Here is a 72,089-nt window from a genome sequence, read left to right as displayed (position 1 = left end):
CAAACCAAATTGGTTGCATCAAAACCATCTGATTGCCGAAAGATCTGCATCGATATGGGAAAAAGTTCATATTCTATATATTATTCATTATTAGTAGTATTGCACAGCACATTGTATTGATGTATTCCCGATAACTAGGAACTTGAAAATTCCCCATCTCCTACTCAAAAAAGTACTAGAGAATGCTATGGAATGGATTCGTAATGCCGATTTACTCAGGCTAATGCTAATCCCACTAGCATTTGATGCTAACATAGCACAGCAATTCTCACAGACATGCTAGCACAAATTAGCGCATAGTAAATCATGATGTAGAACCATGTGAGCAGTAAATAATCTTCAGTTTTATGTTCCTGTCATTCTCCAAACCCAGCAACGCCTTTGCTGAGCCGATCCTTCTTCAGTGGAGAAACCAAAGCCAGCTGGAAGCATGCAGTAACTAGCGTCTATGGGGTATGGGTTGGGTACGGTCTGGTTCCCGTATGCCAGTGGAAAAGTGCCATATGGCTGATGATGCTCTGCTTTGTATAGTGAGCATTACAGCTATTCCAACTATAAACAGACAGTAATGCATCATGATTTCAAACATTAATTCACAACTTTCATTAGGGCCCGTCTCCAAAACTGACCATGACATTAACAACCATAACGAGGTCTGCCTCTTGTGGACCCGCTATGGGTAGGAGTTTGGAATTCAGCATCAGGAGCTATCCTAAACAGCTTCAGCTCCACTCTCTGATCTCTCATGCTGCCTGCAACATGGGTTTTCAGTTTTTGTGGCATAATTATGGAACTGTTTTGCATTGTGTTTTGTGGATGTGCATAGTTGAATTTCCAGAGATGATTACCAGAGGCAATTACTCTTGTCAATGAAGCTGCCATACTCTGTCACCCCTTCTGTAATGCTCATTCTGATTTTACTTATTTAATACACAATGTGATCTTTAATGTTACAATGTGTAGCATTGGTCCACCAACGATAAAAGGTGCTGTGACGTGGGTGTAACCACACTTTTGGTACCAACCTTCTCTGTAACTAATTATTGTTCATCCATCATCTTCCAACCACTTATGTAATATAGGGTCCTGGAAACACAGGGATGCCCTGGATGGGATGCCACTCCATAGCAGAGCATGATACTGATTTGCTCAAATGAACAATGGGTCGAACTGGCATGGCTTACATTTTTAACAATCCACCATTAATGACACAGATGCTGATGAAGGCCTAGTGTGAAAACGTCTCTACCACGAATCATCAATAAAAAAGAACATAAGTCACAGAAATATTGTTCACTCGATTCAATTAAGTTCAATTCAATTTATTTTTTAGAGACAAAGCCAGAGTGGTGAGATGTCATTGGTCTGGACATGTACAGAGGAGAGATGCCTCGTGTCTTGGGAGAAGGATGCTGAGGATAGAGCTGCCAGGCAAGAGGGAAAGAGGAAGGCCGAAGAGGAGGTTTATGGATGTGGTGAGAGGGGACATGCAGGTGGTTGATGTGAAAGAGGAAGATGCAGAGGACATGAAGAAATGGAAACAGATGATCCGCCGTGGCGATCACTAACAGGAGCAACCAAGAGAAGAAGAAGAAGCCATTCAAAGTCACCCCAAGATGCTTTACATGGGTGTGTTGTGATACATTACAACATCTTTAAGACAGAATAATACGAAAACAGGGAAAAGGGAGGACAAAGAAATGAAAGAAGGAAGAAGGCAGATTGAAGGCTGCACCCATGATGTTACGGTTTGTAAGTCACATCCACAATGTCACCCCTCCATGGGACTGAACCAGGACCTCCACGGCATCATCTACGCATGTGGGACATTGTGTTATATTCCCGAAGAACCAGTGATGTTAATCATCTTAGAAGGTATAATAATTCCTGTGCCTTAACTACTACGCCACCTACTGTTAAGATCTCAGCTGCACCGCTAACACATGTGATCCAAGTGTCACCCAATGCAGCATATCAGCACAGGAGTGTTACAGAGGACAATGCAGCCCTAGCCTGCTGAGTGAAGGGAGAGCCCTTGGGTAATGAGACTATAGATGCCCCGTTTGATTAGCAGCTCATCCTCACCCATATCTTCCTTCCACCGAAATCCGCTCTGACTCCATTTTCTGCGCTTAAGGGTATTGAACTCCTGCAATCACCAGTAAGTTATCATACTGGACCTCTTATATGCTGGGAATGTTCCCCCTGCGGTCTTAAACACTACTTCATCTCGGTCCTATCTACACACTATCAAGAATAAATTACTTCCAGACTTTTAAACTTTAATATGCCTTGAACCCTCTGACTTACAGCAATGCACTGATGGAAGTTATTAATTAAGGAGTAAATCACTTAAGCATCCACTTCAAGTCCAAAAGAAAAGAGACAGACCATCGCATACATAGCCAGTGTATGTTACACCAACTTCCTGTGCTTCAAATACATTTTGCAATATGTTCAATTAGTATGTTTGCTGTGGAATCTATTGTCTGTATTTGAAATCAGAACAGATGAAAAACTGTGGAAACATTTTGAAAGTCAATTAAAATTTTGTGTACGTTTCCATTTTTTAATGATAAATTAAGTTACTAATTTTGTTCATGCTCTTTCTAGACACTGCAGGTTTAATTGCATATTGTTAACTGTGAATGAATACATTTGCATATTAATTAGCTCCCCATTTACATTTTTAATTTGCTGCCTTCAAAGGGTGTGAGATAAAAGGTCGTGCTATTTTAAATAATTTATGCTTTATTGCTGAAAAGATGCTGAAAGGAAATATGCAGCTGATTTTAACCCCTAAGAGCTTTCAATGTATAAAGCACTCTGAAAATTATTTTTACAAATCTAATTAAATGGGCCCAAAAATGCTCCGGAGCAGTCTGCAGCACAAAGCCACCCAGAACGAAGAGAGCTCTGGTGGCTCCCCTGCATTCGCAGAGCGAAGAATGGAAATGCACAGGAGATGCAGAGTTTACAAGCTGCGTCCCTCTGTTTAGGTGAAAAACTTATTTCCTTTTTATTACTTAATTTCCTCGTCTCCCCTCAGACTTGCCTCAAAGTTGCCACTCTGTCTTTCGATTTCCCTGGATTTGAAACTTGACAGCCCCATCTGAAGCACAATAACTTTGGTTTAAAAGTAACTTCCTTAAAAAAAATGATAAAAATAACAAGGAATGAGTAAAGTCTTCTTAAAGTGGCACATTAACAAATTGCTACAGTAGGACATGTCACCCAATTTTTTCCTCTAAGCTATGCAAAAATACTATTTAAATGTCCCTAAGATATGTTTTAGTATTTCCTCAGGTATATCACTTTCATATTTGCAAATCTTGCGGCTTTTCATATTTATTAACAGTCAATTTTTTACTAATGATTAAAGATTTTTGCATATATATTTTTTTCCCTGTAGACAACCATTAAAAGATATTTTGGAGTTCTTGCCTGAAGAGTGAGAACCGCAGGAGTTGTTGATGCCTAATCGCCAAACGTGTACTATTCTCATGTCAGCTTTTAGTAAGTAGGCCATCCCAGTGCCATGCGACTTATTGTGATGCAATGTTCGTGTAAAATGGCATATTGTGTGATTTTCATTTAAGTTTAACCGTAATTACTGTACTATGTGCCTTCCCGGATATATTAGCATATGTATATGAATGTTATATAGAGGCTCTACCACACTTGCTGTGATAATGGGTCACGCCTGATGGGAAGTTCTCGGCCTAAACATGTACTTCCAATAACAGAAGAAAATTTTGAGTTACCTTTTCTTCATTGAGGGCCAAGCAGCAAGCAAACTGACAGCATTGTTCCAGTTTCCTTTGTCCTTTGAACAGTGAACAGTTTGGTACAATGGAGGAGGCCACTTTTCGAGTGACTGCAGGAACGTGGCGCGGCCTTACAATGGGATTTTCCGCGATCCTTCCCTCACAAGTTTTCCCCTGTGATGTATCAAACTGTTGAATTACTCATCCTTGGGCCATTCACTTTCTTTTGTTTTTATCTTTTCACATGGACTCTCGTTCCATGTTTGAATCAGCAGAAGAAAAATGGCTTCTTCGTGTGCGAAGTCATGTCACATCTGAGAACCCGGGGCCAGGAGCAGGCGTGAATCGCTGGGCGTCGCTGACCAACTGTCGCAGCACAACTGACACGTGAGCTAAAAGTGTCATCTGTACATCCTACGATAAGTTAAATAGGATCTGAAAATGGTCAAATAAAGTTACCGGTTGTTCCCAATAGTGTCTGGCCTTGAGGGCTTGTTGGTTATCAGTGATGTTTTGTCCTCACTGAACCTCTCAGGCCAGCAAGATTGCGAAAGAATCATAGTCTGCTTTTCAGGGCTAAGTAGGAATGAAGCCTGCAATTGTAGGGTGAGTTTTACAAACAGGGTCTCTTCATGGTCTTTATAAATAAGATGTGTTCACACGCGGCCTTCCCCATCTCCTCATAACTCTTGGTGACATCTGGCTGTCTCGTATTTTTTTTTTTTATCTGAGGACAGCAGATAGGATTAGAAAATGGGATTTGAGATTGTTTCTTAAATTCACGGGATTGCAAATTCAATTTGCAAATGAATATGCTAATGATCGATAGATGACTATATCCAGCATGCAGCTCTAAGCATTTCTCTTCATCCTCAGCCACGGAGATAAGAGATTGTCAGGAGAAAGGGAGCCTTTGCCACATATGCACGATAGAGCTAATAAAAATAGCTCGTCCTGTCCATCAAAGAGTTTCTCTGGGCTTGATTTAATAATCCTAAATAATCCACAATGCTTTGATTTTTGTGTTAAGAGGAGGAGAGTAAAGCACAAGTGAGCGTGCCCGGAATTTCACAGGCGTCTCACTCTCCTCTTGCCTGTGGGGAACTCACAGAACAACTTGCAAGGAATGCTGGGAAGTCAATCCAAATGTTTGGGGATGTTCAGGCCTGCTATGTTCTCAGCTGTCTAATTACAAATAATTTTGCCTCCTCACTGGGATGAGCAGTGGGGTTGGGAGCAAACAATTGTCATTTTCTAAACCCTGATTGCTTTTTCAGGTGAATGATCCGATTACATTTTTTTTTTTCCTTTGGAGGCGTTTTGAGGATGTACTTGAATATCTCCAGTCTGAGAGCGGAAATCTACAGGCAACATAAACAAAAGGGGCTGCAAGAGCATTAATTATGCACAGAAGAACTATGCTGTATATTCTGAGAACCGAAAAAATAACTGAATAATAAAAGTGACAAAGTGAAACTTTTTTTTTGTAAAAGACTGTGACGTGCTATTCATTTCACATGAAAAGCTCTTCTTCTGGGCAACGGAAGAGAAAATGGCTGATACGGTAGCTTACACTTACATGGGTTGGAATACGAATTCACGCAGCTCATACAGACATAAAAAGAAAATCACAGAATGGCCTGATCAGAAAGACATAATAAAACAGTATGATAGTTGACTGGGGAGATAAAACAGGGTTAGAGTTAAATGATAGAACAATGCTAATGAAGCTAGGTTGGGTTAATCGAGTGAGATGAATTAGTAGTTAAGTTAAACTGGTGACAGACTGGAATAATTAAAAGGAACGGATACTTTTAATCTTGGTCATAACGTTGTACTCTAACATAATGATTCTTAGGATGCATATTTACTAATAGCTAGACAGTGTTTACAGTACATGCATGCAGTAAAATAAACTCCCACTACCGAATATGGGAGCGTGTTTCCGAAGCGTTCACCCCATGTCCTTTCCAGCATATCTGTTATAATCCTGACTTTAGGGTAGTGACACCTCAGGATGATCATGTTGAGCATTTTGAATTTCCAACAAAAAATAAGAATGTGGCCACTTTTATGAGTGGATTAGCCTAGTATGTATCACTCTAAAACAATGTGACGTTTTTTATTGGATTGCCCCGTGTATTTGATGGAGTTACACATAAGCGTGAGTAAGACAGCCCATGATTACAGACCATCTAGCACAAACATTGGAAGGGGGGCTGGCAAAAGTTTCGCCCGCTTGTCTGTGCTGAAAATTTGGCTGGAACAATGTCTGTTGCAAACAAGGACGGGCGGTGTTTGCCAAAGAGTGCGTTGCTCCTCATCCGTGTGATGTACACACCAGAAGTCACGCACCCGACAGAGAACGCGACTCCAGAAGCCTGGATGGTGTGGAACGCTTCTGTGACAGACGGTCAACAGCAGCCAAAGACACGCAGTGTGTGTGTGTGGGAGGGGCGACTAGGTTAGGATTTGCTTGATCATAACTCAGGGAATGTACTCATATTTATCTTAGAATTCAAAGTCTGTCCATTGTAGGACATCATAGGTTTTTGGCTTGTAAGAATAACCTGAAGATACCATGTGACGGACGGCAAGATAGGTAAGAGGGAAATGGCAAAACATCAGACTTTGAAACACGGGTTTTAAATTATTTCGGTCCGGGGGGGGGGGGGGGGGGGGACAGCGTGTGCCTTTAATTGCCCAGGAGGGTCTTTGAGGCTGCGCGCACAGTCGGACCCCAAGCCTGCCGAGGCAGAGCGCCGGGGATCGATTCCAACAAACGGCACATGTGACCCCTGCTGGGCGTGATGGCGGTGATGGGGCTCCACACGCGGCCGGACATCCCCGACAAACGGCCCCCATCGATTGATGAGAACAATAGAGTCACCCCCCGGCCACCGTAAACCATAAAAAAAAAAAAAATATATAAATATATATATATATATATATATATGGTGGCCTAATGCTTCCATGTTGTGGGTTCAAGTCCCATCCCGATTCTGTGTGTTTTGAGTTGTTCGCGAACGTATGTGTGTCCATGTATATGTGTGTGTGTGTGTGTGTGTGTGTGTGTGTGTATGAATGAGTGTGTCCTATGATGTTCCATGATGGCCTGGCATCCTGGGGTGTCCTCCCATACCAGACTCCCTGCTTAATGGGATAGGCTCCAGGCTCACTGTGAACCAGTACAGGGTATACAGCTATGGAAAACGGGAAAAATGTATGTATATTTGTGTCATGTATGTAAATTGGAAACCACTCAAGAAAAGGAACAAAAAGCAGGATTCGCATGGCAGAACTTGGCAAAGCCTTTCAGGTACATTTGAGCTTTCGAACATTTAATGTTTTGAAAACATTTAAAGAGCATACAGAATTTAAAAGAGACCAAAATAAACCAAAAAGACACAATAATTTTTTTTTAAAATGCCTGAAACGAAGACTGGAGCCCTCCGTGCTGGGTCACTCTTGCAGAGGAATAAACGCACAGCGTTAGCTTCACAAAGAGCTGCTGTTGTTCATGGTGTGATTGCAAAATCACCGCGTAAAAACGTCCCGGTTTGATTTTTAGCCGCTGCTGGAGACTCCAAATATGCGTACGCTATTGGCAGAGATCTGACTTCATTCGGAAAGATTTAACGCGCGTACGGGGGCCCCCTTGATAAACAGAGACACCAGGGGAGACCGAAAATTTAAATTTAAGCACATCCAGCTCCTTCATTGTTGCCTTGACATTTTTGTCTTTGTGTTCTTAGTCTTAAATTGCATGCCGACAATCCTAAAGACATAATTAACAATAAAAACGAGGAGAAAGTGGGAACTCTGAAAATAACTTCGGCGCTCACGGAGTATTTTGTGCAAATTTCTAATAAGATCCATTCTTCTTCCTTCTCGGGGACTGTCAGAATAAACCACACGTTCCGTCAGTTGAATGGCCATTGAAAACCAAAAAGGATACGAATTAAGGGCACATTCTCTGTCCCAGACACATTAGAAGCTGACGCATGACAGCTGAAAATAAAAGGACTGGCAAAATGTTGACTGAGTAATACATATGTGTCCAGGAGATTCAGACCCTAATTAAATCAGGTCACTGTGGTGTTTGTCCTCAACGTTTTCTACCATATTTTACCAAGGTCCTCTCCCCTTTTTTATTAACCTGAGCAAGACAGTAAATTCCAGTTTTCAGGATGTACAAGATTAAAATGCTGCTTGACTGCCCCTTTTATATGTTCTGTTGCTGTTAATTCATTATCTGATTTGGCAGAAAAAAAATGGTGACATATGAATGAAATGAGCCACATATGCTGCACGACTTCTAAAAAAAGTCAGTGATTGCTCATAGCGGGATCAAGACAGCTGGTAATCTGCACGTAACCGGTTAGAAATTAAAAGACAAGAGAACAGCACACAGAAATGTAAATTGGTGCATTTTTTTCTGTTTTTCCACTGCAACCTCGCTGACACAGTGTTTCCCCAACCCAAGTGTGATTAAATGCATTTTGTAATAACCGTAGAATTCAGTCGTCTTGGGTTCAAACGAGCCCTTTATCGAGACTCTTGTGCAGCCTGTATGCACATTTCATTAGAAATCATTGGGAAGGAAATTGTGCATTGCACAGAACAAATTAGCTTGTGACACGACAGGAACTGAGAAGAAATACCAAGAATTCATATGTATGTATATATTCTATATAAATATGTAAATATGTTTCCATACATTAACATGTATAAATAATTTCTCTTGTAGTAAGAAGTTGCCATCACAATACCCCCTTCAATTGCAATCAAGTACATAGCTGACGCGCTTAAAAATAAAGAGCAGCCTTGTCCACTTCATATCTGGGCTGGATTTTTACCTCCTCATTACAAATAAACAAACAGATAGATGGATAGGTATCTTTATAGGTATCTTCCCTGTAAAATTAGGGGAAAGTGTTCAGCTGATTATCACTGGTAATAATGCCTTTCTGCAGCTCACATATCAAATGGCTGGTTGTTTGGTACCTACAGTAGAATCAGAGGCTCTGGGCCTGTTTGATCTCGGCCGACGGGCCGACATCCTCGCCATGCCTTGTCAATCAAAGCACACCTTCCTCACTCATTAGTGAGTGGCACGCCTGCCGTTCCCGGGGGAGGGGAGCGAGGGGCGCGGCTGTGTATTCCAGGCGCGAGGGGGGGTGCAATCATCTCTGGCGGGGTTCAGAGTCACCGCACAGCTCGTCCGACTCATTTGCGTCAGAGCCGCGATTAAAGTGCCCCCACCCCCGAAGCCGCCGGGTGATCTGATCAAGGTGCCTGACGCGACGGAGCGGGATTCTCTGGGCCAGTGCGAGCCGCACGCCGCATCACCCCCCAGAGGATCCCAGGCTGATCAAACGAACCCAGAGTCAGAGTCCTCAATCGGCCCATACGACTAAAAAAGGCCATCGAGTCGCATACGCCTGGTCTCTCTGCACGCCACGTGGGCCGGTCTCTTTCTCACTCCCACGCTGATTCAGCATCAGGCATATCCATATGTTTTTATCCCCTTGATCTGTTCCACGATGTAACTTTTTCAGATAAACTGTGCTGTCCTGAGATTTTACAGCTTCCACACTGATAGAACTTTGTGCAATTGGACTCGGGTCTGGCCCGGTGGGGCGTCCGTTGGTGGCGACCCACGTGAGACTGGGGTGGGGGGGGGGGGGAAGGGGGAGGCGCTCGGGGGAAAGAAAAAAAAAAAAGACCATTGACGCCGCTGCCATGAACATCAAGCCTCGTTGCACTCTTCATGGATTTTCAGAAAACAAGACCTGCTTGCCAGCTATGTAATTTACTGCAATGCTCATTTGCATATTAAAGCATTAATTAGCCCCTCTGAGTGCTGGTGCAGGAAGAGTGTGATGTGTCGGACATGTCGTCAGGGAAGAGTCCTGGGGGATGGGAGTAGGGGGTCTGGGGGGAGGAGCGGAAGTGACTGGGCTTCTGCATGGGGCCATGACCCCCCAGTTCAGAGATCGCGAGGAGGATCTTGGTTGTCAGAGGTGTCTTCGTCCGTTCGAGGTTCGGAGACTGGAGTCCCCAAGAAGGTGGGGAGGGCGGTATTCTGTGAATTCATGCCATTTTTAACGTATATTTTTTTCCCCAAGTTTTGCGGCCGATCCTGTTCCTTGGCGCCCACACAGGCGACGAGAGGTGGGACACGGAGAGTGCGGGGGGGGCTCCCCGAGAGGGCCCGCGGGTGGGAGGGTGTCAGGGAGAAGAAAACACAAACTAACGGCGTAACGAAGAGCCTGCAAACAGCAGCTGGGCAGGTGGGTTTGACATTGAATGCTAAAATCGTGGTTAATGAAAAGAGACTTTAATTTATTTTGCTCTTTCATCCATTATCTCCACACTTCATTAGCACAGCCTATCTTAGTGGCTCACTCATATACATCAGTATTAACATATCCCTGTGCTGCTTGTGCTGGGGGGGGGGGGCTATGAGGATGGGCGTCTGGGGGGGGGGGGGTGGCTCCAGTAAACACCTCCACAGATCCCCCCCCACTCCGATAAATAGACGCGTTCAAAAGATGTTTCAAAATGATCCCCGCCCTTTGAATAGTTTTCTGTCAGTCCAGTCTACTTTTAGGCCATTCTTTACTCTTTCCCAGTGGACTGGCTGTGCTGGAAAACTTGCAGTGACTCCTGTAAATCAGCACCCCCTCTCCCCCCGCACCAAGCCGTGCGGGCCTCAAGCTCCACCGTGCGATTTTTAATCGTCTGAATCATTCTCCGCATCCGCCGGACCATCGGCTGCCGCGTTGTCATCATCGGTACTTCATGGCTATCTTCTGTAATAATGAGGCCTCAGAGAGTGTCACACTGATAACAGTACCTCTTCATCACGTTATTTGTCAGGGAGGACATTTGTATCCAAAGTGACTTGGTTTTTGAGATCAAGTACAATTCAAGGGAATAACAGCAGGTTACTGAGCGGCCAAACTTTTCTTTACAAGTCCCATCTCTTAACCTTTGTTTACTCCTGTAAATACCTTTATGTATTATTACAATTATTATTACAATCAAACTAATATGCTTCAAATGAATGTGGCTGGTAATAGTGACCATTTTTACCGCAGACACAGTCTGGGTTACGTACCAGATAACAGGTAGCACAGCCAGCTTCGGTACTTTACGGCAAAGTCCCTAAACGGTAAATAAGAGAGCTGTCTGGGGTCGTGGTGCGACGGTGCCGGCAGGTCAGGGAGAGAAGGAGAACCGCCACAGTAATTGGGAAGGTATTGCTTCTGCAGGCCAGACGTTCTCGTACCCAGGGGATCAATTACACAAACACTCATTCAGCTCGCTATTCAAATGAATACCTGAGAAGTCAGGTCTCAGTGGTTTCCCCAGGCCTGCTATATTACCGGGTAAACATGAGCCCAGTAAAGAGCTCGATTTGTATGCATTTAACCCAATCTGTTTGCTTCCCCCCCCCCCCCCATGAGCATTCCGTCCTTCATTTCTTACATTTTTCTCTCTGCCTTCGATTCGCGAAACTACGGCCAACACGGATTATAATGAAGGGACCTTGGGCTGTGACTCATGAGCATTGATGAGAAACCGTCGAGAAAGTTTTTCCCTTTTCTTTTCGCCTTTCTGAGCAGCGAACGCGCCGCGATCCGGTCACGCTGAATATCTCATTTTCATTAGGGGGCGGCGGCGGGCGCTGGAGTCCCGGCGGGGCGGCGCCCGGCCTCCCGGTCACGCGGTGCGGCTGCAAAGCCCCTTTCAGCGTCTGTCGCGCGAAAGGCCAGGTGAAACCCTCCTGCTAAAGTCATTTACAATACATTAAAATTAATCAGAACGCTACAAATTATGCTAATGTAAAAATATGCCTCCACTTTTTTTTATCATTTGGGAATATGTTGCTCATTACCACATCCACATATTAGTATGCAAGCGCATATGTAAAAGTTAAATAAACGGTAAACAACAGAGAGTGGACAGAATAACAGAAACACCAAACGATTTCAAGGGCCTAATAGGGAGAAGAGCCGCACTTTGGCTTCAGAAGAGCTTCAGTTCTTCTTGGAACGCTGTCATACATGTTCTGAACTGTATATAGCAGTACATCAGACTGTTCTTCAAGCAGAAAAGCCTCCACGTCATTCAGCAAAGAAGGAGGTAGAAATCTGTTTCGCAATCTGCATGCCAGAACTTCAGAATGAAGGTTCGATGATGTTCAGATCTGGGTTGCCACGGGAGGTGTCGGATTTCATTCTGACCTTGGTATTCATGAAACCACTCTTGTGAATTTGTCTAGCACTGTGTATGAGAGCATTATCATCTTGGGATATGCAAGAAACATCTTTAGGGATTAGCATTTGCACTATAAGGACCAGGTCCCGTAAACTGCCTCCATATGTCTTGGCTGTTGAAGAACCATGTGAAGCAATCATTGGACGATGGTTGCCCATCCCAGCAGACACTGCAGGCTGAAGCATCCTTTGGCTGCCTGTCCCTTTGCTATCGTACTCCTTACACCAAGTTAGTGGCCTTGGATACAGTCAATTTTCAAATAGCAGCACTGTCATAAATTTCAGCGTTTGAAGCTCATGGGAGACTGACAATATTTTGAGGCCTTATTTTTGTGGTGTTTAGCAACTATCCCGTTAAGTGTCCCTGTGAGCTTTGACTCGCAGCCACTGTTCCTCTTTGCCAATCTGTGTTTGCTATATGCTGTCATGATTTTTTAGATTGTTCCTCTTGACACATTAAATAATTTTGCAGTTTTTTAACTGATGCACCTGCGGTTCAGGGACCAACTCTTTGGCCCCTTAGGAAATCTGATAGTTACCTCACATTGTTTTAAAAGCTCTGATTTATACGGAGCTGTTTCACAGCTGATGCATACTTATAATTGGCATCCAACCTAAAAGGATTCACCACTGTAGCTGCCTTTAAGATTGTGTCTTGAAGTTAAAGTTCTTTTTCATTTGGTGTTTTGTCATTCTGCCCAGCTCTGCACAGTTATGCAGGCAATACAACATTGTAACAATTTAGATATTTTGCAATACACGCTCTAGATTTTTAAATGCATTACATTTTTTTATGGGATAACCACAGTACAAGTGACTCATCTTTTCATTCTTAAGGGACATGATATACCAAAATGGATGTTAAATCCTTTATCTTTAACCTGCAACAGCCAATTATCCCCCACATATGCCAAGAGCATCTCCTCTCAACTTCTTCATAAATTTCCTATTCATACAAAGTGCCATAAAAGCCTCCAATCCAATCCCAGTGTAACAAAGTCAGGAGAGGGAGAGAGAGACAGAGAGAGAGAGAGAGTCTCCTCCTCTAAACTGCCATGAACATGCTCACATGATGTTTTTGCCATGTCAGCAGTTCAACATACAGTATAAGTGTCCAGCTGACCAGCCATAATGGTGGCAAAACAACTAACGGGAGATGAAGGAAAAAAATAGCTATTACAGCAAATAAGAGCAACGTAATTAAGGAAAGGAGAACATATTTATGTGACAGACATATAACAACAAAAATACCACAAATAAGGACATTTTTGTTTGTTTGATACCTTGTTTTCTGCAACACTGAGCATAGGTTTGTTAGGCGTGTATCACTAAATCTTTATTCAGCTCATTCGAGTGAAATGAAAAGGCATTTATATTTCATTCGATGAATACTTATTCATTGTATTATTATGGCTTAGCACTCAGGAAAGATAAATCTGTGGCCTACAAAGTTCTATTTAAGCAATAGGTGTGTGATACCTCAAGGGATGATCGCATTTAGAGAGAAAAGAGGTTTGACCTGAGCTCAGTGCAGCTATCAGGTGGCCACTGCTTTTGTCAAAAACTTAGAAAATATAAATTTTTCCCCGAAGAAAGAAAAAAAAAAACGCGAAAATTAATGTGTTATTTCTTCATTCATTGAAATGTACAATTGAAAACTCCATTCAGACCAGGTGTCCATTACATTTTCTCTCCCATTTTCTCCACCACTTGAAATGTAACAGCGTAATTTGCTATCAGTCCTTCAGAAGCTGCACTGTCACTCGTTTGCACGTGGTTCTCCCTTTGATGAGAGGAAACAAGACCTGGCTTAGGGTGCACCGAACGCAGGGGAAAGGGCCTTAGTTGAAATCTATATATAATCCCCTGGCGTTGGCATGAGGACAAAGCAAATCCAAAGAGCATTTTAAATGTGATGATATTTAAATGTAAAGCTGTGAAGATCAATTAAATTATAGGCGGCTGTCGCCGGGGGTCCTCCGGGTCGCAGCGGCTGACGGGCCGCACTTCCGTCTCCTAATCACAGCCAATCAAGACGCTCTGCGGCGCTGGCGTCTACCTTAATTACAGGTGCGAGTGCGAAATTTCGCACAGACGTTTAAATCGAGAGAGAACTAAATTAATAATAAACGCCACAAAGATACGATACATGTTACAGATTATCGGACAGGGGTCTTTAAGGGAATTACGCTGTGAAACTGTCGGGAAATATATTCATACACATTCTGGGATCGGTGCTGAAGTACCACAAAGTGTTCTGTCTTCTTTTATTTCTAGTAATCCTAGTAACGATAAAAAGCAATTCAAATTACTAATAAATCTATTATTCTCTTTTCGTTTTTAAGGGACTAATTAATTTGACAGTTATTTACTCAGTGTTTAGTGCATTATTGTCTGAAACAATTTTTTTAGAGTCATTAATTAAATGTGATGAATTTAGTAAATTATATATATATATATATATTTCTTTTTTTTCTTATAGTGCGGGTAGGTAACAGTGATCAGGCGTTATTCCTGTGTGTCCTCGTTTCCGTCATTTATTTAGGTTTGTGTGCGTGTGTGTGTGTATATATATATATATATATATATATATATATATATATATATATATATATATATATATATATATATATATCAGGTAAATGCCTAAAAGATCCTAGTCCATACATATGACAGGTTTTACAGCCTAACTTGCGAGAAATCATACATAATGTATATATGACTGACAATGATCTAATTTAAAATCAGTGGGAGACAGGAAAATGCGAGAGCTTAAATCACAAACACTGAATCATGATAAAATAAAATCTATACTTGATACCAGTAACCTTTTTTTAACCGGATGCCTTATTTAAAGGAATTTGTGTGTATGTGTTAACCGCCTTTAATCTTAATAAGGTACGAAACAATGCATTACAATGAAGTGTAACATTAAATTTGTTTGTACTGGAAACAGTATAGTCATTCTTTGCTTTTTTGTAATATGTTTTATGTTTGCTTTTCAAAAGTCAGTAAAAATTATGTTTGCTGTTTCAAATGAAATTAGGGGTAGCACAATGCTTTTAATGATTGTTTTCAAAAACAAAATGAAAGGAAGCCTGAACTGATGAAGTTTCTTAGATTCGCCAAAAAAACATCTCCAGGCTTTTCAAAATAACATCAGGCTTTGCTCCCAAAAAAGGTAGAAATGCATATTTTAACTCAAATGCCTTCCTACGCCTTCTTTGTTCGCCTCCATATCCATTCTGAAAGCAACAGTGACATCTAGAGGCTAACCTGTGAAACACAACTCGGATGCCACAATATTCCATCGGCGGTGGGACAATGGAACACGTGTCTGGATCATCTTTGTATCCTAATGCAGGTTCCCCAGAGAGAAGCGAAGGGGAAAAAAACATAATGTAACGTTAATTACAGCTATTTATGTAAGAAAAAAGACACAGTCATATGGGAAAGTGCATTCATTAACATTTATTTAACAGGGAAGTCAGCCGAAGGTGGAATTGGGAAAATATAAATATATACTGTATCATAATACAGAAACAAAGCATACTAAAGGTAAAAAAATATAATAAAATAAGAACATGAAATTTATGGCAGAATTATGGGGAAGAATGTGGCTTAATCAAAACAATATTGGGTAAATGATGTCACAAAGATACTGTGTAGTTAAACTAAATCCCCACTGTCACATTTAAGTAACAATAATACAACAGCTTTTATCACACAACAACTCATTGATATAGGATATTATGGAAAAAATATATAAAATTGATTTAATTCAACTACAAATTAAAACAAAAGAATATTTTTTTTTAATGAATAGTTATTTAAAGATTTGTTTCTTGATTCAAGCCTGTGCATTTAGCTGTATTAGACTGATATGGTTTGTGAGCCACATTAAACATAAAGAATGTTTTCAGGCAGAAGCAGCAGCCACTCTGTGTTTGAGGTTGGTGTTTCAGCGTCTCAGTCCCCAATGCCCTGAGTGTCCTGTAATGTCACAGGTATATCATCTAAAGGCATGTGCATGCAAACATGAACCTTAAAATTAATCCCTTTACTGATACGCATATAAAACAAAATATCAAACAGAAAAAAAAACACATCCTTTTACTTAACCGGCATAAGAAGTGTTTAGTAATTTGCATAAATTAGCATATAAAGTAATTGGAACAGATGCCAAGAAAACATTGAAAAACAGATTAATTGTCATCCACCAGGCACGGTGACATAGTAAAAAATGAGGGCCTTTTAAGATGCCAATTATCAGAGAATTTCCAAAGTTGCTTTTTTTTCCCTCTGCAGTTTCTTTTATAGCCTTTCACTCTCTCTCTCTCTCCTCGTGCACTCTAACACACTCACACACTCGCACGTGTGGGCAGGAACATGCGCCGTTCTGGTGCAGTCAGTGAAAAAGCCTGGCAAACAGGAAGTATGTTAAAAAGGGAACCGCAAAACAAGAGGCTGCTGCCTTTTCCGCAATGTGAAGTCACAGCCATAATGAAACGTGTTTGTCGTCTAGACACTGATGGCTCAGAACGGGGGAATCATGCGCTCTAACACAAAATTATCAGTTTGTTATCAGACTGATAGGGCCTATAATTCGGGGCAAAACCAATTTAGAATTCAACCAACAAATGTACAGTAATACTTGTATGATATGAAAGACACACATTTACACACACACACACACAAGTACGTTTGTATTTATATCGTTGTGTGGACTGTCCATTCATTTTTATGGGAAAAAGCTTAATTCCAACACTGACAACCTTAACCCTACCCAGCCCTAATCTTAAACCATAAGTAACCAAACTAAATACAAGACTTTTCGGCATTTGTGCTTTTAGTTTAGTTTTTCGATTGCAGTCACAGATTTTTTTAAAATTTAGGTTATCCTTGTGAAGTCCGAAAATTGCTCTGCACAACATCAAAATAACAGGTTTTTGTTAGCCACCGCCACACACACACATACACATTACCAGTTAATTGTGAACAAATACCTGAACTTCCTGGCTATATTGGTTATATATGTAAATTTGGCTCTCAGACTTCGTATTCCATTTCACCATGTACACCCTTTCAGATGTAGTAATGATCCAGACATAAAAACGGCGTGGCTGAGAGGACCTCTGCCTTGTCATTGCCCAGAAAAGGAAACGTCCCTTCTGAGATCACATTAGTATCTTGCAGATTTGATGTACTGAAGAAAACGCCTATTAATAATAACGTGCCGTATAATTTACGGCTCGGCTAAGTAAACAGAGTAAAACAGAGAGAGATTTATATTTCGTGGCGCCCAGTGGACGCAGAGATGTAAATGCCTCCGCACTCGTATTCCCAAAAATGCTAGATGACCTCATCGGCGCTTTCGGAGCCACAAGCCACGTGCACTGCCAGTGCTCCGGCCGGCCTTATCCTGCTCGTATGCAAAGTGGGTTATTTGTATTCGCTAATGACTTTGTAATTCCGTGCCAGCGGGAAACTGGTTTCAACTCTATTAGTCTGGTAGCCTGGCAAACAAAGGGAGGCCGTGCCCATGGCAGGGAGCCAGCCACAGCAACAGCCATAAAGGCACTTGTCCATCTGCGTTCCACCCCCCCCAACCCCCCCCCGGCCCTCACCACCGCCTTGCCTTTGCCTTTTGGGTGCGAATTGCTACCCTCGTCCATCTTGTTTAGAAAAACACCTCCACCCAGCATTACAGCCCCCCCCCCCACCACTACCACACAAACACACGCACACTCTCTCTCACGCCTCCTGGAGGCTAATTGAGTGGGAAGCTAAGGCACACAGTGTCTCAATCCCCGTCAACGCCAAAAAACTGCGGCGGAAAGAGTGAAGGAGGCCGCCCCGCCCCAGCTGACGGCCCCCTCGCCTCCGTCATCACCATCGCCTCCGTTACCCGCCCTGCTGCCCTGTCCTTTAGCCCTAAGTTGCAGGCCCTGATACTGTTCTGGCCCGACTGAAGGTGGCCGTTATGTCCTGTGTTTTCCCGCTTCCTCCTGATCCGTTTCCGTCACCCTCACTTTGCCTCCTGAACGTCTCTGCTGTCTTTCACTCATGCATTATATGAAATCTCGGCCCTCAGTAACAGGAAGCATTTGCATGGACTGCCTCCATTCTTTGATTGTTTTTTTTTTTAATTTTTAATTGACCTCACTGTGTCCTGTCTCCAACCTGCAAAACTCAGTTGATGAAGAAAAAAAAAAGAATAATAATAATAATGTATGGACCCATAGTACCATTACAGCTTTTCTGTTCGCTTTCCATAAAATCTCAAACTTTCATTTCCCTGTATTGTAGATTTCAATTATTAGTTTTTTAGAAGGACCAGCTTGGCAGTCAAGATAGGAGCTGCAAAAAAAACCCCAAAAAGAGCCAATTGAGCTCAGGATAAAGCTATATATGAACAGTAAGCTGGCCGTCAGTGCGGGACGCGTCAACAGAGAATTCCATAGTAAGATAAATAGATTTAATAGTCATTGCATAATAAATAATATTTCAAATACCAGGAAGAGGTTATTAGTTTTGTATTTGTTCATGTGGGTGGGAGGGTGACGCAGGTCCATTGAGCAGAGATACAGAAGGTAAGTGGGGTTAAGCAGCGTTTCATCAATTTATCGGGGTTTTTAGTGGCTCTGGCAAAGTGCTGGGGAAAAAAACGGAAACGGGCAGCTTCCCTCACCAGCACGGCGTGAAAACATCAGCTTTGTGAGGAGAAAAGCAGCACCTCAGTATAGCAGCGGACTGCAGTCGCTCGGGATGAAGCTGAGGACTTTCTGAGGGATAGGAAAAGGGGAATAGGATGTAACTGCAGCCCTTCCCTTTCCCTTCACTCTCCCGTCTTCTGCACGGCTGATATCTGCACCATGCACCTTCTGTTAAAAGCAAAAGATGGAGAAGGGTTGGCCTCTCCATTACCCCTCACCAGGGCCCCCTCCGGCTGCGGACTTCGGCCCCAAGGCATCGACGTGTGTCTCTGCATGATCGCCGTCAAGACTGGCACGTCACTGCAGGATCTCTGCTAAACTTCTCCTTCCACTGGACCCCGTGGCTTAATGCTGCTTAAACTTTAGCTTAGGCCACCGGTAGCAGATGCGTAGCAAGATCTGATTTACTACGTTTGTTTAACCTCCGACCCTGACGAGAGTTGCCAGATTTGCTTCATTAAGCCCGTTTGCCTGTATCACCCAGGTTTTATGGGATTATAAAGCCAACTGTCATGCAATAATCACGGAATAATCCTTTTTTTATGCTTTCTAATAATACATTTGAATGCTCGTGCTTTTATAGACCAAGTTCACAGCTTGTTGTGAAGCTATTGCCTGGCTTTTTATGCAGATTTAGCTTCCTCGCAGCACGGGGCCAGGATGAATTGAGGCTTTAGCACGACGAGGACATTTGACACACAAATCAGGCCACCGAGGCTTTAAATCAGGCCATCTATCTGGCAACCTAAACCCAGACAGGCGAGGTCACTGGCAGCGCTGTGACTAAGCCAGAGAAAGCGACTGCTCATAGCTGGGACTCAGGGAGTGGAAGTCACCAGCCACCTCAACTACACACACCCCTGCTGCCACCCGCACCTCCAGCTCCCCCCAACCCACCATTTTGGCACAGCTTCTAGGGAGCTGTCTGCCCCACCCCAACAGCGTGATTCCTGGCTGGGGAGGCCGAGCGCCGGCTCCCGTCACTCACGGGTAGCGGCCCTCGTCCAACTGTCACTTCCCAACAGCTTCATAATCAATCTCTTTATTAAGCGGGCCGCCACAGACGGTGCCGCGGCAGGGAGACCCACCCGTGGAGGCGTGGGGGTGTGCGCGCGCGTGCTCGTGGGGCAGCGGGGGGGGCTGGCACGCCGGTCGCCCGCCCTGCGAGCCGAGTTCGCTCCGCCGCCAGGGTCGGAAGGTTGGCGCTGTTGGGGGGGGGGGGGGGGGGTGGAGGTGGGTGGGCGGGCAGGTTGGATGGGGGGGTTGGGGGGCGCTGCCAGCACGTCCAACCAGTGGATCCAAGCTGTCACCTACGAGGCAGGGGCCATGGCTCTGGTGCCGAGCGCCAAGATCAGGCCGAGATCTCGCTGAAGAAGACATCCTCTCTCTCATCCCCCCCCACCCCCAAACCACCGCCACCTTCCTGTGCACACACCCTGTAATGATGATGAAGAAGTCTTTGCTGCAGCCGCGGCAAAAGTAAATAATTAAAATAAGAAGAATAGTATCGTTTTAAATATTTATCATTATCTCCTCGAAGTCCCCCTACAGGGGACCAGTGATGGTGACCAGGATCATGCTACCCTGTCCCTCTCTGACCCACCTGCCCCGTTCAGCCCCTTAGTCCAGCCACTGTTTTTTTTTTTTTTTACATGTACAGATTATTGCAAATAACTGTAACTATAACAGTCCAAATCCCCATGATAAAGCGTAATCCCTACACTGAATGGAAAAGCTGCACCCCGGTGTTTTCAGTTCCACATTCTCCGCTAACCTTTCCTCCTTTCCATAAAGCAATTTTTTTGTGATTTTTCCTTCCCTTAATGCACAAATCGCATATAAATGAAATTTTTCATCAACGAGGGGCTAAGAAGTGAGAGACCAAATCTCTGTTTAGGCTCAGGGTGCAGCAGTAAATCCGCATGTCTTTGCATTCAGATGTGGAGAAGGTGTGCTTTAATGTAGACGGTTTTCTGCGATCGCTGGTTGGCCGCAATATGTACATCACAGAGGCGGTCAAATATCGCCTGGATTGTGAGTTCTGTTCTTGCAGATCATGTGCAAGTAAAGCGCATGATGAGCAGCGCACATGATTATCATGCCAGCGCCACCGTACACCAGGAAATGTGCTGTCACCTTGTCACAGAATGGACGAGTCTAATATAGGCGACCTTCCGTTCCTCTTGACCGTCTAAAGACCTGGTCTTTGGACGAAATGTGTCACCCAGGGTTTGCCAGCACGCGCTCTGCCATCAAGGCATTTTTTTGGCATTGGGCTACTTACCCCAAAAGTACGTCATCCTGTTTTGGCTCATTAGCTGCGTCTGGGTCAGTGAAACTCAATGGGATCTTGGATGAATGAAAGTGTTGACGTGAGTTTATGGAATCAATAGCGCTGCCTCAATCTCAGGGACTGCGTTTACTGCACTTGGTGGGTCTGTTGGGATATTGACACAAACACAATCGCCGCGCAACAACTGCAAACACAAATTCTTCTTCAAACATACAGTACAACTGGCCTGTAAGGTATACCAATTGTCTCAGTAATCCTTTAATAATACGTACGACTACAGCCTATTCTCTAACACAGTGTTGCACTCATTCGAATGGACGGACAAGGCCTTTTCTCTGTTTTACACTTGAGAGAGGATTTACATTTTGGGAACTGCATTCAACACACATTTGTCCCTTGCATTTGTCAAGAGGAAACTGCTTCATGGATATCAGCCTCAGGACAAGGGGGGGATGTCGTAATTCAAGACCCTTCATGGGGAAGGATCTCACCCCAAGACTGTTTGACTGTAGGGTGAAAGAGAAGAGCAGAGGAAGAAAATGATGCAAAGACCAAAAGGGAGTGACAGGGACCCTCAACCGACAGATGCTGTGGGAAGAAAAGCTGCAGGACTGGGTACCAGTGCCAGGTCATGGTGTCCAACCACCAGATTTCGGTCCTGTCGAGCAAGGTGGGCACAATGTGGGCGCGATGTGGGCACAATGTGGCGATCCGGCCTGGAACAGCGGTTGCATCCGGCTTGCAGGGGAGTGACGGCAGATTGCTGGAGCGCAGTTCCAGGCAGCCGCAGACTCTGTGTGGGCTCTGCTCTTCTGCTGCGTATGGTAGCCTGATAACCTGCACTCTGTGGGTTTTCATTTGCCTGTCGACGAGCTTCCCAGAAAAACGTCTAAGATAACACTACAAAACCAAAATGGTTTACAGTGAAATAAAGATACCCACCCATCCACCCGTCCGTCTTCCAATGATCTGGTCACGTCACGGGGAAGCCTGGAATGTATCACAGGCAGCACAGGGCACAAGGCTGGTGACCCCTTGGATAGGATGCCAGTCCGTTGTAGGTTAAACAAACTTGTAAATAATGTAAATAAAATAGCTTGTACCACATGTGTCGCAGTAGGTAGTATTGCATCCTTTTGGGGTTGGGTGTTTGAATCTGACCCTGCTTTCTGTATGGTGTATATACCCTGTATGGTGTATATACCCTCCATGTAAATGCCCTTCCATGGACCGGTATCCCACACAGGCCGTACCCCAGCCTTGTGCCTGTGCTGTGGTGGTATGCTCCTGGTCTCCCTCTGGTCCTGATACGCGGATAATAAATGGATGGATCATCACACTAGTTTACACCACAATGTAGTAAGGGAATATGCTCCACAAAAGAACATGCATAGTATTTACCTGGATTCATAGTGTTTTATATAAATTTTTTAGAGCAAATATGACTTTTCTATAACTTTAAAAATAATAGTATAGTTTTAGCTTTCCATATTAATGTCAGTTTCAATATAGTTCCTCCTTGTTTTTTTTTGTTTTCTTGTAAACACGATGCGTGTTTATAGTCCTTGTTCTAGCTTCCCTTACACTCTTGATTGCTGCAAATGCCGCCATCGGCTGAGAAATCTGGAGAGTGGCAAAGCATATTTAGCAGTAAACTGCACGCAGGCACACACACGCGCATGCACACACAGGCACACACACACACACACATGCTCGCTCGCACGCGCCTGCCTCTCCAATGATTTGGGTTGAACACCGGGACCCCCTGTAGGCCAGAGCAGGAAACAGATTGACGGAGCAGCATGGGGCGCCAGCCGTGTCCCACCTGATGTTTCCACAAAGGCTTCATCTCCAGCACCACCCCCCCAGCCCCAACCCCCCAGCCCTCCACCCAGCCACGGGTCCTGGAACGCCAGCGGAAGGCCACAGGGAACAGGCGCACAGGAGGAGGGAGCTCCCTGCCTTCCACTCTGCTTGATGTAAATTACATTTTTGGTTCAAGTCCTACAGGAAGTGATGGGCTTTATTGCCTGGTTGACAACTGTGCCCGGGTAGGAAGAACGGCACATTTCAATTCACCTGATCAAAGAATTCGAAAATGATATAAAAATGGGCCAGAAACATAGCACCGCTTGTATGAAAACAGCCCGTGATTCTGATAAAGTTATATTATTGGCAGATTTTGATCTTTATTTTAGATTATAAAAGTTACCAATACCAGGCTGTGCTTTAGATTAACGCTCTAGCTCACCTTGATCATCGCCGAGGCGACTGACGGTTATTTAAAGGTCTCCTGCTTTTGGCCGGCAGCCCCCTCCAGCAGGCTCGCCTCACACGTCGCCGTACCCTAAACCCATCCCACCCCCCCCCCCCCCACCCCAAAAGCCCCCAGCCAGCACAAGATGGATGGCGTTGACACTTTGTGTTGATGCAGCAGGTTTGGGGGGGGGGGGGGGTGGGGGGTTTGCTGCTGGGAAATGCCCCCACCAAGTCGAGGACTCCGGATCCATTGACACCATCGGCTTCACATTTTCAGCGGCTGTGAAGAATCTTATGATGCGCCTTTAAGGAGGGCTATTAGACTGCTGTGGCAACAAATAAGAAATGCATTTAAAATGTGTAAAAATGTGAAATGCAAAAAAAAAAAAAGTAAAAGCTATAAATTCTGGGAAAATGCAGAAGAACTGAATAATATTCCTGTGATCATCAAAGGATGTAGGCCTGAGTTCTGTCAGTGCTGCCAAAATTCATTAAAAAGGACATGAACAATAGCATTAAAAATGGAAAAGATGCAAATAGAAATGTCTAACATCTCTTCTTATGATTCGTAACAATTGTATATGGTCTCAGATATTGTTTGCAAACATTACTGTTTTTTCTTTATTTTTTTTTCTACTTCATGAAGTGAATACTTCATACTTCACCAGATAGATTCCATTTATAACACGACAGGCATCCAGATATATTCATTTGTAATATATAGTTTCAGTTTAATATTTTTTATTCCTATGGTTTAGACAACCAACAAGTCAACAAGATTTATCTTCAATCAAAGAAATTGTTATATATATATATATATATATATATATATATATATATATATAATATATATTATATATATATATATAATATATATTATATATATATATATATAATATATATTATATATATATATATATATAATATATATTATATATATATATAATATATATTATATATATATATAATATATATTTATATATATATATATATAATATATATATAAAGTAATAAATATTGGCAGAAAAGAAGAGGATGTTGTGTCTATGCAGAATGACAGAATATAATGACATTCAGATGAAGCCCACCAACCAAGACAAAGAGACACTGTTTCTAAGCAACTAAACACGCTTTCTTCTTGAATAAGAGTAAGGTCTTGGAAAATTTCTTCCGATTGTGAGGAGCATAACTTAATGGTTTTAAAAGGCTTTAACTAGCATTGACCATATTATCCAAAATAGATTGGAGACATTTTCTAAAATGGTTTTCCACAGTGGCGGCAAGTCATGTTTGTCCAGGTAATCTGCTTGGAAATGAATGATAATGACAGGAGAAATGCAAGACGTGCGAGAGACGGAGAGAATGAGAGAGGGGTAGTAAATGTAGCATCTTAAAAACCTTTCTCTTTAACTGTAAAAAAGGAAGAAAAAAAACACCACTCCGGTCAACTAAATTACTGAGACTGCACTGCCACCTAGTGTTCAATACACGCAAAACAACGTATTTCAGATACTGTATCTTCAGAACGGCAGCTTTAATCCCTCACACAAATGATCGGTATAAATAACTGGTAAATGCAGGACAAAAGACAAAGCACCTTGCTTTTCTCCACATTAATTAATTGATGTGCATGCGCAGGCTCCATACACGGTGTAATGATTATTTACACTATACTGTCACTAATGCCTTTAAGTATCTTACTGCCGCACAATGAGACGAGACTGAGACGAATCCCACCACCTACATGAACTTGGCGTCTCATCTTAGGAAAGTGATGTCCAGCAGTGCAGCACCTGCCACTGCGCTTCGTCTTCGCTTTACTCTTATCAGTGTCCGTAGAATCCCAGAATCGACTTTGACACAGAGATGTTACATTGATAATTATTCTGCTAGTGGGTTACATTACAGCAATAATGGTGCTGTGCATAACGAATTATGGTAGTTGCTTAAAACAAAAACACAATACACTTTTTTTTGCAGCTTCTTAAAGTTTTATTTGTGAAAAGTAAAATACCGTGTTCTTACAAATAAGCTTTAAAAAATCTATTTTGGAACTAAAAATGGGCAGTAAGAACAAAGAGTATCACTAAATTGTGACCCAGGGAAACAGGATTTATGAGTCTTTGGGCAACTGGCCATAACTAATTAGTTCAGCAGTAACTACCATTTCCACAATAACACAAACAGTTAAGACAGTTAAAGAATTCTCTTCCTCTTGTCAAATGTTAACATATTTCGTGTGGAAATCCAGCGCATATCATAAATGCATAAAAACCTGGGAAACAAGTAACCTCCGATTATCATTCAAGACCAGCCTTTTTCTGCTCATGTATTAGTGTCCAAGCAATCAAGGGCAATCAACAAAAACTGACACACTTATGTGCACTATGAATATGCAATGTTAAATCAGTTTTATTAACAACATATTTATTTGAGCACATTCGAAAACCCAGGCAAAAACTAAATGAATACACGCAACTAAATGATTTGACTTTCTTCAGAAACAAAATCTGAGGTATACTGCAATTGTATCTGAAAGCAAAATCGGTCACTATATTCAACCAGTGTTCTATGCAAGTCTGATTGTATGGAATAATCAGTACCCCAGAGTATATGTGTGAAGGCTGCCAGTTAAGGGTGAACTCCCCTTTTAATCATTGGATGAAATCCCCAGCCCACAAGAAGGCAATGGACCAATTGCGTTAAGCCTAAGTACAAACCTCGTCAGCCTCCTTTTTCCTCTTTAAGCAGGTGACTTAATCAGACCAGTACTCCCCCAATTAATTGTAGAAGCGACTGTAATTTTTACCAAAAGAAAAACAAATGACAACATAGCTTAATGTTTGCCGTGTTTTCACAATTATGTCTTTAAAAGCTATGAGGGCAAGGGAACATTTTTTTTCCCCATTTTTATTATTTTGTTCTTAATTTGGAGAGAAAAGAAAAAAAGCGGTCATTCATTTTGAAATAAAGTACACAGTCATACAACAGTTGCACATCAATCACAGTAAGAATCTAATCTGGAAGAGTAAACAATTAAGGACCCATGTCCTTGCTCTCACGCATATACACACGCACCACTGTGAAGGTGTGACATTGTAGTTGTGCATTATTACTATTGTATAAAATTACTGTTCTGGAGGATAATGCCTTTGAAGTGTGCACAGCACGGACTGCCCCCTTGTGGGCAAGTGTGGAATCTGAGCCGAGAGCTCCTTGTGCTGATGCATCCCTACTCCTGCTAGCGAGCCATCCGGAGGCTCAATTTCTACCTGCTGAGCCGGAGCTTAATGGAGTTCTTCACAACTGGAATGGGATTGGCTGGGAGGGGGGGGCCTTCCGAGAGGTCAGTGCTGGAGATTCTCTGGAGGAGCAAAAATGGGGGGGGGGGGGGGGGCAATGACGTAGCATCTTATTTAATCAAACAGCAAGCCATCAATTTGTTTTACATTAGTCTAAAGTAATATGAAAGGCCACCAAGCTACCTTACAGTAACAGATAACTACACATTATATATTGAGTTTTGATGGATACAATGTATGTTTATATCATTATATGATATGTCTTTATTATTCCTTTTGTTTCTTGCTTTGTCTAAAGTGTTTTGTTATTCAGTCTGTTGAAATACAGGTGTTAAAATTACAAGTACCCCCCCAGCCACTATAGCCATTACAAATCCTTAACCACACATCACTGCGCAAGTTGTATCATTCTGCACCTTCATAAGAGCTGAGAATCTGACCCCCCCCCCCACCGTGTGGTTACCCCGAGTAACCGCTCGGATGCCCCGGAATGTTCACCTGTGAAATGGGCACCAGGGTCGCTGCTTGCTCATCTTTATTGGGCTCCTACAGTGAGGAGAAAGGTGACAGGATGAAGCAGTGACACTGAAGAGGAGAAAGGTGACAGGATGAAGCAGTGACACTGAAGAGGAGAAAGGTGGCAGGATGAAGCAGTGACACTGAAGAGGAGAAAGGTGACAGGATGAAGCAGTGACACTGAAGAGGAGAAAGGTGGCAGGATGAAGCAGTGACACTGAAGAGGAGAAAGGTGACAGGATGAAGCAGTGACACTGAAGAGGAGAAAGGTGACAGGATGAAGCAGTGACACTGAAGAGGAGAAAGGTGACAGGATGAAGCAGTGACACTGAAGAGGAGAAAGGTGACAGGATGAAGCAGTGACACTGAAGAGGAGAAAGGTGACAGGATGAAGCAGTGACACTGAAGAGGAGAAAGGTGACAGGATGAAGCAGTGACACTGAAGAGAGCTGGACTCTTGTCACTGTGCCGCATTGTCTGCCCCCAGAATACTTGTGTCTTCAGGACGATCTGAAATCCCCACCTTACATGAACTCCCTCCTCAAGACGAGGGAAATCCAGCAGTCTGCTGCGTGTTTATGTACACAGACAGAAGTTCATTCCCCGCACACTGAAAGCCAATGATAAGCAGGATAGGGGTGACTTTTCACAAAGTGGCGAACTGGGGACAGACCTTGGTTTCAGTCTCCACCTTGGCTTCACCTTGAGAATCCCTCATTTCCTCATCGCTCTGCAGAAGGACAGAGTGGCAAACAATTCAGAGGCGGGAGACAAGAGCAACTGACGGAAGTCTGACTTTTAAGCCGAGCGTAGCGTTACCAAAAATGAGGTTTTAATGAATAGCGGAAGTTTAAGGGTGGACAGGGCAGGAAGAGGGACAGGAAACTTGGATGAGATTATAGCGCTTACGCTCGGTACTGCCACTGGTGCGGTGGCCACGCCGCCCACGCCGCCCACATCGCCCACATCGCCCACGGCCATGCCATCTCCAGATGTGGCTGCGTCCAGCCTCCCATCCTGTCAGAAGAGTCAGTAAAAAGGTAAGAGAGCCTCTGCAGCTCACTTCACAATACGCCTACCCCACTGTTCCTTCAGCAGGCGCTGCAGACCCTGGCTGACTTTTTCCCGTCCGTCAAGACAACATTGTAATGGTGAAATCAGTAATGGGCTTTGGAAAAAAACAGGCAATTTTCAAAGGCAATCAATGGAAAAATGATGGGGGGGTGTGGGGGGGGGAATCTTATTGATGGGTGATTCCAACTGGGAGACAATAATTAACTAGCTCAAAAACACATGGAGCTACCCAGTATTAACGAACAAAACCTGTATCAAGATGTATGAGAAACCAAGTGAGCCAAATGAACTAAATCACATCAATGCATTAAACTATACTGGAGACACAACACGCAAATAAAAAGCCAACTTCACTACTAGGTGGAATTGAAATTTGTAGGTAATTAGTATGACACCTGTTGACCTGAGTCTGTGCGTTTGGTGGCTTTTTAGAGGATGTTCCTCACAGTGGTGAAGGCAGTCAACGTAAAACGCCGGTGCGTGTACCTCATCCAAACGGGGCCTCTTGGCGTTCTCTTCCTGTGGGGGAGACGTGGGCCTTTTTTTGGGGTGGTTTCCATTGGAGGGAGGGGAGCAGCTGACAGCCCGGCCGGAGAATGAGGGCCGACTGAGGGTGGGTCTGGGCGTGGGGGGCTTGGTCCCCTCCAGGGGTCCTGTGACAGGGTCATTGTCATGTAGGATGATAGTGGGGGGGGGGGGGGGTGGGGGGGTGGGTTTCAGACGAATATGCAAAGTAAAACAAGAGCAACGTGACAAACCTCCGGGGGCATCTGCAGTGGCCTGGGTGTCCGAGGGGCCACTTGGGGGAGCTGGAGGACTGTGCCTGTCAATCGGGGGTGGGAGGTAAGGGGGGGGGGATGGAGAAGGAAAGGCTATTTAAAGCTGCAGACAGAGCATGAGCAAAAGTCAGCTGACAGAACCGCCAAACTCGTGCCCAAAAGCTAGTGCTGTAGACATGCAGTCTTAGCACTAATATAATGTGCACGGTTTCAAATCACAAAGCACATCCTCTTCGCAGAGAAAAGCAGGCGTCCAGTGCCGGTCATACAAATAGATTTTCTGCACCCACCACCAAAATATTTTCCTAGCTAATCACTGATTGGAGACAGTCTATAAGAAATTTAGAAGCTTAAGAGTCCGATGTGTATATAAATGGAGGGAATTTAGTGGTTTCAAAAAATGCAATCATGACCCACCTGGGCGGACTGGCTGCAGGGACGAGCGGGCAAGTCTTGGGGGCGGCCGTGGGTGATGGTACAGACATGCTGCTGTCACCATCCAGGGATAGGTCCAGGCTGCTGTCTGACACTAGACGTACCCCATCACTGGAGTGCTGTCGGAGAGGGGGAGGGTCAGAGCTGGAGTCAGATGACTGCCTTCCTTTTGTCACACAGTGAAGTGAGTCTTAGAAATGTGGAACCTCAGTCGCGCATGAAACATGACCGATTGTGTTCATACTAAATAACAGGTGTCTTAAAACGGCTAGGAATGAGGACCTTCAGGATCACATTTGACCTTTAGAACCTCAAAGGTACCTCCCAAAACGTGCCGGGCATACAGCAGAATTAAAAGCATGCTTTTTACCATGTCTGGGTCCGCTGGTGGATTGAGACCTTCACCAAAGATTTGGGGTTAAGAAAACCCTGGGGTGAGATCAGAAGCGAGCAAACACAGCTGGTATAGGGCATCTGCCCTGGATTTTACCAAGAGGATGCAGTGTGACGCCAGCCTGAGTGTGTGAATTCGAATAGCTGAGATAGGGTATAGGTTGGTGTGATTAGGATGGGACTCGAACCTGTGATGTACAGACGCGCGATGGACGGGCTGTCGGAGGCAGGGCAGCCACCCGTCCACTTTCTCACCTTACGCCGTTTGTGAACAGCGAGGTTTGGCAGAAGCTGGTGCAGCTGTTTCCGTTTCACGTGCATCGCCGTGATCTTCATGTCCGACTCAAACATCTTGCTGCTGATGGCTTGCCTGTAGACTTCGGTAGGGAAGAAAACAGATGGCATGGGTGGCAGGTTCTTGACTTAACGCACAAGTCATAAACCAAGGGGCTCACCCAAAATGTTATATCATAGCACATGACAGTAACTGAAGCCAGAATTCCACATGGACGAGCCAATTTGTTGAAATTGAGTGTGTGGTGCTAGCTTTATGCATACCTTATACACACACACGCAAGCTAATTAGCCGCTAATGAATTCAGTTAAAGTCAATTGAATTAAAACACTAAAAACTGGTCAAAACCCAGAAGGGACAGCAATGTTAAGCAAATGCTTGTCTGTGCGCAGATGCCCTGTGTGTCCTGTGGGGAGACAGCCTGTATTGGGTTTCCCGGGTGGGGGGGGAATGGGGGCTCACCAGTGTCTGTGAAGGACTGGATGTCATACGTCAGGTCCACATTTAGATTCTCAGACCCCTCCATCTTTTTGAAGACAATGCCAATCACCCACATTGTGCTGAATTCCTCTCTGCAAAAACCAAATGGGACAATGACAAAGAAAGGAGATATAATGATGTCAATGCTTGTGATGCATGACGTCGCTTCGGACAAAAATGTCTGATAAATAGGCAAACGAAAATCTACATGCAAGTCGCGTGTAATAAAGCATTTCACATAGTCAGGTCATATCGGATGCCACAAGGTCCAGGTACGGCTTACAGGACCGAAGGTGACAGTGACCTCAGGACTCACTTTTCACTTTCCTTGGGACCTGGAAAAGACTGCGGATTCACATGTGCCAGCGTGATGAACTCGTTCTTCTCCAGGTTTCCGACGAGAATTCGGATTTTCGATTCAACCAAGCCGACCCTGCCGGCGAAACAGTGTGTTAAGGCAGCTCGGCTGACCGGGCGCATCGAACAGCAACTGCAGGCAGGAGCCGGCTGAAAACCGCGAGCCGACGATGACGTTAACCGCCAATTAAAAAGAGACATGGCTTAATTGAGTCACATCACACAATGGAAAAGAATATACAAATCTAACATCACAAAGTCTTTAAAGCACTTGAAATGATACCGGAGTGACAAAGAGACAATCACTCACTCCCACTGCTCCCTGCAATTACTCGTTTTTTTTTTTTTTTTTTTTGAGGTGGGGGGGGTTACAGGGCACAGAAGGTACTTACCACTCCAAGTGTGGTTTCTCGGTCGGTGCGCTTGCTAGCAACACAATATAATGCCTTGGAACATAAAAACAGAACAAGGCCATTATGTCCTGCAAACAAAGGTCAGTTCTAAACAAAAGCAAAACGAAAGGTGAGGCCCTTCACCCACAGATAGGTCAATGGCTGGAGGAACTGGGGAAGCCCAACCAGCTGAGGGAGACCTACAAGGCCTTGTGCAGCCCTTTGCAAGAAGGCATACCAGACACACCATTTCCTGATCACCCACAAAAACATTCATTCCTTAAAAAGGGGGGGGGGTGGGGGGGGTGGACACAATGCAGATAAAATATTGTACTGGAAGACTGGAAGATTAACTTAGTGCTACACTTCAAAACAAGCCTTTCGTGTGAGGGTCAGACAAGAATTCGTGCCATCTGAAAAAGTAGATGGCTTCCAGTGAATATCACAATTCACGACTATAAGCACAGGTATATGTCAATTACATCTGAGAAAGAATTGTCCTGCAAAATAAATTCTAGAGTGAATTGCCCTGCTCTTAACTGGACATACATATCCACTCATTTTTTTTCACTAGCAGACATGTCTATGACAAGACCCTTAATAAAGAGACCAGCTATCATTATTGTTAAGTGACAGAAAAAAATATCAAATAAATACAAAAGATGGTGAAATAACAGGTTAATAGAACTGAAACTGTTGGATTTTTCAGCCGCCTTAAGGTAGCTTTGCTGTGTTTCGCCTGCTTGTAATAGGAAAATTCACCATGCAGGATGTTTAACTTTAACTGGAAAAATGTACTGCGAGAGCCAATTAAATTCAGCGAAGCAAAATATTGCTTTCTGATGGAAATCCAACATTTCTAAATGATCACTTTGGTCAAATAAGTAAACAGAAGGTAGGGTATCGTAAGACAGATGGGTAAAATACCACAGCAAATACAAACCCCGAGCTGAATATATGAGTATCAAAAGGAATATTAACTAGCCTATCAAATGCTTTCAAGCAATTCACAGTTAATCAGCTGTCATTTTAAAAATTACAATTAGCAAAAGAAAGACTATTATATGCCTCCATCCATATCAAAGAATTTAGTATTTCAAACATTTTCATTTAAAAATGCAAAACACACACTAATAACTACATTTTCTGCCAGAGCTTAGCATCAAATAAAAAGGTCCGAGACAGAAAAACATAATTTATTTATTACAGATATACGGTACATGAATTCCCATGCTGGTGGAAGCCTAACTGAACAAACTCAGGGACAATTTGTGCTTCTTTTAACGTTATGGTGAAGGAACCGGGGAGGAGACGGAATGCTGACAGTGGCAACCGTGACATTTACGAATGTACCCTGAGGAAAGCAGACCACTTCCTAAAGACAACATGGGGGAAAGAAGCAGCTACGCTAAGTGGGGAACGGGACGAGCTAGAAAAGGAAAGGTTATGTATGTTGTTATTTGACTTTATTAAATTAAAACAGGGCTAAGTGCTACATTTGAACTATGGTGATATATCCATGTTCTTTCATGGGCGATAAGACAGGCTAAGAAATTTGCCAAATACTTAAGAATGATCTTGGCTTTTTCTCTATTTGCAGAACATTTCTCCATTCCCAGGAACTAAGTGAGCGATCATCAGCAAACTGGGTGAAAATTCTGTTAAGATTTAGGTGATAACTTTTAAAGAAGTCATTTCATACTAAATGAAAACCAGGCCAATCACATGATCAGAACAAAGAAAATACCCATGTGGGTTTAACCTCACAAGCAGGTGATGAAAAGGTATCTCAATGTCACATAGCCTGCCAGCACATATGAGCCAGGAAAAGCATTAAACATTAGTTTAATACACAAGATACACAAGTCACAGCCAGAGAATGCTGCAGCTTCTTAAAGAGCTGCTTCTAAAAAGGAAAAGTGCAGTCCTTTCATGGTGCAAGGTACAAAATGTGCAGAGACAGTGCAGCAGCAAATGAGTCGTTGAGCAACCTTGCCTAGGATGGGAGCTAAGGGAGTGACTCTGAGGTTAGGTTTGTGATGGGGGCAAAGCTTAACTATAACGCGTTTCTACCCCCCACCAAACTGAACACCACGAAAGAACATATCACTAAAGCTAGCTTTACTTCACAGTCAAACCTACATCACCGGAAGAAATAGAACAGGATTTGATACAACTATAATTTAAGTGTTTTCAGTAATTTATAGGTATTTGTGGGTATACATGGGAATTTCACCAGCTTTTAAAGTAAAATTCCGATATTTCCACCAGGCTTTGTACTGTCATTGGATCAATAAAAACAAATCTATCAGGAAAAACCGGAAGCATCTACAGAAACAGACTAACAAGAAATACATAGTGCAAATTGTGAACTAAAGCATTTTATTTGGTATTGCATACAGTATAAGGCACAGGTATATAAAAAAACAAGCAAGGCTCATGTTTAATGAGATTGTACAAGTACTGGACCTACCTTAAAGTCAGCTGACATACTGACATTAAAAACCCCAATTTCAAAAAATGTCCTTTTATTACTATAAAGTAAGGCCATCTTATGTACAATGAATTGTAAACAAAAACGCAATTAAATTCTTTCCCCCCTCTGGAAATCATAATAAAACCCTGGGAGTCTGAATATGTACGCCTTTATTTAATATCCACATGTAATGGATCACAAATTCAACAAACAAAAAAGAAAAATAATAATAAAAAGAAAACATGTCACATATACTAAAAGATTGTGTGGGTATTTTTTGCAGAAATACATCTTTATTGAAATAGTTGTGTCTCACCATGTGTGTCCAACAGGATAAGCAGTTTAATACATACTTGTATTTCTGAAAGAAGTTTGGTGCTTCAAATAGTTTGGACCAGTCTGCTTTATTCAGCATAATTTCTTCTGTGATGGCAAGACCTGCAAGAGAGGGGATGACACTTGAGCATGGGGTCCTGCGAAGGCCAGTCAGACACCTGCAGCTCTCATGCCTTTAACGGTATGTCACGGTATATGGGGGATAAGACAGGCATAGCCAGCTGTGCACGGAAGCTACATCTAACTGACCCCATTTAAACTCGTCCATCATGACAGTGCGGGTGGACACAGACACGTTATAGGTGGAGTTCTGCTGAGGGTAGGCAGGGGTGATGATAGGCATGAGATGGTATCGGTCACTGGGGGTCACCTAAAGAAGAAAAAAAAAAAAACACAGACAAGACGAAAAAAAACATTACCTCCATATTTATAGCTTATCCTTTAGACATCCAAATATTTTCTGCAAAAAAATTACCATTAGCATTACTCCTAGTAGTACCATTAGCATTACTCCTAGTAGTACCATTAGCATCACTCCTAGTAGTGTCATTAGCATCACTCCTAGTAGTGCCATTAGCATCACTCCTAGTAGTGCCATTAGCATCACTCCTAGTAGTGCCATTAGCATCACTCCTAGTAGTGCCATTAGCATTACTCCTAGTAGTGTCATTAGCATCACTCCTAGTAGTACCATTAGCATCACTCCTAGTAGTGTCATTAGCATCACTCCTAGTAGTACCATTAGCATCACTCCTAGTAGTACCATTAGCATCACTCCTAGTAGTGTCATTAGCATCACTCCTAGTAGTGCCATTAGCATCACTCCTAGTAGTGCCATTAGCATCACTCCTAGTAGTGCCATTAGCATTACTCCTAGTAGTGCCATTAGCATCACTCCTAGTAGTGCCATTAGCATCACTCCTAGTAGTGCCATTAGCATCACTCCTAGTAGTGCCATTAGCATCACTCCTAGTAGTACCATTAGCATCACTCCTAGTAGTGTCATTAGCATCACTCCTAGTAGTGCCATTAGCATCACTCCTAGTAGTGCCATTAGCATCACTCCTAGTAGTACCATTAGCATCACTCCTAGTAGTGTCATTAGCATCACTCCTAGTAGTGCCATTAGCATCACTCCTAGTAGTGCCATTAGCATCACTCCTAGTAGTGCCATTAGCATCACTCCTAGTAGTGTCATTAGCATCACTCCTAGTAGTGCCATTAGCATCACTCCTAGTAGTGTCATTAGCATCACTCCTAGTAGTGCCATTAGCATCACTCCTAGTAGTGCCATTAGCATCACTCCTAGTAGTGCCATTAGCATCACTCCTAGTAGTGCCATTAGCATCACTCCTAGTATTATCATTAGAAGTGGTAACAGTACTAGGATTTATTAGCAATGTCATAATTCATTAGATGACACATTTTTAACCCCAGGGTTACAAATAATATCTGGGGTCTTCTGAAATAACACTGCCAAAACATTTCACCCCAAATTACAGGAGTTACACAAAAATACATTTTTACAATATAAATCACATTTCTATTCAACAAACAGTTCGAAAATTCGACAAACAGGTATCAGGTCCTCAGACAGAGGGAGGTTCACCCTGAGAGGGACAGCAGGATGACAACTGGCAGGCTTACTCTGGGATCCCAGACTTGGAGATTTAGATTGCATTCCTCTGGCTGCTTCAAGAGGACCGGATTGGGCCACTCCCTAATAGAACGAGACCCAGTTAGGAATCGGGCAGACTCATTTTATTTATCCCACAATTTCATTCCCTGTCCACACAAGATGTCTATACATATATTTCTATATTAAAACATGCAATACAAGAGTATTTTACTTGACAGACAGACCGGCCCCTCATTAGCAATGAATATACTACACAGACATGTAATCCAACAGACAGGGAAAGGTCAAGAATAAGGAAAACTTGTCTCTGTCAGCAAAAGAAAGCAGCGTTAAATGGAGAAGCAACTGTCAGAGGCACAAGGACACACCCTCACCATTTGGAGAAGACCAAAAAGAACTTGTGCACCAGGGTGGACGCCACAGCGTTGGGATACAGCTGGCAGGTACGGGCAACCAGCATAGCCCACGAGACCCCTCCCAGGAAGCCCAAAATGTTGGAGTAGATGTTGTGACCTGCAAACATTTCAGAATGATTGATACTCTATCCCTGCTGAAATACCTACTCAACACAAAGAAAATATATTAAAGCCATGACTTATTATGGCAGGGAATTAAAGCAAATATTTATCAAAGTCACTGTTTAACTATATCACAAAATGTGGTAATCATACAGCAGCAAAGCAAGATTAATGCAGGAAATACTTCAAGCTTAACAACCACAAACTGCAATCTCCTTGAGAGTAAAAAGTAAAAACAAAAGGTCTGTTTCTTACATAATATAATTAGGAAAATTACCAAGCAAACTTCAATAATTTAGCAGTTTGGTAGAGATAGTGCAGAAATTTTGCCAACAATTCTCTGAACACATTTTATCTTGAAAACATTAATGCAAGCCGGCTATGGATGCATTTGCTGGCTCACAATAAATATGGTAACAGTAGAGGGCAAAGGATTTTAGGCCACCTTAAATATTTTTAAGCAGCCACAGTCTGTGAACACTAAATCATCAGCATTAATGTTACTTCTTATTACTTGTTATTACAATTAGAGGTGTTTCCAGACATCCCTAATGTAGTATGTTAATTCAATTATAAATCAAAACTATACAGTATAGTGGCATGTACAAGGAAAATTCATAGTTTGCAACAACTATTAACTGGTTTAAAGTAGGGATAGCTCAATGCACTTTTTGGTATCCCAATCTGATCCATTCGATGTTTATATCTGCTGATTCAGAGTCCCCCATTCGATCTTTTAATAAACATTTTAATATATATATACACATACAGAAGGTGTCTGTACATTCTTCATCTGAGTAAGCCTTCTGGTTTCACAATACTCTTCCTTATGAGGTTTCTGCAAGATTTGTTGTATTAATCAAAGCAAATCATACCTCCTCTCGAAAGGATGGCATTGCAAACACTGTAGGGAGCATTTGGGCTATTTAAAGAATTTCCACATGTAGTTTCAAGCCATGTGCCTCAGGCTTACTGTAGCATACGATGGAACCTTACAATCTGCGGAACTGACGTGCATTAGGCAGACTCTGGAAATTAAATACTTTGAGCTTTGGATTAGATATCCATCAATTAAGAAATGCTTGAATTGGCCCAAATTCTGATCTGTGATACCGGGTTGGGACATCACTGATTTAAGACATATAGCCAACCATCCAGAAAGTGAAACACTGAACATACGCTTTGCCCACAACTTGATGGCTCTGAGGGTGAGTCTGAAGTTCTCAATGTTGGGCACCAGGTGCAGGATTTCATCAGTCACCCTGCAGCCTGAAAACAATGGAAACTTACTTCAGCAATGTGCCTGACATGACAACACACACTCAAAAGGACATCAAAATGATTAAGATTAACTCTACTATTGTCAAATACATTTCTGATGTCAATATCCATGTAATTCTTGATGTGACTACTACATCTCTACATAAACTTCATGGCTGATGAGCCTTGGATTAAACACCTACTGCATATTACAGCTGAAGGGAATCACACACTTACCATTAAGACTTCGAATACAACGGATGTCCAGATTCTTGAGCAAGCTATCATCTCTGAGGTCCAGGGATTCCGGGATAGTCTGCAGTGCTAAGCGGGCGAACAGTATATCAATCTAATACAAACAGACAACACAAATGAAGCATATAACTTAATCAGCTGTCACAGAGATTTTCTTCACTACCTCAATTTGTCTTTGTTCTCAGACCACGAACACAACCGAACTGATATATCTTCTATCTGCCAAATAGACAACAGTTTAAGACACATTACCTCAATGCCATCGAACGATAACTTTATTACTGGAACAAATGCTTCTTCCACAGCCTGGACAAAGAAAGCCAAGTCACAATTCACACACACAGCAATTGATTTGGTGAAAAATTCCATACAACGAGGGCGCTTTTCCACTGCATCGGGTGCAGTACTTCTGGTGTTATGCTCATGCAATTCTCACATCACAAGGACCGCGATAGCCTGATCTGAACCCAGTTATCTCATACCATCATACTGTCTGAACATTATAGTATGGGGAGAGGATTGTTCCTTTTCAAGATTATCTAGTACGTGTTTTAAAAATCGGTTTCAAGTTTACCGTTGCTACTTTTGCATGAGCTCTGCATGCGCTCTCTGAGCCAATCATTTCAACTTTGCTGTTTAAATCACTCTTAAAGGGGTTATTTATTTTGAACTCATTTTTTGCTTTATAAATAACCCACCGTTTATTGCAACAAAATTACAGCTTCTTATTTCAAACTGAATGCCATCGTGCAGCCTGACTGTATCATAGCATTTTTTTTTGTATGTTGTCATCCAGATCTTGTTGAGACTGTTTTTTTTCCAAGACGTCAGTTGTATTGTGTTTCAGAGGCAGCCTATCTGCAGAACCAATGAACAATAAATACTTTTGCAAGTCCCACCCCAAAGTACCGAAAAATTATCCCAGTTGGATTGATACTTTTAGTACTAATATTGGACCAGAAGTCAATGGAAGAAAGGAATGTACCGGATTTTTAATACCAAAGGTATGGTACCTGTTGCAGTGGAAAAGCAAAACAAATTTTTGCCAAATGCATGCACAGCCCACTGTCTCATGTGGTGCTAGGCCGTGGACGATCTCATACCCTCAGATCCTTAACCTCTTCTTGATCTTTTAGCTTCTCATAAAATGAGGTGAAGAAATCGGAGCGTTCCACGTGACGTGGGGCAACACAGAGGGCATCGATATCAGCGCCTTCAAAGACATCAAAGGGGGGGAAATTAGGCACAAAAATATCTTTATCATTTGCTAAAGATCAAGCAGACCTTTACACGTTAAACTGAATGCTTATCCATGTTCTGCAATAATTACAACTATCAACATTCATGTGTTATTGCGTGTGAGAGACCAGTATCAAACAAACAAATATTACACAGAACTATAAGCAGCAAATGCACAGTATTACAGTAAAACTGCAGGACTAAATACATAACATATTCACACATATAAGTAATCATTTTAATTAGGTGCACAGGGGGAAAAGTAGCCCTCAAACTGAACAGCTTGTGTGGATGTACCTTTAATTGCACTATACCTCATTCTATACAAATACCAAAACAGAAAGTGTAAAAGGAAAAAAAAGCTTACCTTTTGTATGAACTCCTAACCTATAAGAACCAAATGTGAATATCTTCCCACCAACGCTTTCAACTAAAGAGGCTGGCAGATTCTGTTTGAAAAAGATGCATATATTAAGGACTAATCTGGCTCAGAAATGGGACATATTTGTAACTGAATATGTAACATTAATAATAATTATAAGGATTATTTTCTAAATTATTTTAAGACAAAGGGGGGGGGGGGGGTCATACCTTCTTTTCACTTATTTCTCTAATCCATTCTTTGACCAGTGAGTTTAATTTTCCTAAAACCAAAATCCTGTCAAAAGATTACGCAAAGGTTAGTTCCAAACAAGCAATACAACTCCCTGGAAAATATTTGCACATTGTTTTGGGGGAGCAAATTTATACAGCACTGCAACTGGGCATGCTCTTGCTAATGGGGATTCACAGTAAGCTTGCGGTATGTCGGGGCATGGTCAGAAGCGGAGACAGTAACCATGACGATAAATGGGGCCTGGGCTCACGCCACCATTACCAGTATCGCCACCATCACATCACCTGCGCTGCAGCTCGAGCTCCTCCTCAAACACGGCATACGGCTTCAGTGCCTCGCACAGCTTCTGCGTCAGCACCAGGTCAGCCTCCTTCGGCAGGGCCAGGCTGATTGGGGATGTGATCCCATAGTGCTTTGGCTGATGCTGGGATGTCTGTAGTTGATTTGCTGCAGGACTGAAGACAAATACACCATTTAGAAATCATTCCCTAAAATAACGCTCATTTAACATGCGTTAAGTGACAAGTCTTACTTCACTGCTGTGTTCAGTTACTCTTACTGCCATAGTAATGTTAACCTTAGTATACTGGAACACTTGCAAGGTAAGGCTGCACATAAATCTGTATGTCAAAGTTACTGAAAAACTAAAAAGGAAAAGATTTCTTTTCGACCCAGAGTGCAAACTGAAATACATTCTTGTATCTAACTGAAAAGGCCTGGTCTGGGGGCATGACAAGCACGACAAAACGGAACCAAACTCACAACCGGTAACATTCGGAAGAATAGCCTGAATACCAACTTTCACGCAGCTCACATGTAACAACGGGAATCTGCCAACAGGGGGCGTCTAGCCAGAAATCTGAAATATTACACATCAGGCTAGATCATAATGGTAACTAATAAAGTAACGTAACGCCAAAAACACGTTGGTGGTGGCTATGGGGAACATCTTACACAGCAGACTGAATAAATCCAATGGCCAGAAGGGCGAAAAGGAGGTGGTGCTGCAAGTGCCGCCTTCCGACTAAAACACACCAAAGCCCCATCTTCGGCAAAAACATCAAATCTATCAGGTAACGTCACGCTTTCATCAATATCGCTTCGCAGAAAGCGGAGCTGTAAAGTTCCCGCAAGAGCTGTTCCCGGTATCCTGCTACTGTAGTTTAAACCAGATTTTGTTGATTATATATATACGCCACCGGGGGTCCACTGACGTAAACCACATGCCTCTTGTCATAAACATTTTCGTACAACTGACTCTCTTAAACTTACCAGTCTAAAAAAAAAAAAAAAAGTGTATGAGTCGAATTTACGCTAAAGACGGGGAGTCATCTAACAGGGAGGTAGTATTATGCCAACTAATTTGTTTTATTCAGAATCGCAATACTTCTGCTTTTATCCTAACTTGTTATTGCCGACGCGTCATGTAATCCGAACAGACGCGACATATGTTACCTAGAGAGGGCGGCGCGGCCCTTGTTAGTAAGCAACCGGCTTTCAGCTGCGCAGTGATGCCGGCTTTCGCGGCGCCGAACACGGCTTTATGGCCGAGGTAAGCGTCGGTGTGCGGTGAGGCCGAGACCCCCAAAGCGCTCCGCCGAAAGCGCCAACTGTGAAATCGAGCCGCCCGACACCCGGAAAGCGAGCAGCAAAGTTAACGGAGAGCGGCCCAAGCCATCTCGTACACCGTGGTGACATTACAAACGGTTTACCAGTATAAATTATATAAGGAACAGAAAAGAAATGTGTTTTCATATTTTGTTTTTCTGTCACAGCGGGATGACCGAGTGTTATTTTCGGGTCGCTGTCACCACGACGCTAGCCAGTTACCCAACCGCCATAATTAAACACCGTGTCAGATATATATGTGTATACTTACAACTGCATGATATATATTCCCGACGCGCAAATAATTAGACCCCCTCAAACACCCCGCTCATGGTTGGTTGGTTTGTTTGTTTTTATTATTAATATTTCCAGTTACTCCCGTGCTGAACTAGGAAGCTGCGGATTTTTCCTTTTGTTTCTACTTAACATGGCGCACGGTCGGCTTCTACGGCAACCCCGAACACGCGCTACGTAAACGTGTGACGTCACGAGCACAGGTCCACGTCTCTGTTGGGAAATGGAGTTTTAAGGGTGGTTACAAAGGGCCGTATAAAAAAATTAAAACAATTAAAAAAAACAAGAAAAGAAAAACAGAGCTGTATTGCTCTGTGGGATTTTTCAAACTGCAAGAGTCTTGGAAAAATTGCAGCAAATGCTGTGCGAGATGGAAAATAGCCATCATATGACTTTAAGCTTGGATCTGGTCAAAGTATGACTCAACCTCCGTTCGGGGAAGTATAATTTCAAAGCCTTAGCTAGCAAGTGTTAGAGAACTCATTTGAAGAGTATTCCAGAGATTTGGTGCATACTCAGAAAATGCATGGTCACCTTTTTGATTATGCCAGGCTCGTGGTACAGAACATCTGTCAGTTGACCTCACCTATCTGGGCCCACAATTATAAGCAAGGCATTCAAAGCCTTAAACACCATCAGTAAAAGTTTTAACTGGATCCTAGACTGGACTGGGGCGCAAAAGAGTGAGTGAAAAGATCAGAAGAAATACTTCTGGTTTTGTTCTTTGTCCTAATGACCTAATAGTTCCATGACCTAATAGTTATTTACACTAGTTTTAATATTCATATGCTGAGGATTCTCGCTATAGAGTATGTAAAATGGCGAGTTAGTGGCAAAACACTCTGTTTCACAGAAGTCTATCACACACACACACTAGACCAGTGTTTCCCAAACCAGTCCTTAGGGAACCCCGGACAGTCCACGTTTTTGCTCCCTCCGAGCTCCCAGCCAGTCAGGAACACCAAATACCTGGTACAGGTGTACCGGAAGCTGAGAGGAAGCAAAAACGTGGACTATCCAGGGTCCCCTGAGGACTGGGTTGGGAAACACTGTACTAGACAAATGTTGCAAAGCACAACAGCCTCTCCAAAACCCATCTACACTCCTACAGCTTATCCTGAGCAGGGTGATGAGGGACACCTGCAGCCTGTCCCAAGCAGCACGGGATGTGAGGCTGGGGTACTCTCTAGATGGGGGGGCAGTCCATCACAGGGCAGGTGCACTAAGGGTGTTGAAGTCTCCACCCATTTTGTGATTATCTGGGCGGGAGGGGTTGATTGGCCAATTTATGTCCATGAGGTCCACATACTCACACACAATCGCAATCTTTGGGCAATTTAGAAATGAAAATTAGTAGAACTGCATGTTTTGGATTGTGGGAGGAAAATTGAGAACTTGGGGAAGAATAACATAGGGAGAAGCATAGCTAAGGTGGGCTTTGACCCCTTAACTTATAGATGGTGTGAGGCAACAATGCTATCATCCACCCCCCCACCCATTGATATAAATACAGTAGGCATTGCCACTTGATGCAGGAACTCTTCTTTCTCTGACAGCCAGCAAGCTTTGAAATAACAGATAATTGGTCAAACAGATGTGAACTGCTTCTGCAGAATAGCCAACAATCATGACAGGTCAAACAGTTATTTTTTATTGTGTTTTATTCAGACATAAAACTCACTCAGTAAACACTCAGTAAAACTCTTAAGGAAAATCAAGTGTTCCAACAACTTCCCTGAACCTTGAGAAAAACACATCACATTAAAAAAAAATCCACATATAATTTTTTTTTTATTTCAAACAAATAAAGTGCTGCTGATCAGTATTTTTACCTGTTTAAATTCAGTGCATTTCTTACTGTATTAAACATTTGGATTTCAGAATGTTCAGAAAACAGAAAGAAAAAAAAAGTCAAGTTCCCTTTATCAAAACCTTAAGGTTTTATTACATCTGCACAGTTCCTTAATTATAAGCTGCATTGTTGGGGAACTGATTATGGAAAACCAAGGCACATGATCACAATAGCATTATTGTATAAAACATCCCCCATACCATTTGGCAGAAATCACTTTTTCAATTTCATTAAATAAATAAAAAAAATCAATCCACTAAGGCACAGTTCATCATCCCAATGCTCGATTTAATATGCATTACATTCAGTTGAATGGGCAGGATGTAAGACATGACTCATGAAGGAAACACACAAAGGCCTTATGGGGGTTTGTCTCTACATGACAGAAGCCTGAACACGTATTTTAGGGCAATAAAATTTTCAACCATTTTGATATGTTAAGATTAAACTGGGCCAAATTCAATCCTTGTTAAGTAAAGGCTTTTTTACCCTATTGATCCTTCAAGTTAAGTGTTTCATCTATTATTTTCACAAACTTTTAATCATTGATGTGAAATGGTATAATGTACTGATATGGTCTCACACTCTGGGAAATTCCCTAACTGTATAACCTGAACAGCTCTGAGAAGTAGAAATCTTACAGTGACCCACATGAACATGAAGGAGATGACCGAACTTGAAGCCAACAGAACAGGGTTTCCTTGGTCTATAAAGGATCATGTCCCAGTATTTGCTTGTGTGGCTGAGCATGTATGTGACATCACCATGGCGATCTGCAGGAATGTCACAGTCACTCTGCCTGAATCTCGAAGTTATCGAACTGAGCGAGTTCGAACGTGCTGGTGCCGATCGCTGCCCATCCTTTCTTGGGCTGCAGCACCACGGCCGACTTCCACAGTGGGTATCCATTCAGCATTCCTGAAGCAAAATCACCCTACGAGGAAACAATGGAATTACAGGAAGCACCTGCTCAAAGGATTATTTGCAAAAAATCCTCAACCACGTCTTTGTAACAAGGTGTTCCTTAGCATACTATTTTTGTTTTCATATCCTAGTTGATTAGACGCTTTCACAATTAGGAGGGTATAGAACAGGGTTATTCAAATCACGGTCCTCGAGGTCCGAGCACTGCTGGTTTTCCAGCCTTCCTTTACCTGCCAGTCAGGTGTGAAGCCTCTGTGGCCAATCAGAATCAGTAATCATTAAACTAACTACCTGGGAGAACTGAAAACAAGGCCTGGATTTGGAATCGAGGTCCAGATTTGAAGAACCCTGGTATAGAACAAACCTTGACTGTGAGACTTAGTGTATGCCAAACCCCAGCTTGTGTTCCAGACAATCCTTCAGCAAGCACACTTTTTTTGGCTGGAAAATATAGAGGGGGGGGGGGGGGGGGGTTGTCAGGAATATTTCAGGAGTACAGAACATGCCAGCATGTGTCTGAGAACGGTAATATTGACCTATGTCATTGGTGACTTTATAGGTGCCATCCGCAAACACCCAGAAAAACACCCCCTTGGCGTTTCTGACAGCCTCTCCCCCCTGATCCACCCGAGCGGCGATGAACACCCCCCCTGTCTTGACAGTTTCGATGAAGATGTCACATGTTACTGTCAAGTTTTGCCTGCACAAAAAAAAAAAAAAAAAAGAGAGAAGCATTCTAACACAATGCGCAGTTCCATAATGCTATGTAGCTCATGGCGGATGGGTGTGTTTCTTGTTTTTTCCATTCAATCATTTTCATGCATGCAATGAAAACCGCTAAACAGCTCCTGTAGGTCACATATACTTAGACAAAATTAACATAAACCAACATTATTCACTGACATCTCAAAGGGCCCAAAGAGAGATCAAAAGCACTAAAAATGGTATTTTTGCTCTAACAGTTATGGCAGAGAAGCATCCAGGGGCCCAAGCTGCAGCATTTCCACCCAGAGCGATGTCAGAACACGCACCAGCTGTGGTCACCAATCACGCTGATGGTCTGGTCGGCATCCGAGGCCCAGGTGACAGGGCGCTGGGTGACCACCTGACGCAATGTGAACACGTGTGGCCCGGGGTCCGTCAGGTTGATGAAGTACTCAAAGACACCGGTCTGGTCAGCGAAGTTTGGCGCCTCGGTGAAAGGAGGATTACCTAAGGAGCAAGTAAAACGTGCAGGTAAGTGAAGAAGATTATTCTGTGCTGTTTGAGCTGATTAAAACTCTAACCTCCCTTGGTGGCTGTGAAGTCTTGTCAGCTTAGCACAGTATGAGAATAATGCTGCTCATATATAGACAGGGATGCATATAACTGGTATGCAAATAAGCATTCGCCGTATAAAACAATATGCGAATGTGTATTTGCGTACCAGTTTTATACATCCCTGTATATAGAATATAAAAAGTATTCAGTTGTGTTTTTGTCCCCTAAACAGCTGGACTCTGAACAGCGTGGGCCCTGGGATATCACGTTTCTCCTCGGCGTGCCATACTTACAACCCTTGTTCATAAGGAACAGCACATTCAGAGCACATGTGCAGTGCAAGCTGAACAGTTTATTGCTTTGTGCTACAAGGCAAGAAGTATTCGATACAAGACAAACACCATGTGGATGTCATGGAATTATCTTTCAAAGTCATAACATAATTTCTAATTCCTTGCTGTACCTTAGATGTGGTTAACCTGTTTAAGCTCACCTTTTGTTAACCCACACAAAGTGAAGAGGGCATGCATGTACACACACGCACACACACACATGCACACACACACGCCTGGAAGCTTTACAGCTTAACATAAAATTTTAAGTAACTGAAGTTAAAAGGAATGAAGGATTAGTGGAGATTATGAAATGAAGGTAGCCATGTCTTCTTAGGCACTTACGGACTTTGAAGTCATCCTTGTATACTTTAGGAAAGGGGGCAGTGGGGGGTGGAGGGGGATAGACCCCTTTCTGGCCTGTAGTGATGGTGGTTAGTGTGTACACCTCATCCACATCCAGGTCCAGGGTGAAGGAGCCGTCCACCAGCTACATAATCATCAAAAAACTGTGGTTTAACTAGAAGCAGTTTGCACATGTGACTTTTTTAATACATCAGTTTTAGGACACTTGAGTATGGAGTCACATCAAAGTCAAAACTCACACACGTAAATATGCAACAACAAAAAAAAAAAACTTGCTGAACCAAACTAAAATTTTTATATCTCTTAAAAAAAAAGACTCCTTTGGGGAATCTGAATGTTTTTAAAATTACATACCTGGGTGGGTGCAAGTTTCTTAAAGAATGTGGAATTTTGAGTACTGAAATCAAATTTGGAGTGCCACACTTGCAGTGATGTTAAAGACCCCTGGAAAAAAATGAAATATTAAAAACCAAACAATTTCAATCTGTACAGGAAAGCAAAATTGAGTTAAACAACGAACAGGTTATGAAGTGAAGCCAAGGCACTTTGAGATACGCACAAAGGATCCTTTCAGCTGGAAGCGGGCAGTCTGGGCGGAAACATTGAAAGCTGGAAGTGGGGGCCTTATGCACTGGGAGTGATTGTGAGACTGAAACACAAAGCAGACATTTGCACTGTGGAGTTACGCTCATTTAAAAAAAAGCCAGCACTGTCATTTTCATTTAAACATGCATGCAAACTGCCTGAATAGTCTCGGCTGACCATAGTTTCAATGACGATGGTGAGATTCCCCTGTCCGTCTGTCAGCGCCACGTAACTCCCCCCTTGCACCAAATGTCCGACCGTCTGTAGGTACGTCCATCCCGGATCGGTGAACTGAGTTGTGTGCGCTAAGCAGGAGAAAGATCTGTGTGAAGGACAAAACATCTGTGCATCTTCCTGCCATATACACATGGTCACAGTATGTAGACACCAGCTTATTTAGCCTCTCTATCTGAATGTTGGTTCACCCATTTTTGCTGTAATAGACTATTCCTGTAGGACGGTTTTCCATGAGATGTCGGAAGAAGATTGGTGGGATCTGCTGCCATTCTCGTTGGGTACGGATGCCCAGTATCAGGCTCTTCAATGAACCTGAACTTGCTCTGTATAACCAGCCATTCTGCTGCCAGCGCTTGTTACCGGAGATGGCTGTGTGCTTAATTCTGCAAGTGTGTCAACAATGAGTGTGACGAATAATTAAACTCCAAATAGGGGTGTCCACATACTTTGACCAAATAATGTATGTGTTTTAAGGCAATGGCACAGTAGCTCAGCAAAAAGTTTAAACTAAGAAATTTTGTAATACTCTTACAGACATGTCAGCTCAGATGGAGAGCAGCGATACTGCTCACAAACCACGACGTATCTCGCACCATATCTTTCTGCAACTGTGTGCATGTCATATGACAGAGGGATAGATTCCAAACTGCAAAAGCTATTCTAGAAAAATGCAAGTCATTCAAGTTTATGTATTGCATACAGTGGGGAAAATAAAAATATATATTACATATATCAGCAGGGTAGATTGTGACTAGCATAAAACTAAGCTGTTAAATTATACAACTGTAAACCAGCATGTTGGCACGGTAGTGCTACACTAGTGGTTTAGTCGTTAGAACACAAACTTAGAGCTATAAACAGCAGCAAACAAAATGCTGCACTCTCTTCTCTGTCGTTCACAAACTGGAACTTGTCCAGGTATTAGATAATATTATATTAGATCAGGATACACGATTCTGGGTAAAATATGAATCATGATCAATCATAGCTCTAAAATGCCGTCATCAAAAAAATGGCTATTTTGATGGGTTTAAAATTTGGTGAACTGCTGAACTCTTCTCTTGGTTGTTGCAATATTTGATGTATTACTTCGTTGCCTTTAGGCCATTTACTACAAGGTGAATAACAGCTAAAATACAAATGCATCACAAGCATTTTTTGACCGGTACTCATTAAACAGTCCCACAGTACCTACCCACAACATTTATAGTTCATTATTAAATCTGGCACAAAGATCAGTCTTTCGTTTTGTACAGAATTGGAAAAACAAATAACAGCATACCACTAAACTGCACTAACAAGCTCGGCAAGTTTCACTGCTGGAATTTCGGTGTCATGCAAGAATGAAGTCACACAGTAGTATGTATGAAGCAGCCCTAACAGGTCTAAGTAACGGAGGAACAACAAAAAAGATTAAAGCTGAGAAGAGGAATCAATAATTTTCCCATGCCTTTCACCATCAAATTTGCAGATGATACTGGAGTCACAGGGCTGATCTCCAACAATGATGAGTCAGCATATATACTAGTGGCCAAAACTGTGGAAACACTTCCAGTTTTTAGAGATCGCAGAACTTTATTCAGCTGTTGCTCCAGTTACTTATTTACTCGTCCAATGTATGATTTTACAAACATCATATGTCACATGATTATATAAAAGTAACTGGAGCAACAGTTGAATGAAGTTCTGCAATCTCAGAAAAGTGAAAGTGTTTCCACAGTTTTGGCCACTAGTGTAGAAAGGAAAAGGAAAAGAAACTAGCCCGGGGTACTCAGTCATCAACACCAAGAAAGCAAAACAACTCAGGAGAGGCTCTAGGAGAGCGGGCAAAACATCCCCATCCATGTAAGTGTATCCATGTTGGTGTTCAGAGGACCTCACATCGTCTCTGGCCAAAGAAGCACAAATTAAGGAAGTTAAAGAATCAATGCCTCTCAGAAGACCCTCAGTGTCATTACTGACCCACCTCACCCCGGCCATGGTCTGACCACTCCTTGGCTGTCTGGTAAAGGACAGAAGATGTTCAAGCAGACCCAGCTCTGAAGAAGCTTTTCCTACTGCCAAACTGAACGTCATTCCTACCATGACTCTACCTTTTTTGTCCCCCTATCTAATTTGTGCAACAGTATTACAATGCACTTTTATGCTACTGTAAGATACTGTGCAATATCTACTCTGAATGATCTATTAAATGTAACACCCATATTGTACACTATTGTCCATTACTCATGTTAAGAACATAAGAAATTTAGAAAACCAGAGCAGGCCATTCGGCCCATCAAGTTCATTGGGGGAGAACTCAACTAATAGCTCAGAGTTGTTAAAATATTATCTAGCTCTGATTTAAAGGAACCCAAGGTTTTAGCTTGCACTACACTAACAGGAAGACTATTCTATACTCTAACTACAAGCTGTGTAAAGAAGTGCTTATGCAAGCACCTTTGCCTGGTCCAATGACTTATGTCCTGCACGTTATTGTTGCAGAACCTTGTCCTTATTGCCTAGTACTACTTGTTTCAATGTTTTGTTGTTCACACTCTTGTATCATCTCATCTGTAATGCAACACTCATGCTCAGTGAAATCCTGCATATATATAGCCTCCAAGTGTAATACATTACCTTCCTTGAATCATGAATGTAGCTTGTATTTTGCTTAACTACTGAATTTGTACCTGGTTGTTTGTCACATTTCTTTATAGATATGCACATTCGACATGGGCATCTCAGTGTCGTTGTACTAGAGTAGGGGGGGGAACCTGATCTATGGAGGGCTGGTGTGGGTGTTTGAAATAACCTTGCAAGCAGCCAATAATAAAGCAGTGGTCCTTAACTCCAGTCCTGGGGACCCACTGTTATTGCCCGATTGCCAGTCATCCTAAAAACCTGCACCCACACTGGCCCTCCATGGATTAGGTTCCCCACCCCTGTACTAAGGTAACCGCACTTGATCCTACATCAGCTATTTCAGCATGATGCCACACCAGCAGGCATACTGGGGGGTCACTGGCAATTCCAGTAGCTCACACCAGTGCACTCTACATCCATCAGTACCTGTTATCCATATAGGAGACTCCACCACATAGTTTCCACTCCATGGCTCCTCAGCGGTCATCAGTCCGTCACGGCCAAATGACAGGTCTTCGTAGTAACTGGCGATCAGATTCCACGAAATGGTGCTGCATCACAAGAAAGAGAAAAAAAAAAGTTTTTAACCTAATTTTTAAAACTTTAATACTTCCGACAATGGACGTTTTGAAAAGAAGACAGATTACGGATTTAGCCAGCGTTTTTTTCATGATTATACATTAAGTTTTCAGCGAGATATTTATAAACTGAAATAGAGGCGAAAAGTACGCGATGTCGTCGAACGACATACTCGACCCCAAAGAGTTAAAAGCATATAACTAAGATCGGTGGATCTCATGGGAATATGGTCGATTTCTGATCCCCTCAAATTAACGTGATCGAGGCCGATCGATCGGTGCGCCGATCGATCGGTGCACCCCTAATAAAAATGGATAAAAAGATACAGATTTAAAACCGTGTTGGGACGAGCATGTCAGACAGAGCACACAGTGAGACGGGCCCATACGCTGTAATCTTGCCATTGACGTAGTTCTGGTTGAGGATACGGGCCCAGCATCCTCCGCCGATGTCGTCATTGAAGGTGCTGTAGTCCTCCGAGGCCCACAGGGGCTTCCCTGTCAATAAGGCCTCCATGACCGTGGTGGTGCCCGGATAGTGGGCCCTGTGGACACCATAAAGGACACACGTGCGATCACAAGCTGTCCGTTACACATGGCATCACTCGAGGCTACAACACCACCACCGACGAATTGAACATGATAACTTTTAGTCATCAAATCAGAGAACCATCAATTTTCTAAAGCAGTGGGGAGTTCGGGTAGCAGAGGCGGCTAATAAAAGCCCACCTCGCTCTTACTGAGCTTTGGAGAACTTTGTTTCCCCATGGCCTGGTAGCGAAAGGAGCCAAAACTTGCCAGAGTTGCAATGGAGCCACCCGTAAAACAGAAATGAAGTTTCAACATGCATACCCCAAGACTTCGACCGCTTTGGAGAGTTCTTGATCGAGAAGCACGGACGTAGATATGGGCTGCCACAAGTTATCATTGGCCACGATTTTAACCTTTTCCAAACCACTTTTATCCAAGGTGTAACGCAGAAGCTTGGCAGCCACAGCAAGAGAGACAGAGAGAAAAAACACATACCAGAGTGCTCAAGCTGTGCTTACGAAGAACTAAGGACACATATACAACCCCTCCCCATCAATACACATCTTCCTTCTGTTCCAACACCTGCAGATCTAATTGCACTTGTCAACTAATTACACAACTTGACCTGGTCCAACCCTGTAGGTGGAGGACTAAAACGGAATATGTAGATGTTGGATGATAGCATGGTTGAGAACCCTTGGAATATAACATTTTTCAACAGAGGGGCAAGTGCATGCAGCCTTCATGTGCCAAACGCAGCTTCAGATCATTATATTTAAAAAAGTAAAAAATCAGCCACCAACATTCACTGTCAGTTGTTGCTTTTGATAAAAAAACCACCCTGAATGACAGGCAGTTGGAAAAAGAGCCCCACAAAGCTTAAAAACAGATCTACTGTTTGTTGCATTGCCTCCAGTAAAAAGAATAAGCTTATATGTTGCTTGCATCTGCTGTGTCAGTCACCACATCATAGAGCTCACCATGGGGAAACAAAGCCTCCCTACAAGCCAGTACCATTATTAAGGGATGCGTTTTTTCTTCCTCCTTTCTGTAGAAAAATGACCTCCCGTATCTCACTTCCTTACTTACCCTATCACCTCGACCGCATCGTTGAGATACGAGTCGCTTATCATGGCAACGGAGATGCCCCAGTTGTCATCGGCAGCGATGATGCCAATGTGGGTTAAGCCAACCTTATCCAACGTGTCACGGAGCACCTTGGCGACACACAACGTTCTCAGCGAAGCAGGGAGTGAGAGGCTGCCTGAAGAAGCTTACCCAGTAATTTTAGGGAAGCAGAGCGTCAAACAGAGCTCCAAAGCGTCAGTTTCATACTTTTCAAATGGATGAATTGATAGGTACTCCTTTATTGTGTGCTCTACTGGCTTTCGCGTTCCAATGACACATGCATTGTATTTAGTTATATTTTCAAATCACTTTATTCTTTAACTTTCAGATAAATAAGGGACACATTGAGAATAAAGCCAAAGGAGAGGTTGAAGTCTCTTATTATATGGGCTGAGTCAGTAGAGCACACATTGAAATGCGTGATAAGCACCCCCCCCCTTTCCCTTATTGATTAATTTAATCACATTTTGCTCTTTCAAAATCTGTATAAATGTTGGTGGCTGATAAGTCATAGAAACTATAAAATATTTTAAACAAACTATAAGCACATAACTTCAGGGGTGCAGAAGTACAGTCCTGCAGGTGCTGCCGTTTACAACCAAAAAACCGAAGTTGCCGACCTCTGACATCCATCATGGACCAGAAGAATCCGCCCCAAAAATGAAAAAGGAAAAAAAAAAACAGCTTACCTTAATGTAATTGCTGTTAAACTTTCTTTCATTCCATATCTGGATTGAACACAAAACAAAGTTTGGTCTAAACACCCAACCAAACATTCAAATCACCGATTTAGCAAAGTCAATATTTAGTTTTTTCCTGCTGTTAAATTAACTCTGGAAAACGTGAATGCATCTCATTGAGTGATAATCCAGGTGACACGTACCCCTATATAATCAATGTCCAAGTCGTGGTACTGTTTTGCCCCAATAATCCAGGAAACAACATAGTAGGCAGTGATGTCTGGATAGTCATAAGGCCAGTTGGTCCCATGCCCAACCCAACCAGGGAACGCCCAGGGCAATGCTTCAGAAAAGCAGAATTAAATAAATACAATTTTATTTATACTGTACTTAATGTTCAATGCTTTTTAAAGTTCCTTCCTCGTATTCTATGTTTGTTTTACGGAAAGTCAAGACACACAAATTTCCTATGTTCAGCACTTTGGTCAGTGGTTGCTGTACGTAAAGGGCTTTATAAATAAAGTTGAGTTGACTTGACTTGACAAATATGAAAGTGCAGGCACTTTACCAACTAGAGTGATGTTGGGGTTGCGTTTCTTCGCTTCTTTCATGAGCCACCACTCATAACCCCGGAAATAGTTCTCGTCATTTTCGTTATGCATGTGCGAAGGCTCCGTGCCATCTGTCAAGACAGTCACAAGGTTTTATTCAAAGTCCTTTCCTCATTCTTACAGCTGTCGACGTTTACAGGAACAATTCCAGATAAATTCCTCCATTACTGAGGGTACAGCCGCCACTAATCTCCTTACCAGTGGTCTGAGCATCGCCTCCAATTTCGACTTTGATGATGTCTAAGGAGGCACCGAAATTTGGCTGGAAAACAAACCTGGATCATTTAGTAAATCGTATATGTTTAACGTGCACACACACACACACACACACACACACACACACAGAGGACTCATCAAAATGAATTTGGGAAATTTTTGGTGCCAAAATATTGCAAAATAATTACATTGCAAAAATGAAAACCTTAGTGATTCCTATAACGTGCAGCACAGTATACATTCGTATATTCACCCCCCCCCCCCCCCTTTTGCTTATTGATTAATTTATTAATTGATTAATCACATTTTCCTCTTTCAAAATCTGTATAAATGTTGGTGGCTGATAAGTCATAGAAAATATAACAAAATATTTTAAACAAACTATAAGCACATAACTTCAGGGGTGCAGAAGTACAGTCCTGCAGGTGCTGCCGTCTACAACCGAAGAACCAAAGTTAAATGAACTGGAAACACGCAATCGGTGTACCTTGAATAGGTAATCCAATATTTGGCTCCGATACGGTTCGGCGTAGTTGACAAGTAGTCTAGTCGTCGCCTAAAATGTGGTAAGAAATTGTAATTACATACAAGCAAGTTAAATGCAGTACTTCCAGATAAAGGGAGTATTTATTTAAAAGCAAACCCTTTCCGAATGACTTAATGCAACACTTACTCCGCCGCCACTTAAACCACCAATCCCATCGAATCGCCTTCCCAACCCAACATTGTCGTCCAAGACGTAATCATCCGCGCCGCTCAAACGGAGACACAAAAACACCCATGTACAGATATGAACGAAGCCATTCCGAGAAGCAAACATCTCCTCGACAGTGCGATGATGTCCACCAGCGCCCTACAACTGACTGCAGAGCAAAGGACAGCGATTCCTCATACTCAGAGTCATATGATACATGCCCGCGGGTCATGTGACAGCGCACTTCCGGGTTCGGGTCGAGAGCGGTGTGACGACAGCCAGGTTGCCAGCCCTGATCGGCGCGCTGGAGTGAGAGGCACAAAGCGTGAGTGTTACGCCAGAATAGCAACAGCTGGCAACCCTGCAACAAGTAAAGGCACAAGCGGAACAAAAATTTGATCTGCCGGTTAAAGTGCCGGTAGATGAAACCCTCGGATCACCATTAAAGTATTTCTTGTGCATTTGTAATTGCTCTAAGTAGTAACAAGTAACATGGAATGCAAATAGATATTTTGTCTATTTAATTTACACCCGTCATGGCAAATTGCCTCTCATTTTTATGTTCCCTTTCCTTTAGACTGAGTCCTCGCCCTGTACCAGGAAAGAAAAACCTGGTTCCTAACAAACGTAATTCACCGCCCTGAGATTCTCACATCAGCCCTGCCGAAAACACAGCTGTTTTGGCAGCTTTGAGTTTTTGCTTGATGGTTTAGCAGGTCATACCAGTTTACGATAATCATTCTAGCTAGTTTAGCTGGTAATACCAGCATGATCAACTGGTGGCACACCTAGCTAAAACATCAAAAAGCAACAAGATCTGGGACATGGCCTTATAAGACCATCTTAGACCAGCTAAAACCAACTACCAGCATGAGCTGTTTTTTTTTCTTTTCAGCAGGGAGGTGTCTGTATAATATTCATTTGAAAATATTATACAGGTATTTATTGAGAAAGCAAGTGCACTATTTGAGTTTTAGCAATAACTGCACCTTAGTGGTATAACACATTTTTGTCTCTTTCCTGAATCCCACACTTATTTTTTATTCATTTTACATTTACAGCATTTGGCAGATGCCCTTAGCCAGAGCGACTTACATAAGTGCTTTAAGTATTCATGACACTTAAATGTCTCTGATCCAATACACAGTCTTTAAAAGGCTATATGATTCATTGAAAGAAAAAGCATCCAACACCTGTATCATCCATGTGACAAAGTAATTGCCCCCTGAACCTAGTACTTGGTTGTGCCACCTTTGGCAGCAACAGGTGCAATAAAACACTTGTGGTGAGAGGAGATCAGTCTTTGATGTAGACAAATTTTCACCCACTGTTCCCTATAGAATTATTTTAATTCAACCACATTGGAGGGTTTCCAACTATGAACTGCCCATTTAAGGTTCCCCATCTCAGTGTGGTTCAAGTCAGAACTTTGACGAAGCCACTAGAAAGCATTAAGATTACTATTATTATTATTTTATTATTTTTCAGCCATTCAGAGGTAGACTTGCACTTGTGCTTTGGGGGCATTGTCCTGCTGTATAACCCAATTGCGCTTCAGCTTCAGATCACAGGCTGATGAGCAGACACTCTTCCTCAGCACGTTCTGGTAGGCTGCTGAATTCAAGTGTCCCTCAGTTATGGCAAGTCACCCTGGCCTTGAAGTAGCAAAGCATCTGCACACCGTCACACTACCTCCACCATGTTTGACAATGGGCAGCATTTTTGACATGTATTTAAAATACAAAATTATATTTTGTAATTTGTATTTGGGTTACATCATAAAAATGATTATGTAATTTGTAACAAAATACTTTGATGTTCAATGTGTTTGTATTTTGAAAATACAAAAAATACTTCACCCAAAATGCATGTGTGATGTCATGTGTGCAAAACGTTTGTGCATACACAAGGTGGAAGTTTAGATTATTCAGGCATTTTAATGAATGGTCATTAGAGCCAATAGTTCATCACTTGTGTTGAACCAAAAGATTTACAAGTTCTATTCAGGCCTATTTGTGTTTAAAGTTTTTAAGATGGTACTGATTGAAGTGCTTGAATTGTATATGTCGTTTTTCATTTAAAATGTTGTTTTAAGTTATTTGCCTCTGTGGTTAAGAAAAGGAAGAAGTTTTGTCAATTAAATTACAAAAAAAAATCTTTAAAAAAAGTTTAGCATTACTTTTTCATTTTATTCATTTCCATCCATCCATCATCTACCGCTTTTCCGGGTCGGATCGCGGGGGCAGCAGTCTAAGCAGGGAAACCCTCTCCCACTTCATCCAGCTCCTCTAGGTGCAGCCAGGGTGCTGAGGGTGTCTGGTTTGGTGACCTCAGGATTAGGTCTCTGCTTTTTGCAGATGATGTGGTTCTGTTGGCCTCATCAGACGTGACCTTCAGCTCTCACTGGAGCAGTTCGCAGCCGAGTGTGAAGCGGCTGGGATGAGAATCAGCACCTCCAAATCCGAGACCATGGTCCTCAGCTGGAAAAGGGTGGAGTGCTCTCTCCGGGTCGGGGAGGGGGTCCTTCCCCAAGTGGAGGAGTTTAAGTATCTCAGGATCTTGTTCACGAGTGAGGGGACAATGGAGCGGGAGATTGACAGGCGGATCGGTGTAGTGTCCGCAGTGATGCGGGTGCTGCATCGGTCTGTCATGGTGAAGAAAGAGCTGAGCCAAAAGGCAAAGCTCTCGATTTACCAGTCGATCTACATTCCTACCCTCACCTATGGTCACGAGCTGTGGGTAGTGACCGAAAGAACAAGATTGCGAGTGCAAGCGGCCAAAATGAGTTTTCTCCGCAGGGTGGCTGGGCTCTCCCTTAGAGATAGGGTGAGGAGCTCGGTCATTCGGGAGGGACTCAGAGTAGAGCTGCTGCTCCTCCGCATTGAGAGGAGTCAGATGAGGTGGCTCGGGCATCTGATTAGGATGCCTCCTGGACGCCTCCCTGGTGAGGTGTTCCGGGCATGTCCCACTGGGAGGAGGCCCCGGGGAAGACCCAGGACACGCTGGAGGGACTATGTCTCTCGGTTGGCCTGGGAACGCCTCGGGATTCCCCCAGAGGAGCTGGATGAAGTGGCCGGGGAGAGGGAAGTCTGGGTTTCCCTGCTGAGACTGCTGCCCCCGCGACCCGACCTCGGATAAGCGGAAGTAAATGGATGGATGGACCTGTTGTTTACTCAGGTTGTCCTTTGTATTATAGTAAATGTGTTTGGAGATCAGACACAATTAAGTGTTATAGATATGCAAAAATAAAGGGAATCACAAAGGGAACAAATATTTTGTCCCGGCACTGTAGATAAATACTACTGTTCTTCGTCAGCCTTCACAAGCACACTGATTCAAATGGCCAAGCATAAAAGTAATATGAACTTGCAACATGCAACATGGCAGTCTAGCCTCTCACCTCAAGGGTCGCATCCCACGTCTGCTGCGCGAATGTGAAGTCTGCATGCTCATGCCGTGTCACTCCGCTTTCCACTGCAGTCCAAAGATATGCATTAAGGAGAACGAAAGCTGTGACTTTCCTATTGTGTGCAAAACACACACACAAGCACAGAGAATATGAATAAGTATGGACATGACAAGTAAACTCATGCAGTTCTGGAAACTACTAAAATTATACATATGCATTGGGGAAAACTGTGTTCCATGACATCACTCAGAGCCACTGAAAAAATTGTAGCTTTAAATGATGTGTTTTCAGCTACCGATTATTTAGATATTACAATTATTATGTGTTGTACATATTGTATTATTCAAATTATACATTCTGATTTAATTTTGTGATGTATTATTAGTGATTTAACTTAAAGATGACCAAACCAGACCCTTACAACGTACTGTACTAAAAAAATACCTATTTTCACCACTAGGTGGCATCAAACAACAGCAAAACCGCCTAATTGAGTACCATTCAATACCCTTCTGACTAGAACGTTTTAAATTTCATGCATTTTTGACAGTAAAAATACCTTAAACAAGATGCCATAATGCTGTCCCATTTATGTCATTTTGTTGGAAAATCACTATGGAACATGGTGTCCTGGTTATGGCTGCAAACCTCCAGTGCTGTGCCTCTATGCTGTGCGAGCACGTTCTAGCCCCTTATTTGGGCATGTGTGCCCTGTGATGAATTGGCATTTTTCCCGGGTGTTCCTCCACAGATTCTCTGTGACTCCAGAGGCAGAGATGGGCAGTATTTCAATTAAATGTATTTAAAATAATTACTTTTCATTATTTTCTAATTTGTATTTAACTGAATGGAAAATATATTACATTTGTAACAAAATACTTTGAGAGATTGTATTTTTTGTGTTTAAAATATTTAAATACTTAATAAAAATGTATTTTATTCATTTATTTTCTGCTATTGTAAGAACCTTCATCACCAGGTTTACAGACCTGTAAATATAGCCCATAACTGTCTTTGGCTAGATGTCAGTAAATCACGTGACACACCCTGTTGGACCCAGCTTGCTCGTTGTGAACTTCATTTTCCCTTGAGCTGTAATCCAAGGAAAGAAGCTGCTTTGGTGCTCGGTGCAAATTGCCTTAAGGGAAAGTATGCAGTAAAATGTGCTGTCAGATATTGCTCACTGAATGTCATTATAGGGCAGAAAAATATAGCAATTAGCAAACAGCAGTGCTGTGCTCTAGAACTTGTGGATTCACTTGCTAGCCTGTTAGTGGCATTCTAGTTAATTTCGACTGGCATGCCCAGGCAGGGGCATATTCTGCCATATATGGAGGCCTTCAATAGCGATAAATCAGGCTAGCTACTTTTGTTCCCAAGGACAAAACTCAATTTGCATCAGCTATTCGTAGGTATTTTCATAGCCATTGAGGTTGTATAAAATGGAGAACCTACTGGTCAACTTAGCATCGCATATATATGCATGGTTCAGTTTTTTTTTTTGAGCGTATGTCTATGTTTCTTTGTTGAGTTTGCGCATGTAAGACAAACCAGTTAATTCATGCATTATCATAATTAACGCTCACGCACGCTTTGACACCCCTCTCAGGCACCGCCATGATTTCTGTGTAAAACCCTGGTATAAATTAAGTATGTAGTGGTTCTGAAAACGAGACCGACACCGCAATACAAATGTTCATGATCTCGTATCGCGGCTCTGTTCTGGAACCATGCTAACCCCCCCCCCAACCACAACTTGCTGCTGCAGGTGCAGCCTGTTGAGCTCACATTACTTTTCTAATGTTACAAAAGTCATTTTTCATTACACAATTAATGCTAATGCATGCAAATCATACTGTACTGTTTTACATGTATTTTTGTATTTTCAAATGACAAAATACTTGTATTTTAATTAAAAATATTTTGTCACACTGGTATTTTATGTTTTTTATTTTCAAATTTGATGCGGAAGTATGTGTACTGTAATCTGTCACATAATGTTTTTTTGATGTACTGTATTTGTGCCCATCTCTGACCATAGGAAGAGTGGGTTCTTTCACAGTGCATTCTGGATTGCACTCACTGCATTCTGGATTGCACTGACTGCACTCTGGATTGCAGTCAATTCACTCTGGATTGCACTCACTGCATTGCACTCACTCTGGATTGCACTTACTGCATTGCACTCACTTTGGATTGTAATTCCAACCATGTAGGAATTCCTAATATTTATACGCGCGGCTCATTTAGCATGTAACTGAGCATAGGCTATGTGTTATATCACTCCCAGCAGCTGTGCCCCCCCCCACCCGCTCCCATATGCTGGTCCTCCAACCCAGAGGTAAGTCTGCTCCTGGCCCCCTGCAGGAAAACACTCAGCTATGCTATTACAAAACCAAAGTGCCGAATGCACACTGGGCAGAGCTGCTCCTTGCAGGTCCCTTTTATTACTCCTGTAAAGGTTGTGAGAGTAAGGCGCTTATGTTTTGAGGGCAGGAGGCTGGCAGATGTGGGCTTCTGTTTTGCACCATGTGGCTCTGAGCTGGGCCGAGCCCAGCCGATGGCAGTCCTTTTCCTCTTAGATCAAACTGCATAAACAAAGCAAAACAGTATTTCATACTACGTATGAAGAATAGATGTTTTTCCATCCACTGTCTCTGTAATCCAGTTCTTTCCCTTCGTGTTTTGCTGCTTTGGAATCAGCTTTAGCTGCTTTTTGGCTATGGTCAGCCCGTCCATTTTATGTAATTCCTGTTGATATGTCAACCTTCAGTTCTGATAAGCAACCCCAAGGCCTACTTTGATTTCTCTTTCTTCCTTCTTCTGTTATTTTGTTGCATAAATGTTGCATCTACATTCAGCCTTACGTAACTCATAGACTAAATGCTCCCCGGCAACTGGCACTTCTCTGGTTGCTTTTCCTTCCTGTGGGACACTTTTTAAATTCCCAGCACTCAACAACACATGCATTCCATGCCTGTCTACAGAAGCTGTAGCGCCTTATGATGTGATAAGCTACCTGGGCTGTTCACATTGTCTCTGAAAGCCTTGCTGTCAGACTTGCTGGAGAGATGTCTTTCACGCCTTAAGATGTATTTTCTTTAAAGCCAACACTGGAAATCTGGGTGAACTAGATCACAGTGAGAAGAAACAGGATGTTGGACTTATAAGGTAGAGCAATAAGGATGAAGAGTTCTGGCCCTCAAGCACCACAGGGTGGGCTGGTATTCAGTTAACCTTGATTTTCCTTCATACCTCCAGGGTTGTGAATTCTCTTCCTGGATAAATGGTTCTGGGAAACTGAGCAAAATGCAATGGACGTAAAGTCATCTAACATGATATTTCCAGAAACTGGTATATAACAGTGGTATATTACATGAATTAATGATAACATTCAAAACGTATCATCTAATTGACAAACTCATTTGACAACCTGCTGACATGAAGTTAGTATTCGCTTTGCTGGCATTGTTTGAGATAATTCCTTTCTCAGTATTCACCACCAGGTGGCAGATCAGTGCATCCTTAGCATCCAAGCTATTGGAAGGGCTGCCATACCCTGATCATTAAGGGTTGGAGACTTTGAAATGTACATTTTAATAAGTACAGGAGTAAGACCTGAAAGTGCTGTGAGGTGGGTTAGTGTCTGTGTTTCTCTTCAATACATCACAGTAAATCAATTAAAGGTTGAAGCTGCAGCAAATTTCAGCACGATCTGTGATGCTGAGGGACTGGGGTTTGGATCTGGCAGCCTTGCCCTGGGATGCATTGTTAGTAACAAGAATGCTGTGTGTGTGTGTTTGTTAAATCCTAAAAAATTGACCTTGACAATACATGTGGAAATGTTCCAAGTAAAAAAAAAAAAAAAACACAGCTCCTTCTTTTCGTGAATGAATGATGCTGGAAAATGTCAAACTTACCAGCTTCTTTGATCTGTGTTCAGGGTCTGTTTAAGATTCATTATTATTACATTGAAGACAGTGGATATATTACTACCTAAACATATTTGTTTTGGGGTCTCAGAAAGGTACCATAGAGTTCAATGGGGAAGTAAGGTGAGAGACAACAGGCTGTAAGAAGATTTTTTTACTTGCTGTGTCCAGAGTACAGTATTGATTTTGTGCTTCTTATGCATTTGGGTCATAATTCTACAGTAAACACAGAAACCTAGCTGCATGACACTGACGTCTGCAACACCATGTTGGTATCTGACTGTCCTGTTGATGTCTGTCTGTGTCTCTCCATCTGGTCTAACATGAATAAAAACAAGAAATTGACTTATCAAAAAGTATGCTATGTCACTGTTGTTTTAACTAGCTATGGTTCAGTATTGCCAGCTTAGATAAGTACCCAGAGTCAGAAATTACTACGCATCTTGGACTAAGCTTCCCTGCTGTGCTCTTTGAAACATTTTTTCCGTAATAGAGAATCACTGGCTAATTGTGCAAGTTAATGGTTGAAAAGGTAATATAATAATCATACTGTAATACAAATAACTAATGCAAACAACTATTATGTCTTTGGTTTGAGTTCCTCTAAAATGCAAAGCAGTTAAAAAAATAATTGATTAAACCAATCAATCAGTCTTTATTTATATAGCACTGTTTTAACCACAGGGTTTACAGTGCTTTACAGACATTTCAAAGAACGGAATTAGAATAAGCACACACAGAAAAAAATTAAATAGAACAGGTTTCAATAAATACTTGGTATTCTTGGTAGGGGACTGTAGACCACCCTCTCTGGTCCTCATGCAAGGGGACACAAACCCCTGCCACACTGGGCTGAAATGATCATTTGCTTTGTTTTAGAGAAATGCTGAGATAGTCAATGTTTGAGTTTTTTTATGTTAAAAACCCTTATACCAAGGGAAATGACAGTTCATAATTTGACACAGAGATATGTTGTGGTGCTTTGTGAATATAAACCCTGAAAGAAGCACACATTGCTTTCTCATTCCTCCCATCCCGGTGATACAAGACACATACAATCTGTGCACAACTAAAAATAAATCTGGTGAACTAAAATGTCAGTCATCAAACCCGGCTGCTTATCAAACTAAAAACAACCCGGTAACATGACAGACAGGCTACCACCCTAACTCTCCCAGTCTAATGCAGCTGCCTTGCCTGTTAGCATTTTGATACTATCTGCAGTGCATCATTTTAACTCATGCTAACAGTCACTGACAGTATGATGTGGGATGTGTATTAAATTCAGAAAATAATAATGCTAAAAACAGGCTAAATGTTTTTTAATGCTGTTATTGTAACTAAAGCCATTTGTAGGTTTTCACAAAGCAACTTGCCTCGTCCGTGCGTAGTGGCTGCTCTGCGCCGTGATCAGCTGTTTCTGCAGATTCCTCATCTCACATCAGTCATAAGGTGATGATGATTATTTAGCCAAGTTATTATGGTTGGGACTAATCAACTGGTACTGATTTTCTGGGAGCACCTCAATAGGAACACAGCCAAAGCACTACGTTTAGCACCGTGCCAAAGCTGCTTCATAATACTGTTTTCGATTTTAAGTGGTCAAACCTTCTTTATATCATTTGCCTCCTAGTGCTGCTCAGAATGTCCCCCTTGGTTTGCCATTTATTTAAAATGACAAAATATTTCTCTACAGTCATTGTTTATGTTACTAATTCATTCCCCAATTTATTCCTTCAATTCAATTATCATTGTACTATTAGCTTGCTTATGACTTAATTGCCCATAGCAAATTACTGGCTCATAACACTATCAAGTTGGTATTTTCATTAGTGTGATTATCAATTAGCTTTGCCTTTACTTAGAAGATCACTGTAAATGAATGGTAGATCCATACCTCACCTCCCAGATCACCTTGCTACTTCTAAACATCACCATTATCTGCCAGTTGAAAAACATTTATCCTTGTCTGACCTTGTTGAACCTCGTACATGACCATCACGATACACTAACGACCACACACATCATCACCACGTTAATGTTTGGATTGAACTTGTCGTCTTATGGACAGCTTAATGGCGTTCTATGGCAAAGTAACCACCTTGGGACTAGGAGAACTGCCTAGTAGGTAACATGATAAATGAAGTAGCACTAACAGCGTTTATCTAACAGCCGTAGTAGAAGAAGAAACTACTTCTCTTTGGAGTCCAGATTTGTACAATAAAAAATGGAGTATTTCCCTGGGTTTTAATAGATTAACTTCATACATTTACATTTTTGAATAATGAGAATAATTCATCTATTCGTTTTTAACTTCACACATTACATATTCTCATTTTTATATTTTCTAAATGTAGTCAAATTCTAGTAAAATGTTTAATAGGGATATATTTGAATATGACAAGTAACATGTTTTTGTACAGTGCACTAACTACACTTTTTGTCCAAAACTGCGTGTATATATAAATAAATACACACGAAACAGTCTGGACCTGAACTTGAGTCCACATATGAATGGACTTGTTCTTGTCAAGCACTCTGGTGAATTTTTACTCTTGACTTCGACTCAAACACTTACTTATAAATTTTCCACAGTGTTGCCAGATTGGGCAGGTTCCCATCCAGTTTGGTGGTTTTGAATTTTTGATTTTGCGGGTCAAAATTGCTTTGGGTGGGTAAACAAAATCTGAGCTGTTTTGGGATCAGTTTAGCGGTTTTCATACAACGTAAAGGCTAAAAGGCAAGAATGCATATACTCCATCCAATCAGCCACTGGGACTGCGGAGTCGGCTGATGCTAACCTTCCCCCTTCTCAAGTGCTTTTTTAGCAAGTTTCAGCCAACAGCTTGTTCTGCATTTAAAGGGAAGATCTCATGAGTGCACTGTGTGTGTGTTTGTGCAAACAGGAGCATAGAGGTAAATGAATTATATGTTGTTGTTATGGTTATAGTTGCCTTCCCGATCGTGGCGTGTATGTTTATCTGTGTCCCGTGTGTACCCTGTCCAATCCTCGCGTGTTCCTAGCTTGCATAACTCCCCCACCATGTGTGCACCTTACAGTTTGGCGTCTGACCACCTTGTGTTTCCGCTGTGTGTATTTGGGGTCCGGTGCTTGTTGGGTGCCTGCTATAGTCCTCTTCAGGACTACAATAAAGAGTGTTTTCTGTTCTGGCAAGCTAGTCTCCATGTCCTTCGGTGCTCTCACAAAGTCTCAGTCCACCTGGCGCTATCATTCGAATAGTGTTAATCCATAGACTGCACTGCATTGCAGTTAACATGACTCCTATGGGGCAGGGTAAACGCACATCATTATTGAGGCATGTATGAGAAATTAAGCTTCATATCCAAAGATCATGCAACAGTGTGGTTTCAAGTGAGGCTCTGGAGCTTCGAAACGGCGCTGAGATGAGGGGTGTTTCTCAATATGCATACTTGACTGTACTTGTGTTCTCACAGGGATTTTACATCATCCTCTATTGCCAAAAGCCAGTTCCAATACTCAAGAACAGTAGTACAGAGGACAGTAAAAATCCCTGGATGTCATTCTTACCCCACTCAAAATATCAAGGATACATCAGTTGCATCCTTGCCAAAAGAGAGCAATCTAATGATACATCGTGCCCCAAGTTCGTTTTTGCAAAGCAAGTTAACAAGATCGGTGTTGCCAAGATCACAAGTACAATCTTTGCATTCTTAATATTGAGAAATAGTGATGAGAAGTTCAATTTAAGTTACAGGACCAATTCTACTGCACTGTTTGTTAAAATGAATCAAATGTTCGGTTCAGAGAGTTGGTTGGGGGGGGCGGATGGTGGGGTGGGGGGGGGGGTACTAATGCTGCTGCACTATGTTCAGTTATTTTTATCTTTTAAAATCTAATTTTTATTCAAATATTGGTCATCTCCAAGTCTTGTGAATGCATAATGATCACTTCCAGTGTGATTAAAACGAAAAAGAATCACAGGCTTTAGCGTTTGAAATATAAATGAACAGTCAGTCTCCAAAAGCCTGATAAAATCTCAAGTGTTTTTTTGCAAACATATAATCTAAAATATTTTCATTAAAGGGTAAAAACCAACACCAAAACCACAACACACAGAGTATAACAAACACTGATTGCACCGGCTATCGGGATTGGCACGTCTACTAACTGGATAGACTCTCTGCACAATCAAAACCAGTCGCTCTGTGAGTTTTGGGTCTCACGAGATTTGCCCGAAAAACCGCTTCAACGGAACTTGCCAAAATGACAAACTTCTCAAAGAGTCACAGTGAGCCGCCTCAACGGAACGTGGCAAAATGACCAGAATCAGGAGTTAGTGAGTCACAGCCACCACACAGCTGGCATGAACACAGTACAAAGACAAAGGATTACGGTACACAGAGAGGCACTGAAGGCAACATGGCTGCAGAGAGTCTACAAAAAGCGAATAGGCCTATAAGTGAATTAATATGAGATGTGTATCTTTACAATGCATGAATCGACAAAAAGTTTGAATCATTTGGATTTGAAAATTTGTTGAACCGATTCACTGAAAAGAACCAGTTCAAAGGAATGATTCATTCACGAATCGGACATCACTCTTGAGAAACACCGTAGGCATTGAGCAACCGATCCCTACTTTTAAGTATGGTACAGTAAGTAATCGTGGCAGTTAAAATACTGAACTATTGATCAGATATTTTGGGTATTTTCATGTGCGTTTTGGCAGTATTTGGACAGTTTTGGGCTTGAATCCTCCCGAGCCCGTGGCTTATGTCCGCAGCAGTGATCCTCCCGAGCCCGTGGCTTATGTCCGCAGCAGTGATCCTCCCGAGCCCGTGGCTTATGTCCGCAGCAGTGATCCTCCCGAGCCCGTGGCTTATGTCCGCAGCAGTGATCCTCCCGAGCCCGTGGCTTATGTCCGCAGCAGTGATCCTCCCGAGCCCGTGGCTTATGTCCGCAGCAGTGATCCTCCCGAGCCAGTGGCTTATGTCCGCAGCAGTGATCCTCCCGAGCCCGTGGCTTATGTCCGCAGCAGTGATCCTCCCGAGCCCGTGGCTTATGTCCGCAGCAGTGATCCTCCCGAGCCCGTGGCTTATGTCCGCAGCAGTGATCCTCCCGAGCCCGTGGCTTATGTCTGCAGCTTGCATGCAGCTTTTGTGCCCCCCCACCCCCGATTTCTTATATTTGCATCAGTGTTTATCTGACTTTTTTTCCAATCTGTACAACTATTCAATTATAAAAGTAGAACAGATACTTGAAATATTTTACAAAGTGATTTGGAGAACAAAACATATACATTCACAGAGAAACACCTTGAGAGGAGATTAAGCCTGTTTTTCAAACACCCACTCATGGCCCTGATCATGCCTACCAAGTCATCGATTATCTGGTTTGTGTATATAAACCACGAGGGGGTTCTTATCTAGTATAAAGAAGCACACTGTAGAATACAGATATTTCAAAGTATTGATAAGCGATGTGGCTGGTCTGGCTTCCTATTTCTGTCTGCATTTGGAAATGAAACGTAAAGAAGGGTAAGTAGGTTACTGCTAGTAAACTCAGTTTGTCGAGAGGCAAGTGTCCAGCCAAAATTTGTTTTACATAGCAATCTAGCGATAGCTATTGTCATATTTTATTAATCCTCGTGTCCGAAATCTGCATTTTTACACATCACAAACCTTGGTCTTCAGTTTCTCTGGAGTACTTATGTTTTAAGGTTTTAGAGGAAACCGACTTTTAACACACTTAAATGGCAAGAAAATTGTGCCTTTAGATCTGACAGAAAGTTATTGCGTGTGTGCAAAGTTCATGACTTTGATCTGAAGTTTGTTTTACTTCTGTTATTTAAACCAGTCTGTTAAATAACTGACTATGTTCAACAATTGTTCCTGGTCTCCCGCTCAAGTGCATAATCGTATTTAATAGGAAAAATAGGAAAAAAAACATGATTCTGATATGGACTGGGTAATGTTTTATGAACGATAGGATGACACATCATGAAATGAATATTATTAACGTAAGGAGGGCTGAATTCAAAGACACCCCAAAAATCAAAGTGAAAACAAGGTGTGGCAGGGTAATCCATTTCCTGAAATTTCATTGCAGCAACTCTGAATATTACTCAATATAGTTTGTATGGCCCCCACGTGCATGTATGCATGCCTGACGACATCGGGGCTGCTCCTAGTGAGACAACGGATGGTGTCCTGGGGGATCTCCTCCCAGTTCTGGATCAGGGCATCACTGTGCTCCTGGAGGAACTGCCTGCATACTCTCGCCACAAGTGGCCGAGCATTGTCATCCGTCGGGAGGAACCCTGGACCCACTGCACCACTGTAGGGTCTAACAATGGGTTCAAGGATTTCATCCCAGTACTAATGACAGTCAAGGTGCCGTTGCCTAGCCTGTATAGGTCTGTGCGTCCTTCCATGAATATGCCTCCGCAGACCATCACTGACCCACCAATAAACCGCTCATGCTGAACAATGTTACAGGCAGCATGTCGTTCTCCGCAGCTTCTCCAGAGCCTTTCATGTGTGTCTCCTGTGCTCAGGGTGAACCTGCTCTCACCTGTGAAAAACACAGGGAGCCAGTGGCGGATCTGCCAATTCTTATGCTACCAGTAGTGACACTGACCGTAGCCAAATGCAAAACTGAGGAGGTAAAAATGTCAGTGGCCTTCATCTGTTAAACCATTCCTGTTTCGTCTCATTGTTGCCCCTCTAGTGTACCTATTGTTAATTTCATTAATACCAAAGCAGCTGAAACTGATTAACAACCACCTCTGCTACTTCACTGACCAGATCTATATCCCAGAAGTTTAATTGACGTAATGCTATACTCTGATTGAAAAGTGTTCCATTCATTATTTCAGCAGTGTTCATTGCAAGAGGAAACCAAGAATCCAAGTGTATAAAACTGATTCACCAGTGCTTCACAAACCTGCATGCATATTTAGGTCTTTTGGCATTTTATGCTAAAAAAAAGTTACACGTATTGGGTTTAATGCCACTCTCCACACACACCCACCATGAGGGGCAAAATATATAAAATAAAGCAGTATGAGGGGCAAAATATATAAAATAAAGCAGTATGAGGGGCAAAATATATAAGATAAAGCAGTATGGCTTCACTGGAATTTGGCATCTGAAATTTGGCAAAAAAAAAATCTATGCTTCTGGATTTCTTGTTCTTGTTGACGTGAAAAATTTACAGTATTGTTTATTTTATGGAGTCATTAGAAGAGCACTTTAAAAAAAAAAGTCATAAAAAAGTCATTTAAAAGTCATTAGGACAGTCTTAACTCAGACATTCAAATGGCTGCTATTCTGAACTCATTAATGCCAGAGGAGAATTGAACCGATCATGTAATTACATAGGGCTATGCAATAATAATTCATATATCAGGTTTTGTTGCAATATATTCAGTGTCTCAGTGTAAGGTGTTGCAGCAGATATGCAAGGCTCCCCGCAACTGCTGCATGCAGCTATATTGCTCATCCGGAGACATAATTTTTGTTTTGCATAGTCAAAGATTTATCCAATGGCTTCTTCACTAATAAAGCATGATTAATCATTCACTGAAAATCCAGAATTGCTTTACTTCCTGAGTGGACTAGCAATTTTACATAACTACTGTTCATCATCGATTTGTCAACAAAACAGTAATTGCATGCACAGCAGGATTCACTGTGCCTTGTTCGTAATTATCATTTCAAGCAACGTTTTGTTTTTAGACGGTGAACCGACAAATCCTGCCGTTCCCCCATCACTCATTTTGGTATCCAAGGGACTGTACTGTGATGACTTACCTGTAAGCAAGATCCAAGGTGTTCCCCAAGGTTTTGGTCCCCTCCTTACACCTCTGTATATCAAATCTCTAGGTCTGGTCATCCAGTCACATGGCTTTTCCTACCATTACCACGCTGATGACATCCAGCTTTACCTGACCCTCGCTCTCAAGGACACCCCAGGGCAGACTAACTTCTCTGGGAGCCCTCGGCTGAGTAGCGGGCCATTTGAGCTACTTTTTGGAGCCGAAAGAGAAACCAGAGGGAATTAAAAATTACGGAACATCAATAATATGCTAATCAAAGTGGGAGGTGTCGGCACTTACTGATCAGGGTGGGGCTGGAGTGCAGTCGGGGGGAGATGGGTATCGTGCCAGCAGGTCAATCGGCTGAAGTTTAACCATTTCCTTTTTTGCTATGGCCCTAGGCAGTACCTTAGGGTAGCCTATGCCTTACTCTGTCACCGAGGCTAAGGTTAGCCTGGAATTTTTGCTTGCATTCATTTAATTGTATTCTCTACAAGTCTGTTCACAATTTGTCTACCACTCTAACAGGATAGTATCAAAGACAGGAGATGTAATGTTAGTCTGGAATATTTGCGCTGTTTTCTTCTTCTGTTAGGCTGCTTTATGCTGGTTTGCTTAGCAGAGAAACAACTGGAAGCCTGTCACTGTACTCCAGTGCTAAAAGAATACTGGGTAGCATTTAGCATTCATAGTAAGAATAGTGCATTACAACTGGGACAGGGGTACTGTTACTAAAAATGCAAATAACAGACATGTTGTTATAATTTAAGTGATATTATATTATATCCATAAAAGTTACTTTTGGAAATACTGTCTCCATGGGGCCCCTAGTTTTTGGGGGGTCTCAGGTGGCTGCCTACCCCTGCTTTGTGGTAAGTCTGCCCCTGAGGGCACCACTGTCTCTCTGGGACAGTGGTGGCCTAATGGTTAGGAAGTTTGCTCACGATCGAAAGGTCCAAATCTCCCCCCCCCCCCCCCCCAATAAGGTACCACTGAGGTACCCTGAGCAATGTACCACCCCCAAGCACTGCTCCCCGAGCGCTGAATTAGCTGCCTACTGCAATGTCACATATGGGTTAAAAGCAGGGGACACATTTTGTTATTGTGCACTATGTGCTATGGTGTCAGCAGTGACAATTAATCACTTTCACTGTGTCTGAATTCATGGTCTGCATCCTTCAAAGGACATGGTCTACGAAGGCATAGCCTTTGTAGGCTGCGTTCTTTAAAGGTCAAACAGAAAGCGTTGTCATATGGGTCTGGCCTATGGAAAGTTTCTAATTTGCATTACCAGCTGTTTCTGTCCTTACTCTTGAGTCACAAAGTGCTCCTCCTATCGCCTAGCCGGGACACACCCACTTTACCTTTGCCCAATGAATCTTGGGATGTGTTGGGTGGCGAAGACTTGGCAAATGGAGGACGCATTCGTATGGGAGGTATGTTAATCGGAGCGGGGCGGTGGGCAGAGCTATGGATCACTGCTGCGCTTCCTCAGTGCGTTTGCCGATTCCGTTGTCATCGTGTTTCTTCGCCATGGTCAATCTTGTCGCCCAAACTAATGGCAAAGTCACACGTGACTTAAGTTAGCTACTTATCTGCAGCTTCCGATTCGCTAAGCTTCATATTCGCAGCGTCTTATTTTCTTTTTATCATTTTCATTTAATTTTTTGCAGAAAATTCCTCCGATAGCATTCGGTCTTTGAATGCAGCCTTAGAAGGGTGCAGCTTCTGAATCCAGGCACAGCCTCTGATTGGATCTCCAGATGAAGGATCAACACCATCAGGTGAAGCTCAGATCACGCATCTCGTCTTCACTTCCAGCCATACCATTCACCATGGCTTCGCTTAAACAGCCTAAGTCCTTAAAATTGTTTTTTTTTTTTTCATTTGTCTGTCATGGGTTAGTTGATAGTTGATAGGGCTGGATGATATAAACGATATATCGACATGAAAAATTATCGATAATAAAAAGAGAAACTTTAATAAACTGTTGATAAGGAACATTTCTTGATAGCATACATCTGCCTATCACGTCACAGAAACAAACACAATTCCAACCGATGGTAATATAGTAGTCTATTATGAATGGATCTATGCATAGGTAAGTGCTCCTTCAGAGGAAACATCTGCGTCGGTGAAAAAATTGACAGCTCAGCAGCCACATCATCTTTTTAAAAAGGAGATATTATGGATAAACAAGGTTAAAAGAAATCAATGGTGGTATTGGTGCCGTGTACTGTAATCTTGGAAATAATCCAGAGTTATTTCACCTCTAAATGCATTGCCATCCAGCAGAACATACAGAATGCAAGGCCTCACAGTGACTTACACCAGCAGTTAGTGTTTCCACTTTCAATCTGAAGATATACGGAATAAATAGTGTTGGTTGTTGTATTGTATTTCTTCAAAACGGGACGCCCAAATTTATTAATCAATATAAGGTAGCAACTCTACCTACAGCTTGGGCCAATGTGTTTTCCAGGTCTCTGCCATCACATAAAGACTATTTTATCAAATTCAGTCAAGGTGATTATCTTAATAAATTCTAGAAAACTAGAAACACAAATCCCTAGACACAACAGCACAACATGTAGACATTAACAAAACAAGATTTTATTAACTCAGAGATGGCACAAGGCAATAGTGGTCCTCTCATATATCTGCTGAAGAGACAGACAGATTTAAAAGAGTTAAGTTTGAAATGCCAGTATCATATATATAGACATTTACATTCACATTT

General features: G+C 42.4%; 2 protein-coding genes and 1 long non-coding RNA gene across 5 annotated transcripts; 1 reads left to right on the top strand and 2 right to left on the bottom strand.

Annotated features, from left to right (window-relative positions):
* Nucleotides 1-25,291: 25,291 nt before the first annotated feature.
* On the bottom strand, nt 25,292-41,762 carry LOC111850942 (poly(A) polymerase type 3-like). Of its 2 annotated transcripts, none has more exons than XM_023825356.2 (23): nt 41,565-41,762; nt 39,970-40,140; nt 39,661-39,727; nt 39,437-39,518; nt 38,934-39,043; nt 38,083-38,136; nt 37,813-37,924; nt 37,495-37,584; nt 36,172-36,310; nt 35,806-35,878; nt 34,408-34,528; nt 34,176-34,260; nt 31,347-31,400; nt 30,914-31,030; nt 30,580-30,689; nt 30,078-30,199; nt 29,412-29,548; nt 28,974-29,038; nt 28,702-28,868; nt 28,051-28,158; nt 27,815-27,871; nt 27,124-27,171; nt 25,292-26,687 (listed from the first exon to the last, which is right to left on the bottom strand). In XM_023825356.2, exons 1-23 carry the CDS (start codon nt 41,570-41,572, stop codon nt 26,592-26,594), a joined length of 2,193 nt encoding a protein of 730 aa, XP_023681124.2. In that variant the 5' UTR covers nt 41,573-41,762; the 3' UTR covers nt 25,292-26,591. The 2 variants fall into 2 exon arrangements, with proteins under 2 accessions (XP_023681124.2, XP_023681123.2); XM_023825355.2 differs by lacking the exon at nt 41,565-41,762 and adding an exon at nt 40,640-40,778.
* Nucleotides 40,625-49,798, top strand: LOC140581139 (uncharacterized). Its single transcript, XR_011984180.1, has 3 exons — nt 40,625-40,758; nt 45,326-45,599; nt 45,856-49,798. It is a non-coding gene; the product is annotated as an uncharacterized lncRNA (long non-coding RNA).
* galcb (galactosylceramidase b) lies at nt 43,231-54,422 on the bottom strand. 2 transcript variants are annotated; one of them, XM_023825358.2, is made up of 17 exons: nt 54,186-54,422; nt 54,000-54,068; nt 53,495-53,558; nt 53,254-53,367; nt 52,889-53,028; nt 52,695-52,733; nt 51,967-52,094; nt 50,736-50,891; nt 50,195-50,319; nt 47,084-47,211; nt 46,881-46,970; nt 46,676-46,765; nt 46,301-46,445; nt 45,395-45,575; nt 44,900-45,063; nt 44,728-44,804; nt 43,231-44,373 (listed from the first exon to the last, which is right to left on the bottom strand). In XM_023825358.2, exons 1-17 carry the CDS (start codon nt 54,330-54,332, stop codon nt 44,230-44,232), a joined length of 2,001 nt encoding a protein of 666 aa, XP_023681126.1. In that variant the 5' UTR covers nt 54,333-54,422; the 3' UTR covers nt 43,231-44,229. The 2 variants fall into 2 exon arrangements, with proteins under 2 accessions (XP_023681126.1, XP_023681125.1); XM_023825357.2 differs by lacking the exon at nt 51,967-52,094 and adding an exon at nt 51,199-51,329.
* Nucleotides 54,423-72,089: the final 17,667 nt, after the last annotated feature.

Source organism: Paramormyrops kingsleyae, chromosome 19 (genome assembly GCF_048594095.1).
Source record: "Paramormyrops kingsleyae isolate MSU_618 chromosome 19, PKINGS_0.4, whole genome shotgun sequence".
Lineage (NCBI taxonomy): Eukaryota > Metazoa > Chordata > Actinopteri > Osteoglossiformes > Mormyridae > Paramormyrops > Paramormyrops kingsleyae.
Note: the sequence above shows the minus strand (reverse complement) of the source record. Positions and strands in the feature narration are given on the sequence as shown.

Excerpts from the sequence above, each read along its gene's own strand:
- LOC111850942 (XM_023825355.2), bottom strand. The coding sequence starts at position 40,746 with ATGTTTTTGCCGAAGATGGGGCTTTGGTGTGTTTTAGTCGGAAGGCGG. Across the intron at positions 35,879-36,171 it reads TTTTTGGTCTTCTCCAAATG|GGAGTGGCCCAATCCGGTCC; the intron begins GTGAGGGTGTGT and ends TCGTTCTATTAG. Across the intron at positions 28,869-28,973 it reads CACTGCAGATGCCCCCGGAG|GACCCCTGGAGGGGACCAAG; the intron begins GTTTGTCACGTT and ends ACCCTGTCACAG.
- galcb (XM_023825357.2), bottom strand. The coding sequence starts at position 54,332 with ATGTTTGCTTCTCGGAATGGCTTCGTTCATATCTGTACATGGGTGTTT. Across the intron at positions 52,734-52,888 it reads TGGACATTGATTATATAGGG|ATATGGAATGAAAGAAAGTT; the intron begins GTACGTGTCACC and ends TGTTCAATCCAG. Across the intron at positions 45,576-46,300 it reads CAAGGATGACTTCAAAGTCC|GTAATCCTCCTTTCACCGAG; the intron begins GTAAGTGCCTAA and ends CTTGCTCCTTAG.